The sequence below is a fragment of the Quercus robur genome, chromosome 8 (assembly GCF_932294415.1).
Source record: "Quercus robur chromosome 8, dhQueRobu3.1, whole genome shotgun sequence".
NCBI lineage: Eukaryota > Viridiplantae > Streptophyta > Magnoliopsida > Fagales > Fagaceae > Quercus > Quercus robur.
In genome coordinates this window covers 11,732,773-11,804,861 of record NC_065541.1, presented here as the reverse complement: position 1 = coordinate 11,804,861, position 72,089 = coordinate 11,732,773, and the positions used below count along the sequence as shown (strand labels likewise).

The 72,089-nt window shown below is 33.0% G+C and overlaps 3 protein-coding genes across 5 annotated transcripts; all 3 read left to right on the top strand.

The window, feature by feature from the left end:
* Positions 1-14,170: 14,170 nt before the first annotated feature.
* On the top strand, positions 14,171-14,557 carry LOC126695861 (uncharacterized). Its single transcript, XM_050392659.1, has one exon. It carries the CDS (start codon positions 14,171-14,173, stop codon positions 14,555-14,557), a length of 387 nt encoding a protein of 128 aa, XP_050248616.1.
* Positions 14,558-25,070: 10,513 nt separating this feature from the next.
* LOC126694606 (uncharacterized) lies at positions 25,071-29,780 on the top strand. The gene is made up of 3 exons (XM_050390972.1): positions 25,071-25,667; positions 26,514-26,642; positions 27,784-29,780. The coding sequence occupies exons 1-3, from the start codon at positions 25,236-25,238 to the stop codon at positions 29,341-29,343; spliced, it is 2,121 nt and encodes a 706-aa protein (XP_050246929.1). The 5' UTR covers positions 25,071-25,235; the 3' UTR covers positions 29,344-29,780.
* Positions 29,781-33,378: 3,598 nt separating this feature from the next.
* LOC126694605 (OVARIAN TUMOR DOMAIN-containing deubiquitinating enzyme 2) lies at positions 33,379-57,355 on the top strand. 3 transcript variants are annotated; one of them, XR_007645809.1, is made up of 10 exons: positions 33,384-33,594; positions 34,080-34,161; positions 34,267-34,312; positions 34,896-35,004; positions 37,208-37,299; positions 37,391-37,453; positions 37,941-38,056; positions 41,585-41,660; positions 41,800-41,944; positions 57,179-57,355. XR_007645809.1 is itself a non-coding variant. In XM_050390971.1 (9 exons), the coding sequence occupies exons 2-9, from the start codon at positions 34,097-34,099 to the stop codon at positions 57,089-57,091; spliced, it is 624 nt and encodes a 207-aa protein (XP_050246928.1). In that variant the 5' UTR covers positions 33,379-33,594; positions 34,080-34,096; the 3' UTR covers positions 57,092-57,355. The 3 variants fall into 3 exon arrangements, 2 of the variants coding, with proteins under 2 accessions (XP_050246928.1, XP_050246927.1); XM_050390971.1 differs by lacking the exon at positions 41,800-41,944 and having other exon boundaries at positions 33,379-33,594; positions 57,035-57,355; XM_050390970.1 differs by lacking the exon at positions 57,179-57,355 and having other exon boundaries at positions 41,800-42,121.
* The last annotated feature ends 14,734 nt before the right edge of the window (positions 57,356-72,089 follow it).

Here is a 72,089-nt window from a genome sequence, read left to right as displayed (position 1 = left end):
TATTGATTCTCCCTTGTATGAAGATTGGGAAAGTTGTAACACAATGGTGCTTTCTTGGCTGATCAACTCCATGCATGTTAATGTTTCCAGCAACATCATGTATTATGAGACTGCAAGAGAGATGTGGCTTGAGTTGCAAAATCTCTTTTCTCAGGGAAATGGTCCAAAGATTTACAATCTACAACGAGAGATTTCACATATATCTCAAAATCAAATGTCGGTAACTGAGTATTACTCTAAATTCAAGAAACTTTGGGATCAATTGCTTCATTATGAACCATTACCAGCATGTACTTGTGGAGCAATGAAGATTCTAAGTGTTGAACATGAGAAGGCCTATGTCATGAGGTTCTTGATGGGGCTCAATGAGAATTTTGAGACTGTGAGGAGTCAGATTCTCATGTCTGAGCCATTTCCATCAATGAACAAGGTGTAAGCTTTGGTTCTCCAAGAAGAGTCTCACAAAAGCATTGGACATGGTTCTACCTTCACACCAAAACCGAATTCAGTAGCTATGTATGTTAATACCAAAGGTAACTCTGGTAATAAAGGTGGTAATAAGAAGGACAGGCCTTTGTGTACTCATTGCAACATGCTTGGACACACTGTGAACAAGTGCTACAAGCTCCTTGGGTATCCACCTGAATACAAGCACAAAGGCAAGCCCAATGCCAATGCTAATTAGGTTTCATATCCACAAGGTAATGTTGTTGAGGTTCCTTCAAATGCATCTGCTCAGTGTCCTATTTCTAAGGCACAGTGGGAGCAATTGCTTGCTCTTTTTAATTCTGGAGCTGATCAAGGTGACAATCATCATGTTGCATCTGTTAGTACAAGTGGTAGTGTCTCTAGCTTGACTCCTGGAGCTTATGGTGTGCCTGTTGTAGTTGGTGTGACTTCCACATCAATGTCAATTCCAACTATATTAACACTATGTCAGGTAACAATCCAAGCTTATTTTTCAAACCCACCTTAAAGCACTCTATTTTTTCTGCCAAAATAGTTGATAAAGAGGTTTTTCATGCCACTGATTGGGTCATAGACACAAGGGCTTCTGATCATATGGTGCATTCTATCTCATGTTTTACTTCCATCAGTACTACTCTGAATACTTATGTCAATTTGCCTAATGGTGAAATAGCTTCAGTCACACACATTAGCACTGTGAGAATCTTAGAAAGGCTTACCCTTTATAATGTTTTATGTGTTCCATCATTTAGTTTCAATCTCATTTCAGTCAGTTAGTTAGCCAAATCCACTTTATGTTGTCTTATCTTCTTTGGAAACTTGTGCTTTATCTAGGACCTTGCTCATTGGAGCACACTTGGTCTAGGTAGGGAATGCAATGGTCTTTACTTGCTAGAAAAGAGCAACTCAACTTCACCTTCCATTTCTACTTCTATTTCTACCAGACCTTCTGTACATAGCACTCAACTTCATGTATGGCACTCTAGATTGGGACATCTGTCTAGTGCCAAATTAGCTTCAATAAAGAATAATGGTGTACCCCTTTTTACTTCTGTTGAGAACTTTACTTGTGAAGTTTGTCCACTTGCTAAACAAAAACGTTTGCCTTTCAATAAAAGTTCTCACATTTATGATAATTGCTTTGATTTGATCCATTGTGACTTGTGGGGACCTTTCTCAATGTCTACTATTGATAATTGGAAGTATTTCTTAACCATTGTAGATGATTGCTCAAGGTGTAGTTGGGTTTATTTGTTAAACCATAAGTCACAAATACAATCTATTTTGGAACAATTTTGTACTATGGTGGAAACACAATTTTCTAAAAGGGTTAAAACTATAAGGTCTGATAATGGTACTGAATTTTTCATGAGAGATTTCTTTGCCAAGAAAGGCATTTTGCATCAATTGAGCTGTGTTGAAACACCTCAACAAAATGCTGTTGTTAAGAGAAAAAAATCAACACATCTTGAATGTGGCAAGGGCTCTCATGTTTCAATCTCATTTACCATTGCATTTATGGGGACATGCTATTCTTGCTGCTGTTTATTTGATAAATAGAATACCAACATCAGCTTTATCAAATCAGACTCCCTTTGAAATTCTATTTGGTCATCCACCTAGTTATTCACATTTGAAAGTATTTAGATGTTTATGTTTTGCTTCCACACTTTCTAATAACAGAACAAAAGTTGCTCCTAAAGCTAAGAAATGTGTCTTTTTGGGGTAAAGGGTTATAAGGTTCTTGATTTGTCAACTCATAGTGTATTCATTTCTAGGGATGTTGTTTTTCATGAACATTCTTTTCCTTTTGCCTCTATCTCTACTAATATTGCAGATCTATTTGTTTCTTCTGAAGTTGTTGTTGCTCCCTCTTCCTCAACTGGTAATGATTCTTTTGTCACTCCCATTAGTATACCTGAGGTTGTATCCACTGATTCTAATGATTCCGTATCTCCTCCATCTTCTTTTATTGAGACTTACATGTCATTGAGATATAGGTCTCATGAGATACTTTCTCGTTTAAGAGACAATATGTTTGAGATTGAGAGGTTTAATTATGGGATTTTAAAAGTTATGATTTTTCATTACATGTAGGGATGGAGCATGTACTAATTTTAATAATTGGGTTCAATAGAATTACACTTAGCCCCGTAATAATATTATTGATATTTAATTTAGACCTAAAATCTAAAATATAATTGACAAGTCCAAAAAAAATTTGCCCAAACAAAGATTACCAATATCAAACTTAAGCCCAATTAACAACCCAAAACAAGCCCATGCAAGACTAAAAAAAAATGTAACCAGATTCTAGCTAGGAGAGGAGAGCACCCTTCTGGTGCTTTTATGGACTCGTAGACGGGTTAATACTCTATTTGGGCCGGCACTATTATTTTCGTTTGGTCTGGAAAAGATTAAGCCTAGAATAAATTTTGTTTTGTCAAACAAACAATTTATATTGGAGATGGGCCATCCCTACTGTGCCAGGGCCGTGTACCCTCGACAACGAGTTTCCACTTTCAAGACTAGAGATTTTGGGCCTATCTTCAAACCCATTTAGAATCAAGCTTTGGCTGGGCCTGGGAGAGAAATAAATTTTGAAAAATTGATAATGGATCAAATTATTGTTCATATTCTAATTCAATTCCAATGGCAAGGCTGCAATTTGGCTCAGCTAAATAGTATGATGATATGATCTACTACTTAGGCACTTGAACCATTGAATAAGAATCACTTTTCTTGGTTTTGGACAATTACTATTAGAGTATTAGAGACTTACGAGTGAAGAAGTAAAAAATAGGGGAAGAAAGAATAGGAGAAGGAATTAGAAGATAAAAAGTCAAAGTTTCAGATAATCTTAAAGCTAATCTGCAAAAAAATATCGACTCTGAAAGGCTTATACCAACTAAACAATTATAATTCCTTCATACACAGCTTAATCAAGTCATCTAATATTGTTGGATTATTAATACATTTCCGCACATAATTTCTTTGGAACAGTCCAACATTAATAACAAATCTAAGTACTAATTCTTTATATACCAAAAGTTTTGCAACTCAATTGCTTGGAACTTTCTAGTGCTTTTAATAAAGATATCTAGAATTTAAATCCTCCTCGCTCAACTATCTATTTTTTTTTTAAAATTTAAAAAAAGAAAAGAAAAAGAAAAGAAGAAGAAGCTAAAATTGTGACGTGTTTGAGAAAGCGTTTTTTCTTTCATGACTAAGAACTGCTCTAGTTCATCTTACCATATAAATGGATAAGATCCAACAAAAAAGGATAAGGGATAAGATTTTTGTTTCTTTGAAGCTTGAAACACATTTTCTTGAGATCACGTAGGTAGATTAGTAAACAAAAGTACAGAACCTTATAAATCATAATAATTAACCATTTGAAAGTGAAACTCATACATCAACTAAGTAAGCAGGCGGAAAAGATAAAAGAGAATTCAAGTCATTATCTAATCCGGTTAAGTTTCGAGCCAATCTTAAGACTTAAAAAGTATTCATAACAATTAGTTAACGTTACATTCAATTTTTTTTTTTTTTTTTTAAATTGCATCACTGAGATTATCTTTCATATGGACATTAAAATAATATTCCAAAGAAACAATCAAATTTTATTCAAAAAAGAAGAAGGATAATTTGGCTGCCGCCGGCCGGCAGATCAATTCCTAGAACTTGGCATCATTTTATAAAATGATTTTTCAACTTCTTTTGAACTTTTTTTTGTTTGCAAATAAATTAAAAAAAAAAAAATCGTTTTACGGTTAAGAGAGTACTTAAAGAATATGTTAGTAGTTGACCAGTTAAAACTCAACTCCTCCCTTTGATTATGGCCGAATATCAGGGGTGAGCGCATGTGATACATGTGTGTTAATCCCATTCGGACTAACTACTCCGTCTGTTTTATTCTCCAACCTGGAGTGTTTAAAATTTGGTAGTCTAGATGTAGTATCGTGGCACGACTGTTTTGATATATAATGTCATGCAAGGAAAAAGAAGTAACTAATAATATATATATATATATATATATATATATATATATGGAGAGAAAGAGTGAGAGGTTAATACATCCAAGAATTGACAAATTCAAGTCAAATTAAACAAGAAATTAATTAACCTTAATTTTATTTTGTTTGATGCGAACAGCAAGTGAATAATCAATTCAAAGCATGCAAAGGGATGGAAAATAAAAACTTATAAAAGTGAATTTGTATCCACCTCATGTTTGAGGCTAATTGCAGATAAACACTCAAACTTATAACATATATATTGTTGAAAAGGTTTAATTAATTGGTAAGTTGAGTCAACAACTTCAAGTAGTAGGAATATATATTGGAAAAGTAAACAACCTATCAAGAAAGAGAAAGCTTGCATGTGTGTGTGTATATATATATATATATATATATAGTTATTGATAGTTGGAAGGAATTTTAAAATTTTGACTCTGTAGTCTTCAAAGATGGCAGCAAAAGAGTGATTGTTAGATTTCAGTACTTGACCAAATGGGACACAAATCCAACAAACACAAAGGAAACAGACAAACTATCCTCCTACCGTTCTTGATTTTCAAAATACTTTCCAATTTCCAATCAAATCGGAAAGACAAATTATTCAGTTTAACAATGCCTTGTAAACATACCTCGTTGCACATTGCTAATTATTAATTCAAATATTAATTTTACACACAATTTATTTTTTGAACTGAAACCAAAACTTAAAGACATGATTTCATTTTAAAAACTGAAATATGTGTACGTTGTGTATAATAAGCAGTGTGTACTAGACACTGTCCATTGAATGAGTGGCAACTCTATAAACCTAACACAATCCTATATAGTTTGGTTGTTACTAAATTGTTAGGAATGCTTGACTACAAAAGCTATCCTCTTACCATGAAATTGCTTTCAAATTTATAATTAAAAAAAAAAATTCAATTTAAGGCATTCTTAACACGGGCCATAAGAATTAATTGATGTAGTGTATATTTTTCGAAGGACTTGTCAATGACTTATTAGTGTGCACGCCAAAATTCAAAGTGGTGGTATTTCCTTCTTACCCCCCCCCCCCCCCCCCTCCCCAACCAACAAAAAGCAATTGATATCATAATTTAAAATCACGATTTCAATTGCTTTTGGACTATGTTTCAAATAGTTTGTGTGTTTATAATAAATACTAACTTTTTTAGTATTCGTAAACTGTTTTTTTTTTTTTTTTTAAATGTTTTTAATAATTTAGAATAATAAATAGGACAAAGCTTCAATCTATTTCTTCAGTATGCCGGGTGATACAATCAATGAGGACACAAGATCAATTTTAGACATGTGTCTACATTGTGTCGGGATTAGTTAATAAAAGCATTGGAGGTAAAACAAATCCTAGTAAATATACCTTACCTTATGTCTTTATGACACTTGTTAACAAAATTCTTTGGTTTAATAGTCCCTTGTAAACATGTTAAACAAATGGCAACATAATTTACGAGATACAATACAACTTTAGGATTCTCATTATGTTGCGCTTGCTTCAAAAGGGTGTGGGAAGGGAGAAAAGGGATAGGAATTTTAATTGATATTTTTGGATGTTTTTAGAAGGAGGGGGAAGAGTTATTTCAATTCCTCCAAATTGAGAGAATTTGAAGGGGGGAATTCCCTTAAATTGTTAATTTTCTTTATAATGATGTTGTCTTTATAATTAATGATGTCAATTTATATATGTTTCTTTAAAATTATCAAAATAATAGTGTAATTATCAATGTATATGATGTTTTATAATTTTTTTCTAATTTCTATCCAAAAATTTAAAACATCAAAATAAAAGAAAGGAATATATATTCCCTTCTTCCTACTTAATTTTTAAAACATCTAAATAAGAAAAATTGGGATAATCATTCCCCTCCCCATTGTTTTCCTCTTCTAGGCCTCTACCCTTCTTTCCCTCCAAAACTTCCAAACATACCCTAAAAATTTAGGAATACTTACCATTCTTACTTTCCACTCTCCGTCAAACTCTCCGTCAAAGAAAAAACAAAATTCAATTTAACAGTGGTTTGAATTTATAATTATATATTGAACTAATGGTAGCAATACTTCATTAAATCTCAAAGAGTACTTCGTTGACAAATTTTTATGGCATTTCAATTTAGTTCTAAAAACCTATAATTTAGAGGATGTTGGGTAGGCCTTTGCCACTATAAACTTTGTGGACTGTGGAGTATCATGTCTTACAAAGGATGTTCACATTAATTATAATATCTTAAAGAGTTTAAATGCGTCAAATATAATGCTTTATTGCTTTTGTACCCCCACCGTACTGGACATAAGTCTAAGATATATAATTGAATGATTCCTAAAGTCTAAAGTCTAAACTACCATGTTATATATAAGGCTGCCATTTCTTGCTTGTTCTTGAGAAATTTCAACATTTTTATGTCTACTGCTACGCTGATTAAGACCTTTGAATCAGAGTTTAGTTCCATGAATTGCCGCGAACCCACATCTATGACCCACCAAATTGAACCTATGAAAACACCACCAGAATTATTGCTTATCAAAGGAAACCAACCCAGCAATGAGCCAATCAGCCATGCATTGAAGTTGTCAGCTCCCAAGTCCCAAGTGTATATTAGTGATGACCAGTGAATGACCAAATGAGTAGGTGTGCTTACGTGTTGAAGACCAAATACTCACGTGAGCAGCATGTGGAAGAGTCTTTGTGAATTATTCTGAGGGTTTTTTTTTTTTTTTTTGGATCGTAGCTTATATAGCCCATATAGGGACGAGAGGAGCAGTTCATGAAGGTGATGTTTTGGTTGGTAAAGGAGCCAAATTAGACTCACTATCACTGACTCACTCGCCAACCATTTACATAAAATTTAATTATCCCTTTGATGAGCTAATACATAAATAAATAGGAAATTTAGATATACTTGTCAAGAACACCACCTCTTTCCTATCAGCAGCCACAGTTGCATTGCTTTCTAGCTTTCCACTCTAAATATTCAATTTTATGATATGAAGCTTGGTTACGTACGTATGCAAATTCAAAGTCATAATTGAACAATACGCATTGATAATCAAATCAATTAAGAGCGGCGATACGTAAAACTTTGACTCACGTGTGAATAATATTCATATACACGTGATTTAGTCATTCAATCAGTAAACTACTAAACTTACTATACTGAGTAGAAACTGTACGTGTAATGATTAATTGGAATTGATATGATTTGATGTTGATTCACATTGCTCCATTTCTAAATTTAAATAAATAAATAAATAAAAAGAGAGATTCGTTAAAATAATTACTGCTGTTAATCCTTTAGTTAGCATCTTGATATGAAATGGATCTTGGAGTAAATCCTCCAAGGATGATGGCATGATGTTGGTTTGACTTTAAAACATTTGTGTTTTGCTATCTAAAACAATTGTTTTGAGTATTTTAAAGTCATATATGCAATGATTCAATTCACTTGAGGAAATGTATGATGTCCTCTTATTGTTATTTGTTAAGACCTTTCGATTATTGATCTGTCATGTCGATATAAATTTTTATTAGAGGGAGAGAGAGATTAAAAAATTACGGTTGTAATCGTTTTAGTTAGGATCTTAATTAATATGAGATAGATCTTGAAATTAAACTTTCAGGGATGATGATATTATGCTGGATTGACTTAATATATAACATTGTCTTTTACTATCTAAAACCATGATGTGTTTTGAGTATAAGTCAGACTATGATTCAATCAACTTGAGGAAGTGTACAATACCTTTTATCGTTCAAACCCATTTTCCATGCCTAATATGTCTTTAATATGAGATAGATCCCAGAGTTAATTACACCTTTAAGAGTGATACTTGAATACTATAAATAAATTTATTACATATATAGGTCTTACAAGCTGTTTTGCCACTAATCATAAAAGGTAATTTAAACACTTATTTATTATCATGTTGAAGTAACATCATCAGTTTGTAAATTTTTAAATAAAATATCTAGATTTCCACTCAATCCCCTTTTTGTAAGAATATGGATTCTCTTGGAAAAAAAGTTGGGTATTTACATTTCCATGCTTGGAAAAGTTTCATTTTTTATAAATTGATAATTTTATCCATACATCCCCACTCTTTAACGAATTGAAATAAATTTTAAAAATAAAATTATAAATATTTTTGTATCATACATGACATTTTAAAAAAAAATTTATACTATAGTTTTATTGAAATTTTCATGATTATAGTTTATATTTTGTTTATCATCATTTATTTGGAGGAAGATTAAAAAAAAAACACTTGACATTGTGTATACAAAATAATCAAAGGATATTTTGAGAAAAATAAAAATTTGTATAAAATTCTTAGGACTAAACCAAATATAAGCATCTCATATTTCCCATTATTCTTATTAGATTTATAATCAAACCAAATATAGGAATAGTTACATTCCCAAGCATCTAGATTGCCAAGTATTACATTCTTAGAAGTTTAGATACTAGAAGTAATGTGGATCCCTTAAAACAAAATGTCTAAGGATGATAGTGTAGTGCTGGTTTGGCTTAAAAAAACATTTTGTGTTTTACTATCTAAAATCAAGATTTTCTTTTTGGTATGTTCAATTGAGATTATGACAGACTTGAGGTGGGGATTAGAGAGTTTGTCTTGAAGGAAGATTTGAGGTGGGGATTGGAGGAAGTCTCCCTGATCATTTTCCAAGCCCGACATCCAAGCAAGCCCCAACCTTATCTTCAATTGTCTTGATCACCAATAGTGTACTTTCTTTAACACATGAATGTATACAAGTTAAGTTCTCACATGCATGTCGTAGGCAAGGCAATAGACACACTCATTTACTAACTAAACATACTTTTTACATTATTAATTATTATGTATGGGTTGAAGAGAGTCTTTGTTTTATTGAACAAACTCTTCTTCATGATATTTCTTTCAGCTTTTTCTATTGAATAAAGTTCAGATTCTTTCCCATTACAAAAAATAAATTAAGATTATGACTTGGGGAAGTATAATAGTGTACCATCCATTAGACACTTGGGACACCGATTTGTAATGCCGACATAGGTTTTTTAAAGTAAATAAAATGGTAAAGTTAAAAATAAAATAGCTCCACTGATTTTTTTTTTTTTTTTTTGATAACATAGCTCCATTGATTATGGATAAGATTTTCATAATTGGCGTTATGATGATGAAATTGAAAAGTGCGTAACTACACGCATCAAAATCAAGTGGGCAACCGCACGTGAAAGAACGGTGGCACGTAGATGAAAAGATTCCTTTCGCAATTATGCGTTCACACTTACTTTAATGTTGAAGATTCCCCCTTTAACTCTTTTCACACCTGACCTTAGTAGAAACTACAAACTATAGTCTAGCTCGCACCTGGTTTAGGTCTAGCTCTCATTTTAAATGGCTCGGCTTTCATGATATTCATGGCTTTCTCTATCTTTTTAAGAGGAATAATCAACAACAAAGAGCATTCACACATGCTGTAGAATAGAAAAATTGTATCAACTTCACACATTTTAAAGTTCAAAAACTACCTACATATTTTACCAAAAAACTACCTACATATCAGTTAAACTAAAGCTGTATAAATATTCATTATTATTATAAAGTTGTATAAATATATATACCTAGAATTTTAGACTAGGGAAGCTGGAGTATAAGCTAAAAAAAAAAAAAAAACAACAACAACAACAATAACAATAACAACATGTTTTAATATTTTCATAACAAATCTTTAGATGATTGGTTGTTACTGTTTCTAATTTGAATTTTTTTTTTTATCTATCAATAACAGCTGGTAACAACCTATCACTTAAGATTTGTTGTGAAAATATTATGAACATAACATTTATAAAATAAAAATATTAACAAATAAGCATCCATATGTTTTGGGCTAAGGATTACATGAGTTTGGGTTGAACTGGAATGGATTAGACTAATGATTTTGGAGAAGAGATGTGCCAAGTTACTCATAAGAGGAGCTTAAATATAAAATAAATAAATAAAATTGGCTAAAAATATACTGAATTTTTTTTTCCATAAACCTAGGGGGACCGGATCCCTTTAGGCCCCTTCCTAGCTCTGTCCTTGGTTATTGTTCATTTTTTTTTATACATTTTATTCTTCTTTCTCTCTTCCCAGATATGCTCTGATCTCTGCCCATCACTTTCTTCTCTTTCTACCTCATCGCTCCAAACATATAAATAGTATTTTAATAAAATGTAGTATAAAATAAATAATTTGATGTAAAGTGTTTTGAAAAATGATTGTGTAAACTGTAAAATAAATATAAAAAATAAGTTCTAATAGTAAAATAAACAGAAAATTTTGACAACGGACAAGAATGCGCTCTAAAAGAGAAATCTAACTTGATATTTTGATTTCTTATATTTTTTAAGGGTTGAATGTGCATTGTCCTTAACAATGTGAATTTGATAATTTCATCTATTAGGAGAGGAGCATATCATTTGTAATGAAAACTCGTAAATATAATATAATAAATAATAGAGATTAAATTTAATAAGAATTTGATAATTTAAAAGCCTACATTCATATTCTCTAATAAAATAAGGTTACTTTAGATTTTTCATTTTTCAAATGAAAAAGATAAAAACTAATAGATACTGTCAGAATCCTACCAAAACCTTTCAAATATTAAGGGGAAAAATTGATGGAGATGATGCCTTGGATGACGAAAAGATAAGCAGCTATTTTTATAAGGACAAGGGCATGGGAACTTTGGTGAAGAATCTCAAGGTGGGGTTGGAAGTGGATTTAAATTATTGCTCTTCAAGTTCGGATCATGTCGTCTGTTCGATTTCAAGATGCCTCTCAATTATTTGGCACTTCCGGCATCCGGGGTCCATGTCCAAATTGATTCTTCTCTAATTGCTGAGAGGAAACATAATTAATTCATGAGTTCTAGGGCTACAACAAAAATTCACAATACTCACCTAACAATGGGCCATTAATGGTCTAGATTGAGTACAGGTGTCTGATGATAGACAAATTAAGTGTATAGTGAATTTTTGTCTTGAACTTAGCTTCTTTTATCATTATTGTTATGTAGCTAGGGGAGGAGTCTTAAATATCTTGGTTAAAAATACAAAAAAGTGCTAGTTGAGCTAATTAATTAGGGCATTGGTTTGAGATTGTTATTATATAATTCGAGAGTATGTTCCCACACTCTCAAAGAAGGGTGGGCCTCATGGTGGGTGGGACCCACCTCTCTATGAGAGGGAGACAGAGAGTGTGCAATAATTTTCTCTTGCCCTGAACGCAACTTTATTGTAGATCATGTGTGAGAGTTTAACACTAAGACGAGATTAAATTTGCTTTACAAAATAGTAGCATGACTATAGTCATGAATTATAGGTAGGGAAGATAAATTCAATTGCGTTTAATTCCCATGAGATAGAGGGCGAGGTTTTGATTTGCTCTGCTTTATCATAAGCATGTTGATTTAAAAGGACCTAATCACCACCGTATCCTTAGTTAGTGAACCCAAAAGGGGGAGTCTTCAGGTTCTAATTTGCATTACCTTTTTGTAAATTAAATTTTTTTTTTTTTTTAATTAAAATTTACCCAAAACTGAATGAATACACGATGGAGTCTCCAAGCAGCAGAGATTATTGGAAATTGGTGGAAAGGTATTTTTGGGACTTTGGATGTCTTTGTCATTGTTTTGGGCCTCCATTGCCATTTTACTAAGCTTTGGTTCATTAATTAAAACAATGTCCACAAACCACAGACGATTTTCTACTTCCATGGCTTTGTTGCTTAATTTCACAGCGTTTTCTGCATTCGCGAGCTGGTTTGTGGTGTTCTTCTTGTTCTTGTTGCCCATGTTGTACATGTTTCCCATCTCCTCCTCCTACTTCTTCGTTTTCACTTTTCAGCTCAACTGCTCAAGCATCTTCAATTGCGGCGACTCTAGCATCATCTCCGTCAACTTTTAACTTCGATACTTTCTTTATTCAATTTAAATACTTTTTTTTTTCAATATTCAAAATATATTGGTTGAATGTGATAACATTTGTCAATCTCTATTGTCTAAGTTGAAAAAAATCTGATGTGGTCTTATTTTATATGGGAGGTAAAGACAGACTTTTATACCGAATTCTTGTTAAAGTTAATCTCTAAATGATGATACAATTATTAAAGTAAAATATTTAACTGATCAACTGTACGGTCTAAAGACACATTATGCACCATACCGCACATATTATTATGTTATAAAATGTAATGCTTTTACTTTCAAATAAAAAAATGTTATGCTTTGTGTCTTAATACGTCTCTTATATTCTTATATAAAAAAAAATGTCTCTTATAATATTTGGGTCACATGGTTTCATTCAAAATAACGAGCCACATAGAGTAATTAGTAATATTGTATAATGCATAATTACAGGTTGGATAAAGTTTGGTTATAACTTGATTGTAGCTAATGACTATAACTCCCACAAAAAAAATTAACATGACTCCAAAGATAACAATATTTACACAATTTGGATGGAGTTGTTATAGAATAATTTGAATTAATAACAACATATTATTTAGAATTTATTGTAAAAGTGTTATGAAAATGTCATGGGTATATCATTTCTCAAAACTTTAAATTTAAATATTTCATTAATGACATATCTATTGATCTTTGATTTTTTGGAAGATTTACAACTATGGAGGATATAAAAAGAAAATATTATCAAATTGTAGATTTGTCCAAATTCATATTCAATAAAAATATATTGAATAGAGATGTAACCAAAATTTTGTTTTTAAAAGTTTACAATCTCTCAATTAAAGATTTATGGCTTGGTGAACAATGTTGAGCTCATAGATTTTGAATATGGTAGAACTAAAACCTACAAGGTTAGGATAAAAACAAGTCAAATTCACATTTACTCTTTTACCAAAAAATTAGTGCCTTAAAATAATTTACAATTTTTGTCACAACTTATTATATGGTTGACTGTAATTGATGAAGAAAAAATAATAAGTCTATATAAAAATGATATACAGTCAGTCACAATCTATCACATAAAAGAGTTGTTGCAAAAATTATGAGTTTATTTGTGATATTAAAAGAACTCTCTCACTACCTAAAAAAACATTATAGTAGCAATTCCTTATATAATTGTATAAAGTATACGCAACCTCAACCAACTTGATCTTTGCAATTATATGATTATATGCTTTTCACACAGCAGAATATTAAACTAACATATTCAACAAAAGAATATTGAACCAAATTGTTTGATTGAAATTTCAAAGGGCTTCTTATTAGTTATCATAAGCAAAGCCAAGCCAAGCCACCATATATAGAGCTCACCGACAGCCTTAGCTAAACTAGCTACCAAGTTGGAAGCCATCACAGAGTTGAAGCCAATCCTAAAATGATCCTCCTGATGAGGTCAAAACTCTCCAGCACATGCCACGTCGGACATGTCATCCTACGTGGCGACAATTAGGTATGACCTTTTCTCCAACATTTTATCTTTTCTCCTAACCCTACCTCACCATTTCTCCATCATTACCTTTCCAACTACTCTCTCTATATTACTATATATACATAGCCCACTCTTGTTTATGTCTCAAAATCTTGTTCTCTCTCTCTTTACAAGCACAAAAGCAAAAAAGAAAGAAAAAGTTATACAGAAAACATAAAAATTTAGAAAATGGGAAATTGTATAAGGCATGAATCCTCTGTGCAATGGGGTGGTGATGACTGGGGATCTCCAGAAAAGGAGGAGCTTTATGGTAGTGATACAGATTGTGACATGGGGGACAATAATAAGGCCATGATTATGGAAGAGAAGGGTCTCCTTGGAGGAGCTGAGAGAAGTTTTACTAAGTCTTCATCTACAACTACTACTACTACTACTACTACAGAGGTAAAGATCAAGATCACGAAGAAACAGCTGGAGGAGTTGCTAGGCAAGGTGGACTTGAAAGAATTGTCTGTGCAACAAGTTTTGGCCCAGTTGATTAAAGTTAGTGATCGATTTGATTCGCATCCAAGGTCCTGGAGGCCTGCCCTGCAGAGTATTCCTGAGGTGAATTGAGCTGAGGCTGCAGGTGATGATGATGAGTGTGCATATATATATGGTAGTGATGATGAGTCTTTCTTGCTCTAATCCTCCTTATATATTTGGATGTTTTGGTCAATCAGGAATGTCATGTACTTGGTCTTATTTTGTACAGGAAGTGAAGGGGAATGGCGTTAGGACTTAGAAGGTTTCTACTATAGATTTTGTTCATTGTAGTCTGTGAATACCAAAAACCTCTTTCTAGGCAGAGCCTAAGGTTTTGTTTTTTGTTCAAATGAATCTCTCTCTCTCTCTCTAAAAAAAAAAAAAGCAATATTAGTGAAACAAAAAATTTCATTATATTTTTCCCTCTTTATTTTTTTCCGTGATTGGAGTAATGTCACTTTCATTTAAACTCGATATTAACATTAGTCTTATAATTTACAAATATAAATAATCTTAAAAAATTTAAGAAGGAAACTCAGTGATTAGTTTTCCTCGTAAAAATAAATTAAATAAAAAAAAATCAGTTGACAATGACAATAAACTATAAAGTTATTAGGAATCCAATAAATTGCAACTATTAGAAGTAAGAAAAATTAGCTAAGGTCTCTAATCACCATGACCTATTCCTCAAAATAGAAAATCCCAACTGTTAAGGTAATAAGGGTGTTTGAGAAATCTAGAAAAGCATGGGGCTATGCAATTTTAACCCGATATGCCCATAGACAAGTCAAACCTAGTAAGGTTTTTTTTATGGGTTCATGGAAGTGATTAGGCTTAAGAACTACGAGATAAGATAGCCATTGGATGAGAAAATCTAGGGATACAACAAAATTTCATAATATTTTTACAATATTTTTATTTTGAGTTATGGTGGATTTCAGTTTTTTTTTTTTAACACCCGTACAAGAACTCCCACTAAAAAAGTAAATGCGTATTGTAATTAAGCTCGGTAATAACTATTATTATGAATAAAAAAATTTATTAAAAAAAAAAAAATCAATCTCAAAATATAATGTTTTTTGCACTCTGGAAATTTTGCCAATCTCCATTAAAGAATAAAAAGTGATTTCTTTTAAGCTTATTTGTACCTGTGCTTTGGACTTTCTTCTCGGACCGGGAATTCCTTCAGGTTTGGCCTTAAAAACTCTTTTTTTAAATTTGTGTAAAACAAACCTGTCTCACTTGGTTTGGTTTGTAGCTGTAATGAACTAGCTTTAGTTTATGTTTGTCATTCTTTTATATTTGGTGGTAGAGTCCAGAGACGAAGGGCTTGAAGTTGGGCCCAGAATGCTAAGGCCTGTAAATTGGAAACTCGGTGTTGACTCTAGAAGGCCATGTCACAGCAAGTCTAGCCCATCTCCCATATCACTCAATATAGTAAAATTTATTCTCAGCCCAATATTTTTCAGACCATAAGAACTAATAGCACCTGGCCCAAATAGGCTATTTATCTGTCTGAGAGTCTATGATTAAACACCCAGCCTGACCCAAAAAGAAAACAAAAAGGTCAAAAATAAGAAATGTATTGAAACACCTAGAACTTATTCAACTATGCTTCTTTTTTTCTTTTTCTTTTTTTGAGAAGACAGCCATGTCATGTTTAATTGTGTATAGTGGAATCATAATTATTTAGATGGCATTTATAGAGTTTCAACCTATGTCGTCGTTTGCTTATGATGATTGTGTTCTTTATTGTCAGAGCAAAATATCAATTGGTTTTTAGTGTAGACAGGAATTGAACTCTAAATTTTTTATTCAATTATCAAGACTTTATCAGTTAAGCTAACTAGAATTCACTTGGTGCCACAAGTTGTTGATGTTTTTTTTTTTTTTTTTTTTTTTTTTTTTTTTTTTTGACAATAGGTGCCACAAGTTATATGGTCAATTAAATGATAAGGCAACAAAAATTTATTAAAAACAGTTTCATGCAATCTTTTGAACATAAAATTAATATGAAGGCATGCATGAAGGCAACCTTAATTCCCTTTTTTTTTTTTTTTTTTTTTTTTGGATTTAAGTTCAGCCATTTCTCCTCACATATAAAAGATTTGGCACTTTTTACAAGCATCAAGAGCCTCTTCAATTTTCATGTGGCGGTGGTCTATAATCAGAGCTTTTTTTTTTTTTTTGGGGGGGGGGGGGGGTAAAGTTGTTTACATTTTGGCCGAGTATAGCAGCAGGGGGGGTGATCAGACTTAAATCCCAACCCCTTTCATAATGATGTTAGATTCAAGTAACGTCATATCGACTCAGCCTTGATGTGATTAATATATATATATATATATAAATATATATATGTGTGTGTGTGTGATATATCCCAGTGTTGATGAGTTCCGTGGCTCATTATTAATTTATATCCATCTGCGTTCATGTCCACCAGTACCACATGGCAGCAAGGTTAGGTAAAACATTTTCTAGTATTTGTTGAATTTATGATATTCACAAGAAAGCGAAAAATTAAAGCAATTGTCCTTCACGGCATTCACAGATCTCACTCAGTTCCCAACAATGATCAGACAAACAGGAGTTCTATAGCCAAGAGAGAAAAACCAAAAAAAAAAGTTGTTTTACCTACACAACCACTCCCGTAACATTCTTTTCACGACCAAATTGTTAGTTCACCACAACATTTCATTATATGAAAATGTTGTGGATCATAAATTTTCTAGGAAAAAAAATGTTGAGTTGATTATAAATTAAGGTTCAAACTTTGTCATTATTCTTAAACCTACGTAATGAGAATTATATAGGGCAAAACTCGTAATTAATGCTTTATCATCACTAGTAATATTTGTGACAACATTTATTATTGCTAATTGTTGTTGTACAAAATTAGTAACAAAAGAGGTTTTTAGCTACGACATTAATGTCATCACGATTATGTTACTATCAACGACGACAATGTCATTGCTAATAATATTTGCAACGATATTTATTATCATTAACTGTCGTTGCGCAAAACTAGTAACAAAAGAGGTTTTTAGTGACAACATTAATGTTATCACAATTATGTTACTATCAACCATGACAATATCGTCGCTAATAATGACAAATTTAGTTATAAATAACCTAAGAACTCAAAGGAAAATGTCTTGCTAAACATTTCCAGCCATTTTCCAAAAGTGGAAAAAAAAAAAAAAAAATCCCAGCTTAGCATTAGTGAGAACCTACTACCGACCACATTAATGTAATTTGGTCGCTAAAGGCCAAAATTCTTGTAGTGAGGATTGGAGTTTATCATTTAAAGAAAAAAAAAAGTCTGTAAATTTTGATATTTGTTTAAGTTGATCAAAATTTAATCTAGTTTGATCGAAATTATGGACAAAATTTTGGACACCACGATACAATACAAGCATGCATAGTGTTAAATATTAGCATTGATACACCATGTTGAATATGCTAGTATGGATGCGGAAGCAAAAGCACCCTAAAGGGCTATATCAATAATATAATATAGTGTAATACAAATCCTGTATTACAATGAATCATAACATGTGTATATATAGTAGACTAAACCCTAAACTAACGGCCTACATTCACGGAGGAAACCCTAAAGGGCTACATCAATAATATATTATAGTGTAATACAAATCCTGTGTTACAATGAATTATAACATGTGTATATATAGTAGACTAAACCCTAAACTAATAGACTTCTAGTACAAGTAGGAAACTTAGCTTGCATACAAAGTAGAATTAGGCTTGGGCATATGTTAATGGGCTAATATATCTCTAACACATAGAAAATATTAATATTTATATACATGCATGCACAAAAAATTCATGTTCCATGCAACATCAAGGAAAGGGGTGAAAATTAAGATAGGTTTAGAACCCAAATATTGTAAAAATATAAAAATAAAGAATTATAGCTAAAAATGGTAAATAAATAGCCTCATAAAGGACTTCAGACATGCACTTGTGATTGTGGGGGCACCATTTTGACCTTTAAAGTTTTAACTCATTGTAAGGGTAGATAGAAGTGGTGTATGTAATGTACCATGTACTCATTCATTGTTTCCGACAAAGGGACAATAAAAGAAGTTTCATAGGTCCATAAAAAAGGAAGAAGAAGTTTCACACTTTGACATAGGAATTTTAGTGTGGCTTTATGGACGACCATATATAATTAGTGACCTCATTAATGCGTGCCACTGCTACAGGTTATGGGATTCTTTTTGTTTATGGCATTGGTAAGTGCTGGGTAGACGAATTTGTAATTTTGTATCCTATGTTCTCAAATTTGGGGAAAACTAATAATGTTATTGAACCATTATGCTCTTTGTACAGTATATAGATAGTGGTTTCCGTTAGTAGCTATTTTAGGTTGTGTTTGGAAATTTGAATTTAATTTGGATTTGAATTTTAAATCAATAGATTGAAATCTTAAATCTATTGATTTTAGATATCATTTCAAATCCAAGACTTTTAAAAGATTAAAACCTTGATGAATTTGGTTAAATCCAAATCCTTGATCTTTTAAAACTATCAAAACAAGTATTTGGATTTTAATTACTCAAATTTAAATCCGAAAAGTCAAATCTTGCTATCCACACACACCAATATTTGTAAAAAAATCATTTTAAGAAAATTTTGATACTATTTTTTATGGGAAATATATAAAAAAAAAAAAAAAAATCAACAAAAAATCATTTGCTTTTTTCATTTTTCAAAAAAAAAAATTTGTAAAAATATTTCTTAAACGAATGTTCTTAGAGTATTCACATTGAGTAATGTAAAACTCTTGAGAATGCAAGATGCATACCACAAATGCCAAAAAAAAAAAAAAAAAAACCAGCTCCATTGGATGATACATTTTGCATCTAAATTTGCATTCTTGCAACAATAAATTTTATGTTTGCATAATACTATAGCATATATTATTTTAATATAATGGAATACAAAATAAATAATATAATATAATATGTATTATAAAAGTGATAATGTAAAATAAAGTGAATTTTGGTGGCACAAAATGCATTAATTTTTGCACAAACAAATTCGAAATGCTCTTAACTAGTGCATATGTTAAGAAAATCCATAAATAATTTTTCTTATATATAAGCTTTTTATTATTCTTATTCATGATAGTATATGGTCAACGTACGTGCCTGCCAATGATAAAGATAAACCAATAATTTCTTGATGTTGATCATGGACAAGCACTAGCAAGTCCATCGCCACTGAACGTGGGCACTATATATATCACTTGGAAATTAACATAATAACATGCATACCACACATCAATTACCAACTGTTTCATTCAATTCCTAGTCCTAACGCAGGCGCATGCATTTGGACTTAGATTGCTATGATATCATATATGGACTTTGTCAATCGCTCAATGAACCTTCAAATGAATCATTATGCATTATGCATTATGCATGTAATAACTAATATCTTCTTCACCATGCAACCCTAAATTAATCTCTCTCTCTCTCTCTCTCTCTCTCGGATAAATAAACCTTAATTAAATTTATTTATTAATAATATGTGGGTCACAAGCTGATTCATGTAAACTACTCTATATCACAAGTCCATGTAAGTTCTTTATGGTAAAACATATCTTTGATGCATTGTGTGTGTATATATATATATATATATTAGGGGCGGAGCTATAGCAATGCTTGGGGGCCATAGCCCCCCAAATTTTAAAAAATTCTTTTATATTATGTGTAAATATTAAAAATTTTAAATATTTGCTACAAAAATAAAATTTGACCCCCCAAATGTTTGAGTTAGTCCAATAATGCTTATAAAAACTAATAGAATTTGTCAATCGATCTAGTATTTATAGAAATAAGATAATTTTTGTTTTCTCAAATTTATTTTTTTACATGTTTAATATTAAATTAGACAATTTTTGTATACTCATTGGAGCTTAAAAGATGATAAATTCCCCTAAAAATTATATTATGAAGATACATATGTGAAAGTTTTTAATTTTATATACAATATGTATATTTTATAAATTATGACCAATTCTAGTATGAAAATATTAATATTTATATATGTGTAATTGCATTTAAACATGTAGGTGATAATTTATCTTATATAATGCAAAACCAAGCTGACTGATGTAATGAACATAAAATTCAGTACCAAAATTTTAAAGTAGAAAATTATCTACCAACAATCGTGCAAGTCTCCATCATCACGTAGTTAAAAAGGATTACCAAGCAAAAAAACAACAATGATTACAATAAAAAGGATTGTTGTTTTAGTTTTTCAAAAACCGTGTTTTTTAAAAAAAATTTATTTTGTCGTGTTTTGTGCTTTTTTTTAGCGAGAACTTTTTTTTTTTTTTTTTTGTCCTGTATACTGTTTATAAGATTTACAAATATCTTCATTTAGTAACTTTTTCTTTAAAATTGGATTTTATAACATTATTCACATATTTAAAAATTATTTTGTTACAGTATTTTCAATTTTCAACAATAAATAATATCCAAACTAACCCTAATTAATCAAGTACCATGCATTATGCAGTGGTAGTAAATCGCTCACACCCATTAATTAATTAAGGACCATGCATTATGTATTGGACCCACATGTGCTCATTGCACCTTATTGATTCTTTGGATCTTATCAAATACCTTCCATTTCTTCCATGACCCACGTATCCCTATCTGTCTATCAATGTGGTTGCCCAAATCTTTGTTGCACTGGCAGTATTTATGGATTACACACAAACATTTTTACAATTTCTTTCCTGCATTGGTTGAGATTACATATTATGATTAATTGATATCGATGAAATTATTTTTATTATACTCTAATCACAATATAAACTATAGTGAAAAAAAATTATAAATTCTTTTGTCACTAAAATTATTGGTATGTATCTATTATTTCGTTCCAAAAAGGGAAAGATTTTTTAGTTTGCATGGATCATGTGTTAAGAATTTTGTAGTTTAATGATATTGTTCAATTCTCTTAAAAGAAAGAATATGGAAATTCAATCCTATTCCCACTTTACACTTATTACTAGGGGAAAAAAAATGTATGAAGCTCATGTATTTTTTTTAAATTTAAAATCATAGATCAAAAAGGTCAGGGACTAATAGCCGTTAAGCAAATTGCAGCAAAAAAATATTAACGGCTTTCTTGAGTGCCTAGCTTTCCTAACAAGTATAGAAAATAAAGATTTCATTAAACTAATTTAGATTAGATCTAAACCTATAAAAATGTGAAAGTCTAACATTATTAATTACTATATACTATTATCTGGGCTCACAAAACAAGTTAGACAAAACTATATATATATATATATATATATATATATATAAGGCCACCCCATGTGGGAAAACTTCGTCGCCTTGCTAAAATGCATGGGATACTTGCTGACATGTACAAGCATTGTTTGCCACGTGTAGATTATGAAAGGGTGCCACGTTGAGAGTCCCTCGGATGCCTTTTGCTATGTACTATATCTATATTCTATACTTATAATAATAATGCAAGAAAGAAACAAGCAGATCTGAGAGTCTGAGGACACAAAATCTAACCCTTCGTTATTATTAGGACGGCAGCTAGGAAACAAGCAAAAATGATTAAACTTTAAAGGCCGGTAATTGAAAATTGTTCAATCTTCGTGTCACATTACATTACACTTCTGTGCTAAGCCATTTTTTATTTGGAGAGAAAAACAAGGCTGCCTCTTGGATTTTCATTATTCATCTCACACTAGTTATTACTTTGGTGGCATTCATCAAAAAAGGGAAGAATATTAATGGTACATAAGAGATCTTTTTAACAATTTTCTAATTTTTATTTATTTATTTATGATATGATTATCTCAGATAATTTGCATTTCACCTTCCTTCAAAAACATTTTTAATTAAATGATATGGTGTATTAATTAGGATTGTACGTGCACATAACTAAGCCTAGAACTTTTTTTTTTTTTTTTTTGAGAAGAAACTAAGCCTAGAACTAAATATGGTTTTTTGTATCACAAGGATATACCCGTGGTACAAAATGAAAATGATTAGAACTTACAAAATCCAACTATAAATGCAAATCTAATATACTTTTTTTTTTAATTTTTACTCGGCATTGAAAGGAAATTAAAAAAATAAAAGTTGTTTCGGTGCATCCATATTCCCAACGTTAGAATCTTCGTTTTTTCTCCTTAAAAAAGTGGATGTTAAATAATAATAATAAAAAACTGTAAATTTTTTTATCAACACAGAAAGGTTTACCAACTTTTAATATCCCTACTACCTTTATGAACAAATTGCATCTGTATTCTCTCCTCTCTTATTATAAGTGTACATGGTAAATTCTGACTCAATAATAAGGACAAAGATATGTTTATTACTATCAATTATCAATCCTAATAATTGCACAATCATACTTTTCCATTATTCTTTAAAAAAATCATAATTTTCCATTTAAGATGAAATCAAGAATTCAAAAAATAAAAACTAATTATTTATAAAACAGCTGTCATATATTGAAATTATATACATATATATATATATAAGTAAAGAATAAAAAAAATTATAATAACCTCAAAAAAGTAAAGAAAAATGTGGACATTATATTTTAAACCCTAAAGTTTAAGACTATAATAAGTTAATCCTAATAAATTAATCCTATAGTTTATTTAGTTTCATGTCGAATTAAACTTTTAAAACTCATATCAATTCAAACCTTTAATCAAACATGAAATGTTTAACATTTAAATTGATATGATTTTTAATTGGAATTAGCATAAGATTTTTTCAACAAAACTTCAAAAAGCTAAGGTGTCAATCCATGACATGTCAAAATAAAATAAAAAGATTGCATTGTGATCTATCACAATTCACAACTCAAAATAAGTATGTTATATAAATGTTGCGAAATTTTATAGTATCCATAAACTTTAACTTGTTAGCAAAACTATAAGATTCAATTTATAATCGTCTTAAACTACTTGTGCGGTTTATTTATAAAATTTAGGGTTTAATAGGACACAACAATGAAAAAGCAAAGTTTAAAAAAGTAATTTGTCAACTGGTAAAATTTATGGCCAGTTTGGATGAAGAGAGAAATATTGAATAAGTGAGTAGAGTAGAGTTGGAATTGACCTAATAATAAAAATTAATTATTATGGCGCCAAAGCCATAAATTAAAATTATATTCTATCCTGGAAAAAAAATTGTAAATTATCCATTAAGAAATGAAAAGATTTTGTAGGTTCTAATTAGCTCACTTTGTAAAGTCTCTAATGGTTGAATAAGAAATTTAGGATTCAATCTTCGTCAAAAATTAATTAATATTTTGATCTGATGATAAAAAATTATGGCCAAAATGGTCAAATGGCCATAAAATCCTAACTATATAGTTAGTAATACTAGTTACCAAACTATATTATTTACTAGCATCTCAAGTCTAAAAGACTCGATTTTGGCCTATAAATCGAGTCTCAGGGACTCGATTTTCATGATCTAATAATTTCCGATGTGGCATATTTTTCCACGTGGTGACCACATGAAAATCGAGTCTCTAAGACTCAATTTATAAACCTTATAAAGGTCAAAGACGAACCTAGAAGAACCCAGACCCAGAAGAACCCACAGAAAAAAAAAAAAAAAAATAGAGAGGGAAGAACCCAGGCTAGGCCGCGCGTCGTGTGCAACCCAGGCCAAGCCGCGTTGCTCACCGTGCGCGACCCAGGCTAGGCTGCGCCTGCCTACCTAGACCCAGAAGAACCCAGAGAAAAAAAAAAAAAAAAAAAAAAAAAAAAAAAAAAAAAAAAACCAGAAACAGAGTGAGAAGAACCCAAGCCGCGCCGCTTGCCTTGCGCGACCCAGGCCGATCGATCCAAGTTCTTTCTTCTCTAATGTTTTGGGTTCTTCTCTCTTTCTGTTTCTGGTTTTTTTTTTTTTTTTTTTTTTTCCTCTGGGTTCTTCTCTGATATGTTCTGGGCTGGTCACCTCTCCTATCTGATCTGATTCTTTCTCCCTTTGATCTTTGTTGTGTTTCTGGATTTCTTAAAAAAAAATTTGTGTATTTTGGCTTGTACGAGAGACTTGAGAGTTAAAAATTTTTTAAATTTTTTTGGTTTATAAATCGAGCGTTAGAGACTCGATTTCCAAGTAGGAAAAAAATGCCACATCAGATCATGGAAATCGAGTATTTAAAACTCGATTTATAGGCCAAAATCAAGTTTTTCAGACTCGAGATGCTAGTAAATAATACAGTTTGGTATCCAGAACTACTAACTATATAGTTAGGATTTTATGACCATTTGGCCATTTTGACCCAAAATTATCATTAAAACCGAACGTTATAGGTTGAAATTGTCTCTTAAAAAAATGAAAAGCTTTTTGATTAAAAAAAAATTTGAAAAAGATTAAACGAACTGTTTATACGGCTATTCCTCTGTAATGTCCTTTTCGATTGATGACTATTCAAATTACAACGTCTATTTGCCAACCCGCTCCCATCAAACCGACACCGTATTGGTCCAAATTTAATTTACAGAGACGTTGACCGTACAAATACACACACAAATACACGTATGTCTCTGTTCGCGTCATTTTCTTAACCCGAATCTCTCTCTCTCTCTTTCTCCGAAGCTCAGCTCTCTCTGTACTTTTTTCCTATTTCACTTTCACACACACTGTTTCACTATCACACACACAAACTCAAACACCTTCTCTCTATCTCTCTCTCTCTCTCTCTCTCACTAAATGGGCGAATCTAGCTTTCGAAGATGAAGATCACCGGCAAGCCGCAACTGCCGGCGACATTCGCGGCGAGTTTTTCCTCCAAAACCCAAAACCCTTCTCCGGACACAGATCTTCAGTACAAGCCTAGTACCAGCTCTCGCAGGTCCACTCCGCGCCGAGCGACCCGGAACCCGACCCGTTTGAGGCGAACCGGAGCTCCGAACTCAGGCAGGCGTAGCCGGCCCGAGACTCCGCTACTCGGCTGGAAGATCCACCACGGAGGTAGGAAAAACGACGAGGAGGAGAACGACAAGTCGCCGCCGCGGCGAGAATGTCGCCGGAAAGTACGAGAGGAAGTTGTCGTTTCGGCCAGGAAGCTCGCCGCTGGGCTATGGAGGTTGCAGATGCCGGAAATGTCCGCCGGCGTCGGAGAACGGAGCAGTGTCCGGAGGAACGAAGCTCAGTTAGGGCTTCAGGTAAAGTTTGAGTATCATTTTCTTTCTTTCTTTGGAATTTCAAGATCTGCGATTTTTAGGTCTATTTTGGAAATTTTTTTTGAATGCATTTATACTTTATAGACCTTTTTGTAAAAGTTATTTATTTATTTATTTTTGGGTTGCTTGGTTTTGAAGTTTTATTTTTTATTTTTTAGTTTTTGTTCTTTTGAGTTTGACTCGTGAGAACGTGTTTGATCATTTTTTTTTCATGCTAAAATTTATTTTGGATTTTCTGTGATTGGGTGTGAACTGTGAAAGATTAGCGTTGAGGTTCAAGTTTAAAAGGAAGTATTTTGTTGTTCACTGCAATGGTGTCTTTGATTCATTGTTACATATAAAATTAAGCTATGGATTCCAGTTAGTGCAACTGTAAAGTTTTTTTTTTCTTTTTTTGTCATCGAATAAGTGAGTTTGAATAATTGAATCCCTCGAACACCAAAAACGAATAGGAGTCTTGGCCTGCTGATAAAGAGCAATTATTTTTCTATGTAAGTAAGGCTGGTTAAATTTCCTCTTAAATGGGTTCTGGTCGATTGGGAAATATTTTTTTAGTTTGGTAATATGGACTACTGGACTTCCTTTAGTAAGATTTATAGTAATTGGAATTTTATCATAATGTTTTAATTGTGCCTGTGATCTAATTAAATTTGTTTTAGGGTGTGTAGATATTGCCTTAAACGGTCCCCTAAAACTACCCATCTTTATTGCATTTTGTTGGGTGTGCTGTTTTTTAAATGTTTGGTTGGATTTCGATATGGTAAAGTTCTTGCCTAATTGGTTTTAGATACTATGTGATTTTTCTCATTATATTGTTCCTCCATGCAGCATAGTATGGGCCATGTAGGTGATCCTTTTATGTGTCATCGTAGCAGTAAAGCTTATGGTTTTGAAGAGAAGGATGATTTACAAGCCCCTGGTTCTGTTGCTGGCACAAATAATGGATTCTTGTGTAAGGTATGATGCTTCTTATAATTATTTAATTGAACCATAATGCGTTTGAAAGTAATGACCTGTTGGATTTGGGGGCTACTGAGTTGAGGATGATTTAGCTATTGAAATATAGCCTATGTTGTTTATCGTTTTTCACTTGCTAACTGGTTACCTTAAGTTCCTTAATTGAAAACTGAAGTATTGATAACCCATTGGATTCGGAGATATGGAGTGAGGATCGTATAGCAGCTCAGGTGAAATCCCAACCCATTTATTATCTTGTGCAGGTGGCACACATTCAATGCCACATGCTTGCTAACTAGCAACCACCTAGGGAAGGCCTTTTGTCCTTAGTCAGGCGATTTCCTTTTCGAGGATTGGTGATTATGTTATCATCAATATCATTTGCTAGGTCATTAATTCTTTTAAATGGTTGGTCGGCATTTTGAATTTTCATTAGTATAGAATTTTCTGATGAGAGTTTCAAGTTGTTCAGTTTGGAATTTACTCATATGGAAAGGATTTAGTGCAAAATTTCTTGCCAATACAGTTCAGTATATTAATCAGTCAATTGAATTGCTTTCTTTGGTAGGATCAGAATCTATCAATTGAATCAACATACATTATCGGGAATTACAGAATGGAATGTCATTATTTATTTAATTTCGGGAAAAATATACTGGAATATATACAACTGGAGATGTACAATGGGATATAGTCTGGGAAAAAAGAGGGTTGGGATGGAATTTCCTCATTTATATTCACTAAAAGATTCCACTAGTTTGTTAAAGTTTACACAATAACTTGGGGTTGGTCACTCTGAAATTCTAAATACTTCCTGAATCTATTCAATCCTGTCAAAAAGAGAGAATTTTACCGGAACACATGAAATGGTGTGCAACCCTGATCTGCACAATGAACTGGATAATTTCTTAGTGCTATATTTTCAATTAGACAAGAAATTACACAGAAATAAGCCAGCATGATATGGAATTCACAACTTTGTTTTCACTCATTCTGAATAAAGCATTTGTTGCCAGAGTAAAGTTTGCTGGTGGGTATTATAGATACAATCATGAAATTATTAGTCCCTGTTTGCAGCTTGTAAATTTAAATATGTTTTTCTTTTCTTGGTCTAATATTGGATGGTTTTACACTTTTCCAGCTTGAACCTTCATTTCAGTTCTCAAACCCTGCAATGGAGGGGGCAACAAAGTGGGACCCTGTCTCCTTAAAGACATCAGAAGAAGTGCGGCAGATTTACAGTCACTTGAAGCTCCTTGACCAACAACTAGGTGCTGTTTCAGTGGTTTCTGCACTTCAAACCGAATTAGAGCAGGCTCGAGCCCGCATTCAGGAGCTTGAGACTGAGCGGCGATCATCAAAGAAGAAACTTGAGCACTTTTTGAGGAAAGTCAGTGAGGAAAAGGCCTCTTGGCGAAGTAGGGAGCATGAGAAAATCCGTGCATTTATTGATGACTTGAAAACTGAAGTGAACAGAGAAAGGAAAAATCGACAGAGGACTGAAATCATGAATTCCAAATTGGTTAATGAGCTGGCTGATGCCAAATTATCAGCAAAGCGATATATGCAGGACTATGAAAAAGAAAGAAAGGCCAGAGAATTAATTGAGGAAGTATGTGATGAGCTTGCAAAGGAAATAGGAGAAGACAAGGCTGAAGTTGAAGCACTAAAGAGGGAGTCCATGAAACTCCGAGAGGAAGTGGAAGAGGAAAGGAGGATGTTGCAGATGGCTGAGGTCTGGCGTGAAGAACGTGTTCAGATGAAGCTGGTTGATGCTAAGGTGGCCCTTGAACAGAAGTATTCTCAGATGAGCAAGCTTGCAGCAGATCTGGAGACATTTCTGAGGTCAAGATGTGCAACTCCAGATGTGAAGGAGATGAGAGACATAGAGTTGCTTCGACAGGCTGCGGCCTCTGTGAATATTCAAGATATCAAGGAATTCTCATATGAACGTCCCAATCCGGATGATATTTTCTCCGTTTTTGAAGATGTTAATTTTGCTGAATCCAATGATAGGGAGATTGAACAGTGTGTCACTTACAGTCCTGCTAGTCCTGCCTCCAAAATTCATACAGTGAGTCCTGAAGTTAATGTGATCAAGGACAGCATTCACAGACTTTCAAATGCATTTACTGATCAGAATGGTGATATAGAAGAAGATGAAAGTGGGTGGGAAACTGTGAGCCATCTTGAGGATCAGGGCTCAAGTTATTCACCAGAAGGGAGTGCCCCATCTGTCAACAGGAATCACCGAGACAGCAATGTCTCAAGGAGCGGAACAGAATGGGAGGAAAATGCTGGCGAAGAAACACCAATTACTGAAATCAGTGAAGTCTGCTCAGTACCGAGGCAGTTGAAGAAGGTGTCATCCATTGCACGGCTTTGGAGATCATGCCCAAGTAATGGGGAAAATTGCAAGATTATCTCTGTAGAGGGACTGAATGGTAGACTTTCAAATGGAAGGATGTCCAATGGAAGCATCTTATCTCCAGATAGGGGGTCAGGTAAAGGTGGCATTAGCCCCCCAGATTTGCCGGCGCAGTGGAGTTCTCCTGAGTCCGGGAATCCTCATGCAACTAGAGGGATGAAAGGGTGCATTCCTCGCAGCACTCAGAAGAATAGTTTGAAGGCAAAGCTTTTGGAGGCGAGGATGGAAAGCCAGAAGGTCCAATTGCGCCAAGTTCTTAAGCAGAAGATTTAGACACAGTGAGGCAGAGCTTGCTCATCTTTGTTACCAACAAAGACAAATGGAAATAAGTAGTTTCATTGCCACCTTGAAAGGAACCCATTTGAAACTGCTCAGAGGTCGTTGTGAGGAGCCTGTGAATAAAATGCACACGAATGGCGGGGTGGAATCACTCATTTTCTGGTTCTCCAATTTGTATCTACAATTGATTATGTTCTGCAGAAAAGTTTCTGTTCACGAGTGATGCCAACCCCTAAGGAATAACGATATTTTAATGGATCAGCCAGGTTATCTTCTGTCATGAGTAGCCCATTTGCTTGTTTAGGTTATAGGATTCTCATTGCAAGTGACTTGGGGAGCAAACTATGCTATTTGTACCGTATCATTAAGACAGACACCATCAAGGAATGAAATGCATGCTAGAAAAATGATGAAAATTTTCATTTGTAATATATGTTCTTGTTTTATGGGGGATAAGATTTCTCCTTGAATATCTTATAGATAATGCAATATGATATGACACGGCTCTTCTGAGTTCTGGCCCAATATAGGTATCTAGATCAATTGCCATTTGCTCAAAAAAAAAAAAAAAAAAAAAAAAAAAAAATCAATTGCCAACAAAAAGGATTATTTGTATGGGTTAGTATGGGGGAAGAAATCACTCGTGCTAAAATTTCGAACAGAATGGTCTCAAGATTGAGAGAAATGGTAACTTTTACTTTCAAAACTAATAATTAGAAATAAATCAATTAAACAATTGCATTTCTTCAGTAATCGAACACAATTTAAGAACATGTGAAACAGTAGTAGATCACAAGTTAAGCTCATGTGAAAGAACCGAATAAGTTGTTGGTCCAATAGTAGGGGAGGTGAAGAGAGACTGAATTTGAGATTTGATTTGAATGCCTAGTAGTTGGATCTGATAGAATTTAATATAAAGTCTAAACAAACATCAATGTCAAAAAATGTAGGTAATAGGTGATGTAAAACAAGTATTTGGCGTGTTCTTTGACTAATTTGAACATTGATTTAAAAATATAGGCCTAGCATAGAGAATATGGAAAGAAAATAGACAAACCTCTAGTCTATACACAATTACGTTTGTCAATTAGCGTCCTTAGAAGGTGGTTTGTAAGGCTCCTGATAACAATATCTATCACCACCAATCCATCATGTGGTTCGAAGTCCATTCTAGCGTTATCTTGATCATTCCTCTCATAGCCATACCTTATGTTTTCATCAAAACCAAATCTGTCTCCTATTGTCATGCCCATTCAAATGAGGAGATCTATAAGGCCCATTATTTTTTGGGAAATCATTTTGAGGGATTTCAATTCGGGTTGGGCCAACCTTTGCTTGTTCAACTCGAAGTTGCTGACTCGAGGTTGATCAAATCTAGGTGGTTCAACTCAAGTTGGTAGTGGATCAACTCTTGATTGTAACCTTAGGATTGCTTAAAGGCCTTTCATGCCTCCCCGAGTGTATTGTTGGCTCGAGGACCATTTTCCTCTCCAGAGTTATGTCCAGTGGTGGTATTTTGGAATCTTTGAAGTACCTCTTTGAAGGCCGGGATCATTGCATTGGGCAGAATTTCCATCACTTTATGGCTAATAGATCTGATAAATATTTAGCTTCGAAGCCAATTTATCAGCCGTTCGATTTGGCAGAACTTTGTAGTTTTGATCCAATTTGTGTCACAACTTGGTTTCAAACCATTTGTTTTAGTGTTCTATTATAGTTCGTGCTGATTCTCCCTTGACTCATCTTCAGCTTGGGATTCCGAACTTGCAGCATCATTGTTTCTCATTCTTCGAGTTGTTGCTGGCATTTAATCTCACTGTGGTTGCCTATTTGTTTGATTAGAAACCAATTTTTAGTTAACCTTGGTCTCTTAATACTAGCTTTGGCAAGATTTAGCACTCTTCTTTCCAAATTGCATATGAGATTCATGGTGTTAACTTGGCCCCCATTATGTACAATTTGGTTTCTCAGATTCCAAATAGAATCTAGAGTAAATGCTATTAGAACTTCGAATTGTGTGGTTAAATTATTAAATTTACCAAATTTTAATAGTTTAAAATTTTAAAATAATCGGTAATTTATCATGGTATCATAGTAAGAGGTTTTGAGTTACACTGAGGGAGAGTGTTAGAACTTAGAATTGTGTGATTAAATGATTAAAATTAATTTAACAAATGCCAACTATATGGTGCACAACTCAGTCAATTTCTTATCTTGTTGCTCATGGTTCATCATTCGGATAGCAGGGTTTAAGGCTAAATTAATTATATCTTCATCAAATCCAATATAACCAAATTGACCTGGCAATACGGCAATTTATAAACAAATGAATGAGCCACTGTTTCCACTCCTTCCCCACACGGCACACAATTTGTATCATCAAAGCCCAATCTCCTAATAAGATTGTCTTTGGTTGACAGCTAATTTGATCCAATCTTCATTGGATCAACAATATCCTATTCCAAATGCATGCCCAAAAATCTCCGAACTCGATGGGTTCCAAGAAAATAATAGTGTGAGAGGATATAGATTGGTTAGATTTATAGAAACCTTAAAGGAGAGTGTAATTTTAATAATCTTAACGGAGACTTGTATAATTTGTAATTTTAATTTATCCATAAAATTTTATCTATGGAAACCAAAGAAACCCCAAAATATATTTGTTAAGGAAGGGAGAATCGAGAATGTTGTTTTCTACAATTCATCAAAAAAAAAGAAAAAAAAAAAAGAAAAGAAAAAAAAAAGAATGTTGTTTCTACACGTTAAAAAGATCTCTTTCGTAAAGCTATTGCAAAAGAACGCCAACAAGTATGTTACATCCAAAAGCTACATATTTGTTTTTTTTACTCAATCTCCGAACCTCCTGGCTATTACAAGTTATTTATTTAACAAAAGCATTATGTTATTATCATGGAATAAAATAAGAAAATTTACGTACGGACACGACAAATTTGATAACTACTGATGTAATAAATTATTAATTGAGTTTCCGTTCTTATAACTTCAGACTACTACTATAAAAGTTAGACAATTTTGTAATGGTATTTTGGTTATATAATATTAGTCTTATCACACGCGCTTTACATAGGGGATAAGGCTTTTTTATTTTATTTATTTATTTTGAGTTTAATATAATTTTTCAATTTAAATTTATCTATTGTTAGTGAAGTTACACTATAAAGGACTTTTATAAAACTAAAATTTAAGATTTGAAATGAGGTAAATTGTTGGGTTTAGTGTGCTATTTTTAAGGAAAAAAAAAAATGTATCAGACGTACTTGAGGAGAAATTATAAGATTCACATGGTGGACAAGTGATGTGGTCCACCATTCTACTAAAAAACTTTCACCTGTTTAAAATTGTTAGTTAGAAATTTTTTTTAAATATAAATTAATTACTGACTCAGCAATTTTAAATAAATGAAAATTTTTTAGTGAAATGGTGTACAAGTGACGTGGTCCACTAGAGGATCTTATAATTTCTCGTACTTGAGATATGTTTAGATAGAAATTGTGCTAATTTTTAGGAAAAAAGTTTCACGGGTATTTTTTTTTTGAATTTTGTTGAATTACAATTTTAACCTGGTTTTTTATTTTTTAAGAATAAGGATTATTTAATTAGATTAGAGGTATTTTAGACATTTTCAAAGGCATAACTAACTTTCTGAATCTCTTAATATATATAGAGATATTATAAGCTTGTTTAAAAAATTCTAAATATTACTTTTGTGTTCATGTATTTTAATAAGTATTATTGTTTCTTCAAAAAAAAATTATTAATAATGGATAAAAAAATTGATGTAAGTGATGAATTTAAATGAAAATTAGTAAAAGTTAAGTTGTCAAATTTATTGAGTAAGTGCATCGATAGTTCTAAAAACTTAATAGAAAAGAATAAAAAAAATGTTTGGAATGTCAAAGTCACCAATCATCATCATCATGTAACACATCATTTTCCAAATCCACTAGGACTCCTTATCGTATATAGTATGGATTCAATGGAGACCATTGCCGAAAGTGCAATTAAAAAAACACAACCACATCCAAAAACAGTGGAAACTATTCGAGACATGATAAAAATGCTATATAAGTTTCCAATCCATTGCCATGTAAATTTGGCAACAACCAAACCCATTATATTTATATTGTGCTTAACTGCTATTACCAACCCCTGACATCTCCTCTTCATCTCAAAGACTCTGTAGCTTTGCTCCTTTTGTTAACCCAAACAATACAAAAAACACAGGTAAAGATCCTAAATTTTATCCTTTTCAACTTGTTCCATTGGTTTTCTTGAATTTAATGCTATTATTGGTGCTGTAGTAGATCTATAATTTCTTTTTAAATTTGTGGTTGCAAATTCAGCTGGTAGTTTCTCATGTTTACTTTGAAATGATGTATTTTGTTATCTGGGTTGGTTTTCCTTTGTGGGAATTCCGCTCGGATTTGTAAATATTTTGAATCTTGATTTTTTTTTTTTTTTTTTAAAGATTTAGTAGTTTCTGATATTTTCTGTTTTCTTATCTTTACAAGTTTTAAGCTTTTCTTTTTTAATTTCTATTCATGTCTTTTTATGTGTCCCATGAAGCTTAAAAATTTTGTTTTTATACACAATGGGTTTCTCTCTTTCTGTGTGTATGTGTGTTGTAGAGTATGGAGATAAAATATGGAACATTTTTCATATTTATATGTAATTCTAAAACGTACTGTGTTGTTGTGATTGTTTTAAAGGTCTATTTCTCATTAACATGGAAGGTATTGTTGTGAGAAGGGTCATTCCCTCGGACAATAGTTGCCTCTTTAATGCTGTTGGGTAAGTTCAGATTATTACAAAACCTCTGTTTGCTTTTTTCAATTGTGATAAAGTGTGTTCATTGGTTATGTTTAATCTATTTTTCTTTTGTTTCTTGATTTGCAGGTTTGTCATGGATCATGACAAACACAAAGCCTCTGAGTTGAGACAGGTTACAGTCTATAGCACCTAATCTTCGGTGCCAATGTTATAATATAAATTTTTGAACTTGTTAGCTGGAATAACTTGATTCTAAGAGTTTTTCTTTTGAAAATTGCTAACATTTGATAAAGCATTTTAAAGTTAAATTTTGATATCTTGCAGAATCTGTGTGAGTAAATTTCATTCTCTGTGTAGCTTTATAAACCCTGTATCTTTGGTGTAAATCTTGAAATTGCTGATGAAGTACTTAATGTTCTATTTAGATACTCTGTTAAACCATTTATTCTATACTGTTAACTGTATATATCTCACATCTTGAAGCTTTCAATTTGAGCTTCTTACCATCTACTATTCCATATGATGCAGGACAGTGGTAGGAAAATAGAGATAATTTTTGGTGTTCCTTGCATTACCATATCAAATGCATGGACCAAATTGATTCAAAATTAGAAAGATGAAAATCAGAATGATTATCTAGGAAAAAATGTTTTAAATTGGTCCTGTTGTGGTTACACTTTAAGCATTCATTGATGGCATATATATTGTTTTATATACTTTTTTTATCCTTACAAATTTGTCTATAATTTTTGTAGGTTATAGCTGCAACAGTGGCAAGTGATCCAACAAAATACTCTGAAGCATTTCTTGGAAAGTCCAATGAAGAGTATTGTACTTGGATTCTTGACTCAGAGAAGTGGGGAGGTTTGTTGAACTTGAACTTTCTATTCTTAATTAGGGGAGGCTTCATTGTCCATATGATGTAACTGAAACCAAATGGGTCTGAATAAAGACTATCCTGGGTTAATTTATCCTTGCAATTGCTGCTGGTTTTTCGTTGTCTAGCAGTATGTAAGGCATGCATAAGGAATTGTAGAGTTTTATCCTTTTAACTAAAGAAAGTAACACCCATTTTTTAAAGATAATTGTTGCTGCGTTTATTCATGGGTTTGGGCTTGCTGTAGCATAGGATGACTACTAAATTAGATCACCTTGCATGTTGACCCTATAGCTCAAGGTTGCCTTAGGGTATCATTCTAGCTAGTTCCAGTTCAGAAAGGATAGAAATTCTAGTGGTAAAATTGAAGAATTATGCAACCTGCCTCTCACATTTGTGGTTATTGATTCTTTATCACTGTTAAAAATTTAAAATATGTAAAATTATTTTGAAGGAGGGTAAAACTTATCTTGTTGAGGATTTACAGCATATTTTGTTTTGTATAGTGGTCAAGTTATTGATTAACCAAACGGAGTAATTCCTTAAATTTTTATATCATGTTAAACTTGGTAAACCTTGTGGATTCTTTTGCCATTTGGCCTTAAATATCTCTGCTCACATTGAATAGCATGGATTAGTTTGTGATAATCTCACAAAACTGGTTTAGTTGATCATTTTTTGCTGCTATGTTGCAATTGGGGTAATTGATGATCTATTAATTCGTTTCCAGTATAATGGACAGCTCAATTTTTATTCTGGTTGAATTATATCAAGTTTTTTTAATTTTATAAAGGATTTAGATTCTTGATTCTTTCTAAAAGCACCTTTGGTGGTTCCTTTGCTTTTGCCCTCCCCCTCTGAGTGAAAAAAAAAAAAAAGAAACTGTAAAGTTATCAGTTGATTAATTAGGTGTCAGTTTGGGAATGGAAACATTTACTTTTTTTTTTTAATTCATTTTTTATGAGGTTGTGTACAACAACCTTAACCGTACAAGCCTGGGCTGGGCCTACGTGCATCCCCCAAGGTAGTATGTATCTTGTAAAAGCTTTCACAATCATTAATAGGAAGATCAACTCAATTTTTTTATCATGCACCTTTATCAACTGCATAATACCTATCTTTTTGTATTTCTTGATATGTTAAGATGCCACCATATACTCTACTCTATATATGATCATGAAGTCTTCATGTCAGTTTTTTGGATTTATTGATAAATATGCCACGTTAGTTCAAGCATGACGTTGCACATTTTAACAGTACTAATGAACTTTAAGGGCAGTAATTACAGGCCTTGAGTTTGGCTTGTTTACGGTAATAATCGTGCTTGTACAACATGGTCTTTTTGAATGGTTCACTTGAAGATAAATTTGATGAATTGTGTTTCTGAGTGGACATTTTATCTTTTGAAAATGATATAGTTGATTTTTGGATTATTTCCCCCCAAAACAGGAGAAATAGAGAGAGAATATTTTCGGTTAACTGTTTTGAGGTCAAGTGAAGTTGTTTGCACATGTTCAAATGTACAAAAACTGTATCAGTATAAATAGTAGTGACTATTTGCCAAACATGTGATGCTATCTGACACGTGATTGCCATAGGTTTAGTGTCTCTTGTTCATTTCTTTAAGTTCTTCCTTAATTCATTATGTAGTGGTTCAATTCAGTTAGCTTTACTAGTACTGGCTATGCTGGTAATGTTTGTACAATGTGCTCAAGTTTTTAACTAATGTATCATTAGATTCCAGAGAAGACAGAAGTAAAAAGAAATTGGATATGTTGAATGAATAGGGGTGGACCTTTTGTTTGTAGGAATCCAGTATCTTTTCTATTTAGTTTCTTCCTGGTAACCAACAATACGTAAAAGAAAACCTATCATGCAGTGCATTTTAGTGTGTGTTTTGGTTGTCTTCTGATTGCCAACTGGAATACTCAATCTGGACTTATACAAAGCATAACTTAGATAATCCACTACCATAAAAAGTTCTTGAGTTTTAAATTTTGAGAATGTGTTTGGCTCATCTTTGTATTAAAAAATGTGTGGCAAATGGTTCTCTTGATAAAAGTGGTGTGAAGTTTCTTTCTGCTTTTGTTGAACTGTTCTGTGTATTTAGTCACAATGATGCACTAGGAAGTCTTTGATCATCTGTTGTTTCATTCTGCTAAATTTGTTACTTTTATATTATCTGTGAAGGTGCCATTGAGCTTTCAATATTAGCTGATTATTATGGACGTGAAATCGCAGCATATGATATTCAGACCACACGATGTGATTTGTATGGTCAGGTTAGCATTTGGAATATGTTTTCTGTTCATCCGAATCTAGTCTACTTGCCAACTCTGAGTATTTACTCTTTTTTGGGGTGCTATTGGACAGGAAAAGAAGTATTCTGAAAGAGTTATGCTGATTTATGATGGGCTCCATTATGATGCTTTAGCCGTATGTGGTTCATATTATTTCACCTTCTTTTTTTGGCTGATTCTTCATTTAAATGAATATTCAGAACGAATAAAACTGCCCATATGTAGGAGTAATACATTCTGCCATCTCTTAAGCCCCACTACGAAATCACCTTGCCAAGTACAATTTTAAGATGATCTTAACCGTCTGTCATCTTGCATGTGTTTTGGGATTCAAGAAAGAGAAAGGGAACTTAAGAAAAAGAACTTGCTAAGCAGTTTTTACTGTCATTGGCCTGATAAGTTTATTTCTTGTTAACAATGAAATTTTTCAAGGGAACACATGTTGGTTTAAACCCTGTCGACTATGGAATTTTATAGTTAATAGTTCCATCTGTTCACCCTGTGTGCTTTCATTATTATTATTATTTTTTTTTTTTCTGCTTGCCCAAATTATTATTGTTATAATTATTCTTTTAAGTATAATTTTCTCTTACATGGTGCATTTTTCTATTTTGTATTGACAGATGTCACCCTTTGAGGGAGCTCCAGAGGAGTTTGATCAGACTATTTTTGCTGTACAGGACGGGACCATTGGTCCAGTTGAGGGGCTTGCTCTTAATTTTGCTAAGGAGCAACAAAGGTAATATATATTTTTTTGATGAAAAGACTACAACTTTATTAAGAAGAAGATAAATTTAGTACATCTTGAGCCACAACAGACTCAATAATATTCAGATTTTCCTTTATCTAAGTTACATAATTATCAATGCCCTTGGCAAATTGTGCCAAGATGTGTGTTGGTCGATTACCCTCCCTCTTAATATGTGAAACTTGCACCAACCTGAACACCTGTAGCCTGTCCATATCCCTGCTATGATATTAATAACGGTAACCTGTGGACTGGTCAAGCCTAATTGTGAATCACATTCAAAGTGGGCATCCCATATTCCAACATCCCAAGCAAAATCTACTGCTTCCTCAAAGGTTTTGCTTCAGCCTCTAAAGGTCCCTGTGGAAAGTGTATTTTCTCACTTATCGCTGCTGCTACCATGCCTTAATGATCTCTGACGACAACACCCACACCTGATGCTTCTTGTTGTTCAAAGACCACGCCATCCACATTAATCTTGTACCAAGGAGATGTGGGATTAGTCCAGCAGGCTGTGTCACTCACCAAGGCCTTAGATGGTTGGGCATTTGCCACTTGGAACTCGTCAAGCAGCATTCTAGCCTTCTGCAGAACCATAGCAGCCAACTGCCGTGTCTTCCCTTGTCGAACAACATTTCTGTTGAACCACATGCTCCAGGAAGTTGCTATAACCAATTCCAAAAGATCATTGCCCATCTGTTGTATGAATTTGAGATGCCACAAGAGGTCTATAAATTCTGGAAAGTGTACCCCTTGAGTTTCAATCAGTAGACTAGATAAAATCCACACCTCACGGGCCATTTCACAACTCCAAAGTGTCCACTACTTTCAGCTTCCAAACTACAGGCTTCACAAACCAGGTTATCAAAAACCTTTCGATGACAAAGGTTGGCCTTTGTAGGAAGTATATTTCTGCTTGCAAGCCATGCAAAAGTCTTGATTTTATTTGGCATATTTAGTCCCCTCAAAGCCTTCCAAAATAAACCTTGATTACAACAGCTTGAAGTTTCAAGGCTCAGATTTGTTGAAGACAACAGGACAACTCTATAAGCACCACGCATGGTAAAGTTGCCCTTAGGAGTGTAAGCCCATATCAGTCGATCCATAGGGAGTCTAGAACTCAATGGGATGCTCAAAACGACCTTCGCATCATCAGGTGCAAAACCCTGTTTTACCATATTTGCTTGCCAAGTAACAGAATGATGATCAATCAAACAACTCACCTTCGCATCTGCTGGGCAGCCATCCAATGGGTTTGAGATTCAAAAAGTAGATGGTTTAGGTAACCATTTATCTTTTCAAATCACAATTGAGGCCCCATTTCCAACCTGCCACCTATATGCTTGCTGGACAACACTCTTGAGTTGAAAATATACTTCTCTAAGCAAAAGATGGATGATTGCCAAGTTCAGCGGTAAGGAAGTCGCCATTTGGGAAATATCGAGCTTTATAGAGCCTATGCAGTAAGGTATTTGTGCAAGTTTGTAGCCTCCAGCCTTGTTTTGCCAATAACAATAGATTAAAGGCCTTTAAGTCCTGAAATCCTAGACCAACCTCCTCCTTTGGTAGGCACATTTTATCCCAACTCAACCAAGCCATCTTATTCCTCTCATTTGACTGCCCCCACCAGAACTTACAGACCATGGCTGTCATCTCATCACACAATGCATTCGGAAGCTTGAACACACTCATGGTATAGGTAGGAACCGCTTGGGCGATGGTCTTAATGAGGATTTATTTGCTTGCTTGTGAAAAGAAGCTTTTCTTTCCATCTTGAAAGCTTATTATCCAGCCTTTCAATCAATTATCGAAAAGTGTTGCAATTATTCTTTCTGACCTAGGATGGAAGGCCGAGATATTTCTCATGCTTTCAAATGACCTCTGCACCGAATCTAGTTTTAATATCATCCTGAATATTTTGAGGTGTGTTACAGTTGAGGAATAGGGAAGTCTTCTCACGATTCAATTGCTGACCAGAGGCTATTTCATATGTTCCTAGAACCTTCTCTAGATTTGAGCGTTACTCCCTTGTGGCCCGACAGAATATAAGATTATCATTTGCAAAGAAAATGTGTGATATTTATGGTGTATCTTGGTATGCTGTTACTCCTTTCAGTAATCCTTGTTCCACTGATTGTTTTAGCAATGCCGACGGTCCCTTTGCACAAAGTAAGAACAAATACAAAGAGAGAGGGTCTCCTTGGCGCAGACCCCTAGTAGGAGTGACGCAGCCTTGAGATCTCCCATTAATTCTAACAGAGTATGTAACAGTGCTAACACACCTCATCATAATATTCACCCACTTCTCATCGAACCCCATCTTCTGCATTATTTTTCTTAGCACCCCCATTCAACCCAATCATACGCCTTACTCATATTCAATTTCAAAGCCACCTCTCCCACCTTACCACTCATTTTTTGACTAATATGGTGCATTGTTTCAAATGCTACCAACATATTATCAGAAATAACACACATAAAAGCACTTTGGTTTTCACTATGATGTGGGGAAACAAACGTTTTAGTGGCCAAGACTTTAGAAGCAGTCCTTGACACAACATTACTAAGACTTATGGGCCTGTACTGGGTGCTTTTTGTCGGATTTTTCACTTTTGGGATGAGCACAATGTGGGTTTGATTAAATTTTGGGAGAATGATACCATGGTTAAGGAAATTAAGGACTGTTTGTGTTAAACAATTACCAACTACGGACCAATAACGCAAATAAAAGAGAGGAGGCATACCGTTAGAACCCGGTGATTTTTGGATGCATTTACTTCAAAGCTTTTATCACTTCCTCAGCTCTAACATCTTGAGTCAAGGTTGCATTCATTACCTCAGTAACTCTCGGTTGCATTGCATCTACTACTGCTGTGGAGTCTGTTGGTCCATTCGACTGAAAATCTGCTTCATCACACAATCCCCTGCCAAAATCTGCTTCATCACACAATCCTCTGATAGTATTTCATTGGAGCCGGCTTGATGCTTTTGCATGGAAAAAGCTTGTATTACAGTCCCCACTAGTTAGCCATAAATTCGTGGATCAACAGACAGTTAAGATCATCTTAAAATTGTATGAGAAATTTTTTGGCAAAACAAGGATGGAGGATAATGTGATGAAGCAGATTTTTGTCATCTGCCTGATGCACATGGTAAAGTTCCATGAATAATTTGTCCCTTCAATAAATTCACAAGTTCTTTGAGGATGATGTGGCTAACCCAGCTATTCAGGAAGTGTATAACTGGAGATTAAATAAAATTATTCTTATTATGTTTTTGAATAATCAAAATATTTGAGGTTTTGCATTTTGTTGACATTGGGGCAATGTTCTTATTTGATGTTTTGCTTCCGAACTCCTACCCTCTGATGAGTTACATCCTTTATGGTCTGCTCCTAGTTTTCATGTTACTTTGTAGATGTACTTGCATTGATAATGATTAATGTGTAGACTTTATTTTATTTTATTTTATTGGATTTATGGTGCATGATTTGTGTTAATTACATCCTGTTATTTCCAGGAAGAGGAGATTTACTGACACTGCCAACTTCACTTTGCGTTGTGGAGTATGCCAAATTGGAGTAATCGGCCAGAAGGTCATTTCCTGTGAATAAAAATTATGCTTGCTTCAATTTATTTTTTATTTGTACCTTTTTAAAACCTGGTACCCACCATTAGCTTGATTTCCTGATTTCTTATGATACTCACCGACTCTTTTGTTTTTTTAATGTGTAGGAGGCTGTGGAACATGCTCAAGCTACAGGCCATGTCAACTTTCAAGAATACAGATGACAGTAACTATGGAAAACAAAGCCACCATGTTGTCCCATTTTATCACAGTGAGCTTCTTTAGGACTTGACCCATTGCATTGTCTGTAAGGTTTGGCGAAGTTATAATTGACAAATTAATAACTGATAATATGTTCTTTGGGAACTATTGTTGCTGAATAATATGTTGTACCAAATGAGAAGATTACTTTATATTTTTTCTTAGGAAAATGTAATAAGATTGTATTGTATTTTAATCACCCTGTTGTATATTATTGGTTCTGGTGCATCCTCGTGGTTCCTATATTTGTTCCACATGCTCATTTTTCTTAACAATTAAAAAAAAAAAAAAAAAAAAGTTCAACATGCTCAATTTCGTCGAGTCCACAATTTCATGATTGAACTCTCATTCATTTACAGCTATTGCACAAGCTACGTTAGTACTTTCATGAATGTGGAATATATCTCTTGAAACACGCATATAACAAAAATGAGGTTCCTTCGATTTAAGTATTGTATAACATGGTATATATATAAACAATATATATGTAGTGTCAATTTCACTCTAGAATATATGCCTCCATAATACTTTTACGACAAACAAATTTACATATTTCATCTGAAGTGATTAGCTAACTGTTGCAACATTACTCTCTAATCAAAAGTACAAAAGCAAACTCACCTAGCTCGGTCTACACTGCAAACAACGAGCATATTTCAAGAAACTATTGAACATTGCCATGGTCCATAACTTATCTGTATTCGATACAAGAAGAGGACATACTACCAAATGTCTAGCACCACCTAGCTTCGATCCAACCACAGTACAACTCTTCTGTTGTGCTATAAAAATTGACAACGTCCTTACTCTCAAACGAATGGTAATCATCCGTCTCTAGTGAATAGAAAACAATGCTTTGCCCATAAAATCTAGGAAAGTAAATTTTGTTCTCCATTCCAGGTTTTTTTTCTGTTGCAGATAAGGACGATGAATAACATAAAGTATATAATTGCTCAAATTTTCAACTCTAACCCAAGTCATCTTTGATTTATTCAGTTTGAAAACTCGAATCCACTTTCCAAATGGAGCCACAAATACTGGTAAGAGCTCACCATTACATTCGACTAGAAACTTTTGGAGGCTTGGTAAGAACTTCGAAACTAGGCTCCTCACCGTTTAGCTTTAGAATTCCAAGATTTACTTCCCTACCCAAAAAATAAAATGCTTCTTTGTAGAAAACTGGGCTATTGCAGTGAAAGAGAGAGTCTGTATAATCACCTTCACACTCATCCCAATATTCATCCCCTGGGCTACAAAAGTGTACAACGAATTTTGGTTTATTGCAGCTCTGCTCAATCTCAACAACTACACATTCTGAAGAGGATGGGTTTGACGAGAAGCCCATGCAAGAGTTCCGAATTCCAGAAGAAATCTGGCAATGGAAGAATCGCTTGCGTAAATGGATTGAAAAAGAAATTTTGATAAGTCTACAGTTACGAGCAGCCAATCGTCTTCTGAGCTACAAACTATGCTGCTTTCTTTTATGGCTTGCGGCAAGTTAATGTGATATTTGTCACTATGCTTTGGATCAACGAAAGAATAACCACTCTCTTTCCCAAATAACACTAGCCATGGAGATAAAGCAGGGTTTTCCAACCTTTGTGCTTCAATTCTCCATTGGATTGGAGGTGATGCTGAATGGAGCGTTTTACAGGTAGCGCGAAAGTGCAAATAATCAACTATAAAGAGTCACTCGGCAATCAGTTTAACTATGTCAAAAGGAAGGTGAGGTAGATGTGCTTCAGTATCAATGGTGTCCTCCACATCCTTTAAATAATTTACTTTTTCGTGGACTTTGCCACTTCCTTGTTCTTCCATGTTAGAACTGTTATTCACTTCTTTCAATGTATTTGCTAACCTTGTATACATAAGCGCATGTTTTATGTCAGCAAAGAATAAAAAGAAATAATATATAAAATATAATCAACACGATCATTATCGCAGACAATCATATTGATTGTCTAGGAAGCACGGGAATACTTCTCAAAAATTGTTTAGCAAAAAAAAGAAAAAAAAGAAAAAGAAGGAAGCACGGGCATAAACACAAACACAAATACGGTGATATGATGATTTTTGAAAAATAATTTTTTAAGGCATTGTTTTTCATATATTGTTTTTTTTTTTTTTAATTTTTTTTACATGATAGAATTTTTACTCTAGCCTAATCTAAGTGAATATGTGTGTGAAACTCTCTCCTCCCGGTTCTTGCCCCCCATACCCCATAAGCATTTATGCTTATGAAGTGAACACTACACTAAGGAATTGCGATGGTCATATATTGTTAAACATGCATCAATTTAAAAGCAATAATGATGTTTAGAATAAAATTAATTTCAAAATTAGTCTGGCCGTCAAATACTAACAAGACTATCATTTATTAATAACCAAATATTATAATTTTTAAGAATTATAAAATATTAAACATAGAATTAAAGTTAAAAGTTAGTAAAGTAATTCTTGAAAGAAAAAAAAATTATTGTTTGATGTGTCCCACGTCCGATACGTGCTCAAGATGCGGACGCCCAATCATGCTGCTTCCAAGATCATACTTTACTGTAATTTTTGAATTAATACATAAATAAATGTATTTGTTTAACTTTGATTTCTTCCCTATCTTAAATCCTTTAAAAAAAATATATAAGACTAGTCTATTTTGTATTACGAATTTCAAATGAATGTAGGAATAGCATAAGTGATCAAAAAAGAGAAGCAAAGATGTAGGATTGTATAATGTTACCTGAGATCAGGCATCACCCAAATCAAAGAGGATTGCATTGAACATGATGGCAGATTCAGAAAAGGTGGAGGGACAGAAATATTTCCTTCTTCTATGTTGTATGATTACAATTTTTTGTGATCGTCAGCCAGTGTGAAATATACACGTATGGTTGCCTTCCATCTCTGTTATAGGGCAGGAAAACACGCAGCGGTGGCGGAGATTATATTTGTTGTTGAAAGACAAAAAGAATGCCCAATCCTTGGCATTTTTTATCTTTAACCACACCTTATGAATCTCAATTCCTACAATATCTCTGAAACTGCGATTTGTACAGACTATCTCAAGCCTGAAAGGTTGCCCACAAGATTCAGTTAAAATTTTGAGCTAGCATAAGCATAACTAGGATGTAACCACTTCTTGTCACTGCATACAAGTTACCGTTGCAGCAAGCAAACGGGATCATCATGCACCTCATGCCATTGTCTGCCTTCTCTAAACTCTGCCTCAATTCGTCATAATAGGCTAATTCAATCCATTCTCCATCATCACAGTATATGATTAAACGAGGTTCCAAAACAAATAAAACGACCATGCAACCCGGTTCCCTTGGAGTTGATGACAGAATGCAAAAGTCAATGCAGTTCAAGGGCGGTAGTGTTATTTTCTCTAAGGTTATTGGGTTCAACAGAAAGAGGCAGCGGCACAAGTTTATTTTATTTATTTATTTATTTATTTTTCTTTAGTGCAACGTGTCTTAGTCTTTTAGGGTATTAATATCGGTTAGCAGGTAGGCTCTGATATACCGTTCTATAGTATACTCTAATTTTTAAGAAGTAATAGTATCATTCTATTCTTTTATGTTAAATTATGTAGGTCTTATTACATTAAAATATCACTAGAATATTTGTGTATTACTTTTATATCAAGTAATATACATATACATATCCTAATGAGTGGTCATAGTGTTATAAATTTTGCCCCTCCTGAAGTCAAATTCTGGTTCCGCCATTGGTTGGATTTGATATGGTAAAAAATATTTGGTTTTTATTCCCTTTGCCATGGGAATTCACAAGCCACGAGTAGGATTTAGGTGGCTACTCTTGTCTCTCTGTTGCTGTTTTCTACGTCTTCATCATCATGTTCACGAAGGTTAATAATTTGTATTTAGGATTTTGTTTTGAAGATGCACACAAAACAAAACAAAAGCAAGAAAGACGTACAGATCCCTTCTTCCTTTTTAATGTGCATGCGGATACCTTCTCTCGCTATAGTGGGAGAGAGTATTATGTTTCCGAAACATAATGGATTTTCTCCTATAGGGGAGCTAGCTAGCCCACACCGATGTGATTGGTTCCTATTTTATGACATTGTGCATGTGTGGCCAATAAGTAAAATACGTGAGGGCAAGACTTAGAATTGCTCTCCATTTTTTCCCAGAGCCCTAAACCCTTGTGGCTGAATCTCAAGACCCCAACTCATGGCCACCAAGGCCAACAGGGATGGAACCAGGATTCAAAAATTATGAGGCCAAAGTTCTTTGTTCAAAAATTCTCAAACATTGGAATATCAATACTAGAGGTTGGCAACAATGCATTATTAGCATTAGTTTTGGAATTATTTGCATTTTTTTTTTGGAAAAATAAATCAATAATCAAAATTTATAATTAAGTTCTTTATAACCCAATTAACACATTTTGATTTTATCAACATTGGACTAAGGTTGAATTGATTCTTTATTCTTTCCACATTATAATTTTTTTAATAAAAAAAATTTATTTATTTATTCTTTTCACATAATTCTATTCTTAACACCTTCATAATGCTATATAAATAAGGAAAATGATAGAGATATAATTTTTTTACAAACTACTAATGTGATGAGTAATTATTAGTAAGTGAAAAAGTTATATTAGTGAAGGGTCTAGATGAGAGCAAATAAAAATTAGTTAAAACTTTTTTTTTTTTTTTATACAAGATAAAATTTTTACTCTAGCCTAATCTAAGTATAAATTTGTGTTAAGCTCCCTGCTGGAGATTTGAATCCTGGTCCTTACCCTCGTCCACATGTGTGTGGAGTGAATATCACACCAATGGTGTGCGATAGTTAGTTAAAACTTAAAAGTTCAAATTCATGTCAAACATTATTACATTAATCTATACTATATATAAGAGAATTCTCCTTTTTCAACTGGACTTTTATATGGTTCAAAAATACCCTCATTAATGAAAGGTAACTTCATTTAGAAATAAGATCATAAATATTAAATAACAAAATTCATTTTGAATTCAAAACGAGAACTCCTAAAATTTAGGTTTTTTTTTTTTTTTTTTTTTTTTTTTCACATTCAAAAAAGAAATTACAATTACTGTTTATCTCTAAAATTTATAATGTTCATTTGTTTTATATGGTCTTGAGCATTTGCATAGTCAATATAAAATGGCAAAAATGTAAAATTTTGGCCAAGTGTTCGTATGTGAATAATGTGGGTCTTTTAAAAACGCGGTTATGTGAATAAAAATTGAATATTTTTACTTTTAGAATAGATAATTTAATATGAGTGTTTTGAAAAATTAGCCACGTAATATAAAGAAAATTATATTTTTATGTTAAAATAAACATGAATTTTTGTATGAGTTAATGCGAATGATCTTAAGCCGCATAAAATAAAAGAAAGAGTAAATAAGGAGAAAAACATAACTATGTTGGTTTGAACCATTAATTTTGTGTTGTCTTATATTGTACATGTTTCCAAAAGAGTTGGTAATTCGCTCTCGTAGTTAAACATCATGTAGGCCTTGTGATGTTAGTATGTTACATGAAATTCAGAAACATAAAATATTTCAAATAGATAATGAGCATAAAATGAATGATTCATCTATTTTATTTTTATTCATCCAATTACACACGTTACTAATATTAATAAATTTTCCTTCTTCTCCAGTCGGGTCCTCTAGCCAGTACCTGATTGGAGCAGGAGGAAAATTCTATTGCAACATCACACATTTATGAATCATTCAATTACACATGTTACCTCAAATTTTACCTCAAATTTTATTGCAACACCTCACATCTATATAAAATGAATGATTTATGTATTAAATTTATTTATTTACTTTTTAACCCCCCAAAAAAAAAAAACTAATAGAAGACTATTAGTAATTACACACTGTGAGGCATAGTGAAAATGAAATAAATTCACGCGTCTCCTCACAGTAGAAACTCAGCAATTGAGTCACCCATTGTTAATAACACGGAAACTTAGCAATTGATTGTCTCTTTGTACTTATAAATACAAAAATTCATATTCAGCACACACATATATATACACACACACAAAATCATAAGTTTTTTTACGCTAAATTGAGTCATTCATTGTCATTAATTATAGGAAGGAAGTACATAACTAAAACAAAGAGTACAAATTTATTTAAAATATAAAACTAATACGACTCAAACTTAATATTGAAATCCTTAATCTCAAACTGACTTGACTCAACTCAACTTGACCATACTCAAACTTAATATGAAAAATGATGACTCAAGTAAATTGCCATGGTATCTTAGTGACCTCCACCACCCTAGCCATTAACAGTTGCCACCCCAACCATTGCAACTCCCTTGGCCAGTATTGCACCTCCGCCGGCACCTTGGCCACCACCTTGGCCATTGTTGCTACCTTGGAAGATTACGTTGAAATGGTGATTGACACACTTAATTAGCTCCTCCCAAGTTTCACAATTTGTGTCCCATCTTTTGCAAAGGTAGTTCACTACAAGAAAAAAAAAATTATTGCATTGAAAAAAAATTGTTGCAATAATATTAGAGTTATTACAACAGATATGAGGTGTTGCAATAAAATTTAAGGCAATAAGTTTGTGTAACAAAAAATTTTGTTGAAATAAATTCCAAATATTTTAATGACAACTTTGTTACAATAAAAAACTTATTGCTATAAATATAATGCAGTAATAAGCTATTACTTCACGAATTTTATTGCAATAAATTGAAAATGATTGACCAAAATAAGTCGAATCAAATTATTGCAATGATATCTTCGTTGCAATAGATAATTACTTTATTTTGTCATTACAATAAATTATAAAATAATTAATATTAAGTTATTACAGTGATATCTTTGTTGCAGTTTTGTGTTTGCTATTGCAATAAATTGTAAAATAAATTATATCAAATTATTGCAATGACAGCTTTGTTGTAATAAACTATTAGTTCAAAATTTTTGTTACAATAGATTGAAAAAATAATTGGAATTGATTTATTGCAACGATTTCTTCATTTTAATTTATTGCAACAATTTAACCTAATGTATCAAAACTTCTATTGCAAACTGAAAATTATAAGTTATTGCAATTTATTATTGTGATGCAATAATTTAATACTTTTAAGTTACTATTGCAATAATTTTAACTTGTAAATGCGATATTTTGTCTAATTCCACTATACATATTTTTTGGTATTAATGCTTGATGTAATAGACTTATTTTGGTGTAGTGATTTTTGTGTCTGCAACAAGAAGTATTAGAATTAAATGAGAAGATGATTGAGTGTGTCAATGAGAAGATGAGAGACTCAAATAAACAACATTAATTACTTACTTTGCATGCTTGTTTCAGTTATTGAGGACATCTTGACAAAGGGGCTGAACTCTCAATTACTAAATGTCTTGTATTTTGGGATTGTGTGGGGAAGTCATTGGGAATTGATTTAATTTATACTAGTTGAGTTCAACCCCTTCCCCTCTTCATGAAATGCTTGTGCACCAAGCAAATATCAATAGTCAGCAAATTTGATCTGATTAAACATTACAAGTTCATGCACAAAATGAATGAGAATACAAATGATAGGCTATGTGAGTGCATAATACTGGCTTTATAAGTGAAAGGGGTGAGTTATAATGAGAGTAAGCCTTCCATATGATAGTATTTCACAAACCTTGGCCAAGTATGACATGTTGAGAATTGAGAGTAATATTCCTATTCCCTATCTCAATTTCTAATTACTTGTGTTGTCAATCAATCTCAACTATTGCATGCACCCTTCAAGGTGAATCTATATTATATTTCATTTAAATTCTTAAAAATAAAACTTATCATAACCTTTTTACATAAACGATACAATCACTAAAAGAAAAACTGTTTATTACAATGAAAAAATCGTTGCAATAACATATGTGTCATTGCAATAGTTGATGTGAGTTGCAGCAATAGAATTTGAGATAATAGATTTGTGCAACAAAAAATTCTGTTGTAATAAATTCCGAATATTTTAATGAAAATTTTGATACAACGATATATATGTTGTTGCAATAATCAATTTACTACTTTGAATATCTTGTATTAATAAGTTATTGTTACAAAAATATTATTGCAATAGAATGAAAATAATTGACAAAAAAAATTTATATCAAATTATTGCAACGATATATTTGTAGTAATAGATAATTATTTTATATTTGTCATTGCAATACATTGTAAAATAATTATAGAAGGCATGTTTACAATAATTGAAACATGAAGTTGTTATGAAAAATTGATCATCATTGATAATGTGCCACATTCACAAAAATTCTTTTTTAAACAATTTATAATTTTAATTGGGTTAAATTTTTATTGGTCCACAATATTGGGGTCTTATATATTGAAGTGGAGGAAAAAAAAAAAAAAACTCATTTATGATAATGTTTGAAGTATTTTTTAGTAAAATTAATTATTAAATAAAAATTTGGGATCTTGTTTAAAATTTGGGGCGCGGGGGGAGGGGGGGGGGTGGGGGGAATGGTCTAGCTTATCAAAGTTTCAAGCTTTGGCTATGGAGGTTAGAATCGAGAGAGATAAAGAATTGGAGTTTGTGTAAAAATGCTTCATTGAATAATATAGATTACAATAAGCTCTGAGATTTATATACACCTATTAGAGCTGAAAACTAACAAACCATCTTAACTAACCAACTAATAATTTGGAGTCAATCATCAACTAACACTTGTCTACTAACAACAAACCAATTAATTAAAACTAAGCTACAAGTAGTTTGATATATATTTTACTAAACGACTGTAGCATATGCAGTAGCATAAAACCTCTTTTTTCATCTTCTACGCTTGTTCTTCAAGCTACAATTCATCTTCGTCATCTTCACTACTTCTCATATATCAATACTCCCCCTCAAGATGGAGCATATATATTGAGAATGCCCTTCTTGTATAGATGCTTGAAGAACTGAACTTTGCTAAGAGGTTTCGTGAACAAATCTGCTAGTTGGTGTTTAGTAGGCACATGAAATGTTCTAATTGTCCTTGCTTGTATCTTTTCTATGATAAAGTGACAATTTACCTCAATGTATTTGATCCTCTTGTGGAAAACAAGATTGCCAACAATGCATAAATCCACCTTGCTATCACAATAAAGAGAGGTTGACTATTTGTGGTGAAATCCAAGGTCTTATGAGAGTGCAATTAACCACACTAACTCACTAATCACAACTGCCATTACTCTATATTCAGACTCTACTGAGGACCTGGCCACTACCTATTGCATCTTGCACTTCCATGAGATTAAAGAGTCTCCCAAGAAAACACAAAAACCAAAAATAAATCTTTTAGTTTCAGGGCAACCTGCCCAATCAGCATCACAATAAGACTTTAAATGCAGAGTGGCTTGTTTACAGTCACAATGATGCTTGGACAACATGGTCTTTTTGAATGGTTCACTTGAAGATAAATTTGATGAGTTGTGTTTCTGAGTGGACATTTTATCTTTTGAAAATGATATAGTTGTTTTTTGGATTATTTCCCCTCAAAACAGGAGAAATAGAGAGAATATTTTCAGTTAACTGTTCTGAAGTCACGTGAAGTTGTTTGCACATGTTCAAATGTACAAAAACTGTATCAGTATAAATAGCATTGACTATTTGCCAAACATGTGATGCCATCTGATATGTGATTGCCATAGGTTTAGTGTCTTTTGTTCATTTCTTTAAGTTCTTAATTCATTATGTAGTGGTTCAATTCATTTAGCTTTACTAGTACCGGCTATGCTGGTAATGTATGTACAATTTGCTGAAGTTTTTAACTAGTATCATTAGAGTCCAGAGAAGATGGAAGTAAAAAGAAATTGGATATGGTGAATCAATAGGGGTGGACCTTTTGTTTGTAGGAATCCGGTATCTTTTCTATGCAATTTCTTCCTGATAACCAACAATATGTAAAAGAAAACCTATCATGCAGTGCATTTTAGTGTGTGTTTGGTTGTCTTCTGATTGCCAACTGGAATACTCAATCTAGAGAATCCACTACCATAAAAAGTTCTTGAGTTTTAAATTTTGAGAATGTGTTTGGCTCATCTTTGTATAAAAAATGTGTGGCAAATGGTTCTCTTGATAAAAGTGGCATGAAGTTTCTTTCTGCTTTTGTTGAACTGTTCTGTGTATTTAATCACAATGATGCACTAGGAAGTCTTTGATCATCTGTTGTTTCATTACGCTAAGTGTTCGTTTGGCAAAGATTATTTTTGCCAACGTATTTTACTATTCAGCTCATTTTTACTACTATTCATGGGTTCCACTGCACTTTTTGATATTATTCATGGGTCTCACTAATCATTATACTATTTCAGCTAACTTTTACTTTTATCTATAGTACTTTCAACAAAAAGTTTTCAGTTTCAGCAAAATAAGTAGATCTCAAACAGACTCTAAATTTGTTACTTATATATTATCTGTGAAGGTGCCATTGAGCTTTCAATATTAGCTGATTATTATGGACGTGAAATCGCAGCATATGATATTCAGACCACACGATGTGATTTGTATGGCCAGGTTAGCATTTGGAATATGCTTTCTGTTCATCTGAATCTAGTCTACTTGCCAACTCTGAGTATTTACTCTTTTTTGGGATGCTATTGGACAGGAAAAGAAGTATTCTGAAAGAGTTATGCGGATTTATGATGGGCTCCATTATGATGCTTTAGCCGTATGTGGTTCAGATTATTCCACCTTTTTTTTGGCTGATTCTCTATTTAAATGAATATTCAAAACGAATAAAACTACCCATATGTAGGAGTTATACATTCTACCATCTTTTTAGCCCCTCTACAAAATCATCTTGCCAAGTACAATTTTAAGATGATCTTAACTGTCTGTCATCTTGCACGTGTTTTGGGATTCAAGAAAGAAAAAGGGAACTTAAAAAAAGAACTTGCTAAGCAGTTTTTACTGTTATTGGCCTGATAAGTTTATTTCTTGTTAACAATGAAATTTTTCAAGGGAACACATGTTGGTTTAAACCCTGAAGACTATGGAATTTTATAGTTAATAGTTCCATCTGTTAACCTTTTGTGCTTTCATTATTATTAATTTTTTTTTTCTGCTTGCCCAAATTATTATTGTTATAATTAATATTATTTTAAGTATAATTTTCTCTTACGAGGTGGATTTTTCTATTTTGTATTGACAGATGTTACCCTTTGAGGGAGCTCCAGAGGAGTTTGATCAGACTATTTTTGCTGTACAGGACGGGACCATTGGTCCAGTTGAGGGGCTTGCTCTTAATTTTACTAAGGAGCAGCAAAGATAATATATATATATATATATATATATATATATTTTTTTTTTTTATGAAAAGACTATAACTTTATTAAGAAGAAGATAAATTCAGTACATCTTAAGCCACAACAAACTCAATAATATTAGGATTTTCTTCTATCCAAGTTACATCATTATCAATGCCCTTGGCAAATTGTGCCAAGATGTGTGTTGGTCGATTACCCTCCCTCTAAACATGTGAAACTTGCACCAACCTGAACACCTGTAGCCTGTCACATATCCCTGCTATGATATTAATAATGGTAACCTGTGGACTGGTCACGCCTACTACTGCATCCACAACTAATTGTGAATCACATTCAAAGTGGGCATCCCGGATTCCAACATCCCAAGCAAAATCTATTGCTTCCTCCAAAGGTTTTGCTTCAGCCTCCAAAGTCCCAGTGGAAAGTGTATTTTTTTACTCATTGCTGCTGCTACCATACCTTAATGATCTCTGATGACAATAGCCACACCTGATGCTTCTTGTTCAAAGACCGCGCCATCCACATTAATCTTGTACCAAGGAGATGTGGGGTTAGTCCACCAGGCTGTGTCACTCATCACGGCCTTAGATGGTTGGGCATTTGCCACTTGGAACTCGTCGAGCAGCATTCTCGCCTTCTGCAGAACCATAGCAGCTGACTGCCGTGTCTTCCCTTGCCGAAGAACATTTCTATTGAACCACATGCTCCAGGAAGTTGCTATAACCAATTCCAAAATATCATTGCCCATCTGTTGTACGAATTTGAGATGCCAGTGTACCCCCCGAGTTTCAATCAGTAGACCAGATAAATTCCACACCTCACGGGCTATTTCACAACTCCAAAGTAAGTGTCCGATACTTTCAGCTTCCAAACTACAGGCTTCAAAAACCAGGTTATCAAAAACCTTTCAATGACAAAGGTTGGCCTTCGTAAAAAGTATATTTCTGCTTGCAAGCCATGCAAAAGTCTTGATTTTATTCGGCATGTTTTGTCCCCACAAAGTCTTCCTAAATAAACCTCGATTACAACAGCTTGAAGTTTCAGGGCTCAGATTTGATGAAGACAACAGGGCAACTCTATAAGCACTACGCACGGTAAAGTTGCCCTTAGGAGTGTAAGCCCATATCAGTCGATCCGCAAGGAGTCTAGAACTCAATGGGATGCTCAAAACGGTCTTCGCATCATCAGGTGCAAAACCCTGTTTTACCATATTTGCTTGCCAAGTAACAGAACGATGATCAATCAAACAACTCACCTTCGCATCTGCTGGGCAGCCAACCAATGGGTTTGAGATTTGAAAAGTAGATGGTTTAGGTAACCTTTTTTCTTTTCAAACCACAATTGAGGCCCCATTTCCAACCTGCCACCTATATGCTTGCTGGACAACACTCTGAGCTGAAAATATACTTCTCTAAGCAAAAGATGGATGATTGCCAAGTTCAGCGGTAAGGAAGTCGCCATTTGGGAAATATTAGATTTATAGACCCTATGCAGTAAGGTATTTGTGCAAGTTTCTAGCCCTCCAGCCTTGTTTTGCCAATAACGCTAGATCAAAGGCCTTTTAAATCCCAAAATCCTAGACCAACCTCCTCCTTTGGTAGGCACATTATATTCCAACTCAACCAAGCCATCTTATTCCTCTCATTTGATTGTCCCCACCAGAACTTACAGACTATGGCTGTCATCTCATCACACAATGCATTCGGAAGCTTGAACACACTCATGGTATAGGTAGGAACCACTTGGGCGATGATCTTAATGAGGATTTGTTTGCCTGCTTGTGAAAGATGCTTTTCTTCCCATCTTGAAAGCTTATTATCCAGCCTTTCAATAAGTTATCGAAAAGTGTAGCATTTATTCTTTCCGACCAAGGATGGAAGGCCAAGATATTTCTCATTCTTTCAAATGACCTCTGCACCAAATCTAGATTTAATATCATCTTGAATATTTTGAGGTGTGTTACGGTTGAGGAATAGGGAAGTCTTCCCACAATTCAATTGCTGACCAGAGACTATTTCATATGTTCCTAGAACCTTCTCTAGATTTAAGCATTCCCCCCTTATGGTCCGATAGAATATAAGGTGATCATCTGCAAAGAAAATGTGTGATATTTATGGTGCACCTTGGCATGCTGTTACTCCTTTCAGTAATCCTTGTTCCACTAATTGTTTTAGCAACACCGACAGTCCCTTTGCACAAAGTAAAAACAAATACAGAGAGAGAGAGAGGGTCTCCTTGGCACAGACCCTTAGTAGGAGTGATGCAGCCTCGAGATCTCCCATTAATTTTAACAAAGTATGTAATAGTGCTAACACACCTTATCATAATATTCTCCCACATCTCATCAAAAACCATCTTCTGCATTATTTTTTCTAAACACCCCCATTCCACCCGATCATATACCTACTCATATTCAATTTCAAAGCCACCTCTCCCACCTTACCATTCATATTTTGACTAATATGGTGCATAGTTTCAAAGGCTACCAACATATTATCAATAATAAGGCGCTTACACATAAAGGCACTCTGGTTTTCACTTTGATGTTGGGAAACAAACGTTTTAGTCTATTGGCCAAGACTTTAGAAGCAAGCCTGGACACAACATTACTAAGACTTATGGGCCTGTACTGGGTGCTTTTTATCGGATTTTTCACTTTTGGGATGAGCACAATGTGGGTTTCATTAAATTTTGGGAGAATGATACCATGGTTAAGGAAATTAAGGACTGTTTGTGTTACACAATTACCAACTATAGACCAATAATGCAAATAAAAGAGAGGAGGCATACCGTTAGGACCCGGTGATTTTTGGATGCATTTACTTCAAAGCTTTTATCACTTCCTCAGCTCTAAAATCTTCAGTCAAGGTTGCATTCATTACCTCAGTTACTCTTGGTTGCATTGCATCTACTACTGCTGTGGAGTCTGTTGGTCCATTGGACCAAAAAATATTTGAGAAATAAGCCATTGTGATTTGTTCCATTGTACGGTCATCAACCTGCCAAAATTCTGCTTCATCAGACAATCCCCTGCCAAAATCTGCTTCATCACACAATCCTCTGACAATATTTCGTTGGCGCCGGCTTGATGCTTTTGCATGGAAAAAGCTTGTATTACAGTCCCCACTAGTTAGCCATAAATTCGTGGACCAACAGATGGTTAAGATCATCTTAAAATTGTGTGAGAAATTTATTGCCAAAACAAGGCTGGAGGATAATGTGATCAAGCAGATTTTTGTCATCTGCCTGATGCACATGGTAAAGTTCCATGAATAATTTGTCCCTTCAATAAATTCACTAGTTCTTTGAGGATAATGTGGCTAACCCAGCTAGTTAGGAAGTTTATAACTGGAGATTAAATAAAATTGTTCTTATTATGTTTTTAAATAATCAAAATATTTGAGGTTTTGCATTTTGTTGACATTGGGGCAATGTTCTTATGTGACATTTTGCTTCTGAAATCCTACCCTCTAATGAGTTACATCCTTTATGGTCTGCTCCTAGTTTTCATGTTACTTTGTAGATGTACTTGCATTGATAATGATTAATGTGTAGACTTTATTTATTTTATTTCTTTGGATTTATGGTGCATGATTTGTGTTAATTATATCCTGTTATTTCCAGGAAGAGAAGATTTACTGATACTGCCAACTTCACTTTGCGTTGTGGAGTATGCCAAATTGGAGTAATCGGCCAGAAGGTCATTTCTTATGAATAAAAATTATGCTTGCTTCAATTTTATTTTTTATTTGTACCTTTTTAAAACCTGGTACCCACCATTGCTTGATTTCCTGATTTCTTATGATACTCACCGACTCTTTTGTTTTTTTAATGTATAGGAGGCTGTGGAACATGCCCAAGCTACAGGCCATGTCAACTTTCAAGAATACAGATGACAGTAACTATGGAAAACAAAGCCACCATGTTGTCCCATTTGATCACAGTGAGCTTCTTTAGGACTTGCCCATTGCATTGTCTGTAAGGTTTGGCGAAGTTATAATTGAAAAATTAATAACTGATAATATGTTCTTTGGGAACTATTGTTGCTGAATAATATGTTGTACCAAATGAGAAGATTACTTTATATTTTTTCTTAGGAAAATGTAATAAGATTGTATTGTATTTTAATCACCCTGTTGTATATTATTGGTTCCTGTGCATCGTCGTGGTTCCTATATTTGTTCCACATGCTCATTTTCCTTAACAATTAAAAAAAAGAGAAAGTTCAACATGCTCAATTTCGTCAAGTCCACAATGCCATGATTGAACTCTCATTCATTTACAGCTATTGCACAAGCTACGTTAGTACTTTCATGAATGTGGAATATATCACTTGAAACACGCATATAACAAAAATGAGGTTCCTTCGATTTAAGAATTGTATAACATGGTATATATGTAGTGTCAATTTCACTCAAGAATATATGCCACCATAATACTTTACGATAAACAAAGTTACATATTTCATCTGAAGTGATTAGCTAACTGTTGCGACATTATTCTCTAATCAAAAGTACGAAAGCAAACTCACCTAGCTCGGTCTAAACTGCTAACAATGAGCATATTTCAAGAAACTATTGAACATTACCACGGTCCATAACTTATCTTTATTCAATACAAGAAGAGGACTTACTACCAAATGTCTAGCACCACCTAGGTTCGATCCAACCACAGTACAACTGTTCTGTTGTACTATAAAAATTGACAACGTCCTGACTCTCAAACGAATGATAATCATCAGTCTCTAGTGAATTGAAAACAATGCTTTGCCCATAAAATCTAGGAAAGTAAATTTTGTTCTCCATTCCAGGTTTTTTTTTTCTATTGCAGGTAAGGACGATGAATAACATAAAGCATATAATTGCCCAAATTTTCAACTCTAATCCAAGTGATCTTTGATTTATTCAGTTTGAAAACTCGAATCCACTTTCCAAATGGAGCCACAAATACTGATGAGAGCTCACCATTACATTTGACCAGAAACTTTTGGAGGTTACCATTGCAAGGTGGTTTAGGCTTGGTAATTAAGAACTTCGAAACTAGGCTCCTCATCGTTTAGCTTTAGAATTCCAAGATTTACTTCCGTACCCAAAAAATAAAATGCTTCTTTGTAGAAAACTGGGCTATTGCAGTCAAAGAGAGAGTCTGTATAATCACCTTCACACTCATCCCAATATTCATCCCCTAGGCTACAAAAGTGTACAACGAATTTTGGTTTATTGCAGCTCTGCTCAATCTCAACAACTACACATTCTGAAGAGGATGGGGTTGAAGAGAAGCCCATGCAAGAGTTCCGAATTCCTAAGAAATCTGGCAATGGAAGAATCGCTTGCGTAAATGGATTGAAAAAGAATGTTGATAAGTCTACAGTTACGAGCAGCCAATCGTCTTTTGAGCTACAAACCATGCTGCTTTCTTTTATCACTTGCGGCAAGTTAATGTGATATTTGTCACCATGCTTTGGATCAACGAAAGAATAACCACTCTCTTTCCCAAATAACGCCAGCCATGGAGATAAAGCAGGGTTTTCCAACCTTTGTGCTTCAATTCTCCATTGGATTGGAGGTGATGCTATTGCTGAACGGAGCGTTTTACAGGTACGTAGCGCGAAAGTGCAAATAATCAACTAAAGAGTCGCTCGGCAATCAGTTTAACTATGTCAAAAGGAAGGTGAGGTAAATGTGCTTCAGTATCAATGCTGTCCTCCACATCCTTTAAATAATTTACTTTTTTGTGGACTTTGCCACTTCCTTGTTCTTCCATGTTAGAACTGTTATTCACTTCTTTCAATGTATTTGCTAACCTTGTATACATAAGTGCGTGATTTTATGTCAGCAAAGAATAATAAGAAATAATACATAAAATATAATCAACACGATCATTATCGCAGACAATCATATTGATTGTCTAGGAAGCACGGGCATATTGTTTAGCCAAAAAAAAACGAAGGAAGTACGAGCATATATAAACACAGAATTTTTGAAAAAAAAATTTGTAAGGCGTTGCTTTTCATATATTTTTAAACATGCATCAATTTAAAAGCAGTAATGGATAATTCACGGAATCTATAACTACTAAATGATGTTTAGAATAAAATTAATTTCAAAATTAGTCTGGCCGTCAAATACTTACAAGACTATCATTTATTAATAACCAAATATTATAATTTTTAAGAATTATAAAATATTGAACAATGAATTAAAGTTAAAGTTAGTAAAGTAATTCTTGAAAAAAAAAAAAAAAAGAGGAATTGTTTGATGTGTCCTACGTCCGATACGTGCTCAAGATGCGGACGCCCAATCATGCTGCTTCCAAGATCATACTTTACTGTAATTTTTGAATAAATACATAAATGTATTTCTTTAACTTTGATTTCTTCCCTATTTTAAATCCTTTAAAAAAAATATGTAAGACTAGTCTATTTTGTATTACAAATTCCAAATGAATGTAGGAGAAGCAAAGATGTAGGATTGTATAATGTTACCAGAGATCAGGCATCACCCAAATCGAAGAGGATTGCCATGAACATGATGGCAGATTCAGAAAAGGTGGAGGGACCGAAATATTTCCTTCTTCTATGTTGTATGATTACAATTTTTTGTGATTGTCAGCCAGTGTGAATGTACACGTACGATTGCCTTCCATCTCTGTTATAGGGCCGAGATTATATTTGTTGTTGAAAGACAAAAAGAATGCCCGATCCTTGGCACTTTTTATCTTTAACCACAACTTCTTAGCAAAATCGAATCTATGAATCTCAATTCCTACAATATCTCTGAAACTGCGATTTGTATAGACAATCTCAAGCCTGAAAAGTTGCCCACAAGATTCAATTAAAATTTTGAGCTAGCATAAGCATAACTAGGATGTAACCACTTCTTGTCACTGCATACAAGTTACCGTTGCAGCAAGCAAACGGGATCATAAAGTACGTTCTTCGAGCGATCATGTATGTCATGCCATTGTCCTGCCTTCTCTAAAGTCTAAACTGCTTCAATTCGTCATAATAGGCTAATTCAATCCATTCTCCATCATCATAGTATATGATTAAACGAGGTTCCAAAACCAATAAAACGACCATGCAAGTGCAACCTGGTTCACTTGGAGTTGATGACAGGATGCAATAGTCAATGCAGTTCAAGTTCAAGTTCAAGGGCGGCAATCTACAATACTGGAATATAAATACCAGCCATGACCAGCTGATCAAGCCAAACAGGTTTTATTCCGCAATTGGGAAACTTTAGGAAGGTAGGTTTTGGTGGGATTTAGGGGCAGAGCCAGGGGGTCAAGGGGGAGCACTTGCTCCCCTGTCTCGCCAAAAAAAATTTGGCACTTAAGAGATATCCTAATTTTGCCTTGTGATGGTTTCATTTTCTTGTTTTCTTCGGTCCTAAGAACTTGATCTAAACTCCTGGAATGAGACCAACACTCTTGTGACTATTGGGTATTAAATTCTTTGAAAACTGAGTTATATTCTCCTAGCGTTACACGTTTTTTTTTTTTTTTTTTTTCTTTCCTAGTGCAACATGTCTTAGTCTCTTAGGGTATTAATATCGGTTAGCAGGTAGGCTCTGATATACCGTTCTATAGTATACTCTAATTTTTAAGAAGTAATAGTATTATTCTATTCTTTTATGTTAAATTATGTAGGTCTTATTACATTAAAATATCACAAGAATATTATCACTCAAAAAAATATCACTAGAATATACATGTATTACTTTTATATCAAGTAATATACATATACATATCCTAATGAGTGTTCATAGTGTATATAAATTTTTCCCCTCCTGAAGTCAAATTTTGGTTCCGCCACTAGTGGGATTTGATATGGTAAAAAATATTTGGTTTTTATTCCCTTTGCCATGGGAATTCACAAGCCACGAGTAGGATTTAGGTGGCTGCTCTTGTCTCTCTGCTGATGTTTTCTTCGTCTTCATCATCATGTTCATGAAGGTTAATAATTTGTATTTAGGATTTTGTTTTGAAGATGCACAAAAAACAAAACAAAAGCAAGAAAGACGTACGGATCCCTTCTTTTTTAATGTGCATGCGGATACCTTCTCTCGCTATAGTGGGAGAGAGTATTACATGTTTCGGAAACATGCATCCTCTCCCTCACATGTGGGTGGACCCTACACATGTGGGGTCCATCCTCATATGAGGGAGAGGATGCATGTTTCTGAAACATAATGGATTTTCTCCCATAAGGGAGCTAGCTAGCCCACACCGATGTGATTTGTACTTATTTTATGACATTGTGCATGTGTGACCAGTAAGTAAAACATGTTAGGGCAAGACTTAGAATTGCTCTCCATTTTATCCCAAAGCCCCAAACCCTTGTGGCTGAATCTCAAGACCCCAACTCACGGCCACCAAGGCCAACAAGGATGGAACCAGGATTCAAAATTATGGGGCCAAAGTTTTTTGTTCAAAAATTCTCAAACATTGGAATATCAATACTAGAGGCTGGCAACAATGCATTACTAGCATTAGTTTTGGAATTATTTGCATCTTTTTTGAAAAAATAAATCAATAATCGAAATTTATAATTAAGTTCTTTATAACCCAATTAACACATTTTGATTTTATCAACATTGGACTAAGGTTGAATTGATTCTTTATTCTTTCCACATTATAGTTTTTTTAATAAAAAATCAAATTATTTATTCTTTTCACATAATTCTATTCTTAACATCTTCATAATGCTATATAAATAAGGAAAATGACAGAGATATAATTTTTTTACAAACTACTAATGTGGTGAGTAATTATTGGTAAGTAAAAAAGTGATATTAGTGAAGGGTCCAGATGAGAGCAAATAAAAATTAGCCATAACAACAACTTATCAAATTTTTTGTAAAAAAAAAAAAAAAAAAAAAAAAAAAAAAGGTATCTCCAGCATTATAATAATTATAGTTAAAAGATTCTTAGAAAAATACTATAGTTAAAACTTTTTCTTTTATACAAGATAGAAATTTTACTCTAGCTTAATCTAAGTATAAATGTGTGTTAAACTCCCTGCTGGAGACTTGAACCCTAGTACTTGCCCTCCCACTCCCCACGCCCCACATCCCACAAGCACTTATACTTGTGGAGTGGCCATCACGCCAATGGTATGCGGTAGTTAGTTAAAACTTAAAAGTTCAAATTCATGTCAAACATTATTACATTAATCTATATTATATATAAGAGGATTCCCCTTTTTCAACTGGATTTTTATGTGGTTTAAAAATACCCTCATTAATGAAAGATAACTTTATTTAGAAATAGGGTTATAAATATCAAATAACAAAATTCATTTTGAATTTAAAAGAAGAACTCCTAAAATTTAGGAATTTTTTTTTTCTCTTTACGTTCAAAAAGAAATTACAGTTACTACTTATCTCTAAAGTTTATCATTTTCATTTGTTTTATATGGTCTTGAGCACTTGCATAGTCAATATAAAATGGCAAAAATGTAAAATTTTGGCCAAGTGTTTGTATGTGAGTAATGTGGGTCTTTTAAAAAAGTGGTTATGTGAATAAAAATTGAATATTTTTACTTTTAGAATAGATAATTTAATATGAGTGTTTTTAAAAATTAGTCACGTAAAATAAAGAAAATTATATTTTTATGTTAAAATAAACATGAATTTTTGTACGAGTTAATGCGAATGATCTTAAGCCACATAAAATAAAAGAAAGAGTAAATAAGGAGCAAAACATAATTGGGTTGGTTTGAACCATTAATTTTGTGTTGTCTTATATTGTACATGTTTCCAAAAGAGTTGGTAATTCGCTCTCGTAGTTAAACACTGTGTAGGCCTTGTGATGTTAGTATGTTACATGAAATTTAGAAACAGAAAATATTTCAAATAGACAATGAGTATAAAATGAATGATTCATCTATTTTATTTTTCTTCATCCAATTACACACGTTACTAATATTAATAAATTTTCCTTCTTCTCCGGTCGGGTCCTCTAGCCAATACCTGATTGGAGAAGAAGGAAAATTCTATTGCAACATCTCACATTTATGAGATATCCTAATTTTGCCTTGTGATGGTTTCATTTTCTTGTTTTCTTCGGTCCTAAGAACTTGATCTAAACTCTAGGAATGAGACCAACACTCTTGTGACTATTGGGTATTAAATTCTTTGAAAACTGAATTATATTCTCCTAGCGTTACAGGTCTTCTTCTTTTCTTTTTTTTCCTTTTTTTCTTCCTTTAGTGCAACATGTCTTAGTCTCTTAGGGTATTAATATCGGCTAGCAGGTAGGCTCTGATATACTATTCTATAGTATACTAATTTTTAAGAAGTAATAGTATTATTCTATTCTTTTATGTTAAATTATGTAGGTCTTATTACATTAAAATATCACTAGAATATATGTGTATTACTTTTTTATATCAAGTAATATACATATACATATCCTAATGAGTGTTCATAGTGTATATAAATTTTGACCCTCCTGAAGTCAAATTCTGGCTCTGCCACTGGTGGGATTTGATATGGTAAAAAATATTTGGTTTTTATTCCCTTTTCCTTGGGAATTCATAGCCACGAGTAGGATTTAGATGGCTGCTCTTGTCTCTCTGCTGCCGTTTTCTTCGTCTTCATCATCATGTTCATGAAGGTTAATAATTTGTATTTAGGATTTTGTTTTGAAGATGCACACAAAACAGAACAAAAGCAAGAAAGACATGGTCCACCCTCATGTGAGGGAGAGGATGCATGTTTCCGAAACATAATGGATTTTCTCCTATAGTGGAGCTAGCTAGCCCATACCAATGTGATTTGTACTTATTTTATGACATTGTGCATGTCTGGCCAGTAAGTAAAATACGTTAGGGCAAGACTTAGAATTGCTCTCCATTTGTTCCCAAAGCCCCAAGCCCATGTGGCTAAATCTCAAGAACCCAACTAACGGCCACCAAGGCCAACAAGGATGGAACCAAGATTCAAAATTATGGGGCCAAAGTTCTTTGTTCAAAAATTTTCAAATATTGGAATATCAATACTAGAGGTTGGCAACAATGATTATTAGCATTAGTTTTGGAATTATTTGCAATTTTTTTTGAAAAAATAAATCAATAATCAAAATTTATAATTAAGTTCTTTATAACCCAATTAACACATTTTGATTTTATCAACGTTGGACTAAGGTTGAATTGATTCTTTATTCTTTCCACATTATATTTTTTTAATAAAAAAATCAATTTATTTATTCTTTCACATAATTCTATTCTTAACATCTTCGTAATGCTATATAAATAAGGAAAACGACAGAGATATAATTTTTTTACAAAATACTAATGTGGTGAGTAATTATTAGTACGTGAAAAAGTGACTTTAGTGAAGGGTTCAAATGAGAGCAAATGAAAATTAGCCACAACAACAACTTATCAAATTGTTTGGGAAAAAAAAAAAAAGGCTATCTCTAGCATTATAATAATTATAGTTAAAATATTCTTAGAAAAATACTATAGTTAAAACCTTTTTTTTATTTTTATACAAGATAGAAATTCTACTTTAGCCTAATCTAAGTGTAAATGTGTGTGAAGCTCCCTGCTGGAGACTTGGACCCCGATCCTTGCCCCCCTACGCCCCACAAGCACTTATACTTGTGGAGTGACCATCACACCAATGGTGTGCGATGGTTAGTTAAAACTTAAAAGTTCAAATTCATGTCAAACATTATTACGTTAATCTATACTATATATAAGAGGATTCTCCTTTTTCAACTGGACTTTTATGTGGTTCAAAAATACCCTCATTAATGAAAGGTAACTTCATTTAGAAATAGGGTCATAAATATCAAATAACAATTGAATTCAAAAGGAGAACTCCTAAACTTTAGGGTTTTTTTTTCTCTTCACGTTCAAAAAAGAAATTACAATTACTACTTATCTCTAAAGTTTATCATTTTCATTTGTTTTATATGGTCTTGAGCACTTGCATGGTCAACATAAAAAGGCAAAAATGTAAAATTTTGGCCAAGTGTTTGAATGTGAGTAATGTGGGTCTTTTAAAAAAGCGGTTATGTGAATAAAAATTGAATATTTTATTAAAATTACTTTTAGAATAGATAATTTAATATGTGTTTTTAAAAATTAGTCACGTAAAATAAAGAAAATTATATTTTTATGTTAAAATAAGCATGAATTTTTGTACGAGTTAATGTGAATGATCTTAAGTCACATAAAATAAAAGAAAGAGTAAATAAGGAGCAAAACATAACTGGGTTGGTTTGAACCATTAATTTTGTGTTGTCTTATATTGTACGTGTTTCCAAAAAGAGTTGGTAATTTGCTCTCGTAGTTAAACACCATGTAGGCCTTGTGATGTTAGTATGTTACATGAAATTCAAAAACAGAAAATATTTCAAATATACAACGAGCATAAAATGAATGATTCATCTATTTTATTTTTCTTCATCCCATTGCACACGTTACTAATATTAATAAATTTTCCTTCTTCTCCGATCGGGTCCTCTAGCAAGTACCTGATTGGAGAAGAAGGAAAATTCTATTGCAACATCTCACATCTATGAATCATTCAATTACACATGTTACCTCAATTTTTACCTCAAATTTTATTGCAACACCTCACATCTATATAAAATGAATGATTTATGTACGTATTAACTTTATTTATTTACTTTTTAACACAAATAAATAAATAAAATCAATAGAAGATTATTAGTAATTACACATGTGAGGTACAATAAAAATGAAATAAATTCATGTGTCTCCTCACAGTAGAAACTTAGCAATTGAGTCATCCATTGTTAATAACACGGACACTTAGCAATTGATTGTCACTTTGTACTTATAAATACAAAAATTCATATTCAACACATATATACACACACACACACACAAATTCATAAGTTTTTTACGCTAAATTGAGTCATTCATTGTCATTAGTTATAGGAAGGAAGTACACAACTAAAACAAAGAGTACAAATTTATTTAAAATATAAAACTAACTCGACTCAAACCTAATATTGAAATCCTTAATCTCAAACTGACTTGACTCAAACTCAACTTGACCATACTCAAACTTAATATGAAAAACGATGACTCAAGTAAATTGCCACAGCACCTTGGTGACCACCACCACCACCCTAGCCATTAATTGTTGCCACCCCAACCATTACCACTGCCTTGGCTAGCATTGTCATCTCCACCAGCACCTTGGCCATTGTTGCTACCTTGGAAGATTGCATTAACATGGTGATTGACACACTTAATTAGCTCCTCCCAAGTTTCACAATTTGTGTCCCATCTTTTGCAAAGGTAGTTCACTACAAGGAAAAAAAAAATTATTGCAACGAAAAAAAATTGTTGCAATAATATTAGAGTTATTACAATAGATATAAAATGTTGCAATAAAATTTAAGGTAATAAGTTTGTGTAACAAAAAATTTTGTTGTAATAAATTTCAAATATTTTAATGACAACTTTGTTACAATAAAAAACTTATTGCTATAAATATCATGTAGTAATAAGCTATTACTTCATGAATTTTATTGTAATAAATTGAAAATAATTGACCAAAATAAGTCGAATCAAATTATTTCAATGATATCTTCATTGTAATAGATAATTACTTCATTTTGTCATTGCAATAGATTATAAAATAATTAATATCAAGTTATTACAATGATATCTTCGTTGTATATACACACACACACAAATTCATAAGTTTTTTACGCTAAATTGAGTCATTCATTGTCATTAGTTATAGGAAGGAAGTACATAACTAAAACAAAGAGTACAAATTTATTTAAAATATAAAACTAACTCGACTCAAACCTAATATTGAAATCCTTAATCTCAAACTGACTTGACTCAAACTCAACTTGACCATACTCAAACTTAATATGAAAAACGATGACTCAAGTAAATTGCCACAGCACCTTGGTGACCACCACCACCACCCTAGCCATTAATTGTTGCCACCCCAACCATTACCACTGCCTTGGCTAGCATTGCCATCTCCACCAGCACCTTGGCCATTGTTGCTACCTTGGAAGATTGCATTAACATGGTGATTGACACACTTAATTAGCTCCTCCCAAGTTTCACAATTTGTGTCCCATCTTTTGCAAAGGTAGTTCACTACAAGGAAAAAAAAAATTTATTGCAACGAAAAAAAATTGTTGCAATAATATTAGAGTTATTACAATAGATATGAAATGTTGCAATAAAATTTGAGGTAATAAGTTTGTGTAACAAAAAATTTTGTTGTAATAAATTTCAAATATTTTAATGACAACTTTGTTACAATAAAAAACTTATTGCTATAAATATCATGTAGTAATAAGCTATTACTTCACGAATTTTATTGTAATAAATTGAAAATAATTGACCAAAATAAGTCGAATCAAATTATTGCAATGATATCTTCGTTGTAATAGATAATTACTTCATTTTGTCATGGCAATAGATTATAAAATAATTAATATCAAGTTATTACAATGATATCTTCGTTGCAGTTTTGTGTTTGCTATTGCAATAAATTGTAAAATAAATTATATCAAATTATTGCAATGATAACTTTGTTGTAATAAGTTATTAGTTCAAAAATTTTGTTACAATAGATTGAAAAAATAATTGGTATTAATTTATTGCAACGATTTTTTCATTTTAAGTTATTGCAACAATTTAACTTAATGTATTAAAACTTCTATTGCAAATTGAAAATTATAAGTTATTGCAATTTATTATTGTAATGCAATAATTTAATACTTTTAAGTTACTATTGCAATAATTTTAACTTGTAGATGCAATATTTTGTCTAATTCCACTATACATATTTTTTTTGTATTAATGGTTTATGTAATAGACTTATTTTGGTGTAGTGATTTTTGTGTCTGCAACAAGAAGCATTAGAATTAAATGAGAAGATGATTGAGTGTGTCAATGAGAAGATGAGAGACTCAAATAAACAACATTAATTACTTACTTTGCATGCTTGTTTCGGTTATTGGAGGACATCTTGACAAAGGGACTAAACTGTCAATTACTAAATGTCTTGTATTTTGGGACTTTGTGGGGAAGTCATTGGGAATTGATTTAATTTATACTAGTTGAGTTCAACCCCTTCCCCTCTTCATGAAATGCTTGTGCACCAAGCAAATATCAATAGTCAGCAAATTTGATCTGGTTAAACATTACGAGTTCATGCATAAAATGAACTAGTCGCTAACCCGTGCAATGCACGGGATAGTTAAACAAAATTTATACATATTCACTTTTATTGGTACAATCATTTGAAAATAATTCTAACTAATACCCAAATGTAAGAGACGTATTGACTTACTATTTAAAGTAGCCTTCTGAAGAATTTACACATATTGTGTAACTGAGCCTTAATTTCTCATCAACAATAAAAACATGGAAATTCAAAACATGGAAAGAAAATAAAAATTACAACAATTAATTCCATTATCTTTCATGCTATACTTTGTAATTGTACGGAATTAAGTCAACTCAATTTAAGTAGTTGTAATAAAATTGGCTTCTATTATTGGATTTCTCAAACAATTACCGGTATTGCAATAAAATGATTTATTATTGAAAATAAGAAACAAAGAAAATCTGTCTATAGCTTAAGAAACACAATATAATAAAATTAAAGAGATAAAATTTTCGGAGGACAAAATATTATAGATAATTTTAAAAACAGATTATACACTTAAAATGGTTAGTAATTTATAGCACTTATCCCCCACTATTAGTATACAGATACCAAGTGCGGTCGTCGTAACCCTTTGAAAGAACCTTTCCCAATTGGACCAATAAAAACACCTAATTAACAAAATTGATCCAAAAGGGTCTAAAAAGCACACAAAATCAATTCAAAAAACAAAAATATGAGACAAAGTAATTACTTTCCGCTGCCAATGAAATTGTCTTTTGTATTGCTGTTCCAAACTGCAACACTTATCTCTCTAAGGCCTTCAATTAACGAAAACACAAACTTCTCTTGAAATACCGGAGTATTATGACCATCTATACACACACACACAAAAAACAAAATCAGCATAACTCACTATAACTCTATAGAAACCTCAAAAATATAAAGAGAAATTAAAGGGGTTGAATTTGATATTTACGTTTGGAGAGGGAGAGTTTGCAGAAACTATGGTTTTATATTTATTAATTTGAGAGAGGGGTAAGGTGGCTAGGGTTTTGAGGGTAAGGTTGCTAGGGTTTTGAGGTGTTATAATGTTTTTATTTTTATTTATTATTTTTTAAATATTGTGCTGACGTGGAAAATTGTGGTGTTAGCAGAGGATTCGGTTATATATATATATATAGATGAGAGTACACATAATAGGCTATGTGAGTGCATAATATTGGCTTTATAAGTGAAAGGGATGAGTTATAATGAGAGTAAGCCTTCCATATGATAGTATTTCGTAAACCTTGGCCAAGTATGACATTTTGAGACTTGAGAGTAATATTCCTATTCCCTATCTCAATTTCTCATTACTTGTGTTTTCAATGAATCTCAACTATTGCATGCACCCTTCAAGGTGAATCTATATGATATTTCATTTAAATTCTTAAAAATAAAACTTATCATAATCTTTTTACATAAATGATACTATCACTAAAAGAAAAACTGTTTATTACAATGAAAAAATCGTTGCAATAACATGTGTCATTGCAATAGTTGATGTGAGTTGTTGCAATAGAATTTGAGATAATAGATTTGTGCAATGAAAAATTCTGTTGTAATAAATTCCAAATATTTTAATAAAAATTTTGATACAACAATGTATATGTTGTTGTAATAATCAATTTACTACTTTGAATATCTTGTATTAACAAGTTATTGTTACAAAAATATTATTGCAATAGAATGAAAATAATTGACCAAATAATTCATATCAAATTATTGCAACGATATATTCGTAGTGATAGATAATTATTTTATATTTGTCATTGTAATAGATTGTAAAATAATTATAGGAGGCATGTTTACAATAATTGAAACATGAAGTTGTTATGAAAAATTGATCATCATTGATAACATGCCACATTCACAACAATTCTTTTTTAAACAATTTAGAATTTTAATTGGGTTGAATTTCTATTGGTCCACAATATTGGGGTCTTATATATTGAAGTGGAGGAAAAACAACAACTCATTTATAATAATGTTAGAAGTATTTTTTAGTAAAATTAATTATTAAATAAAAATTTGGGACCTTGTTTAAATTGGGGGGGGGGGGGGATAAAGTTTCAAGCTTTGGCTATGGAGGTTAGAATCGAGAGAGATAGAGAATTGGAGTTTGTGTAAAAATGCTTCATTGAATAATATAGATTGCAATAAGCTCTAAGATTTATATACACCTATTAGAGCTGAAAACTAACAAACTATCTTAACTAACCAACTAATAATTTTGAGTCAATCATCAACTAACACCTGTCTACTAACAACTAACCAATTAATTAAAACTAAGCTACAAGTAGTTTGATACATATTTCACTAAACGACTGTAGCATATGCAATAGCATGAAACCTCTATTTTCATCTTCTACACTTGTTCTTCAAGCTACAATCCATCTTCATCATCTTCACCGTTTCTCATATATCAATACTCCCCCTCAAGATGGAGCATATATATTGAGAATGCCCATCTTGTATAGATGCTTGAAGAATTGAACTTTGCCAAGAGGTTTCGTGAACAAATCTGCTAGTTGGTGTTTAGTAGGCATATAAAATGTTCTAATTGTCCCTGCTTGTATCTTTTCTCTGATAAAGTGACAATCTACCTCAATGTATTTGGTCCTCTTGTGAAAAACGAGATTGCCAACAATGTATAAATCCACCTTGCTATCACAATAAAGAGAGGTTGACTATTTGTGGTGAAATCCAAGGTCTTCTGAGAGTGCAATTAACCACACTAACTCACTAGTCACAACTATCATTGCTCGATATTCAGACTCCACTAAGGACTTAGCCACTACCTATTGCATCTTGCACTTCTATGAGATTAAAAAGTCTCCCAAGAAAACACAAAAACCAAAATAGATCTTCTAGTTTCAAGGCAACCTGCCCAATCAGCATCACAATAAGACTTTAAGTGCAGAGTGGAATGTGTAGAGAAGAAAAGGCCTTTTCTTGGATTGTTCTTCAAGTATTTTAGAACTATGTAGGCTGCTTGAAGATGAGGAAGCTTAGGGGAACTCATATATTGATTCAATTTGTGGACTGCATAACCAATGTTAGGTCTAATCAAGGTTAAGTATAAGAATTTTCCTACAAGTCTTCTATACATGCTAAGATCATTGGAACCTTCTGTACTACTAAATTTAGCAAATTGGTCCATAGGTGTATGTGCTGGCTTGCTTGCCAAAAATCCTGCATCAGAGAGAACCTTTGGAGTATACTTCCTTTGACACAAAGATATTCCTTTTGTATTTCTTGCAACCTCAAGACCTAGGAAATATTTTAGAATTCCAAGGTATTTAAGCTTGAATTTGTTGTCTAAGAACTTCTTGAAATCATCTACAACTATCACATTGTTGCTTGCTATCAAAATATCATCCACATAGACAAGGAGAATGATGATTGAAAACTTTTCAACCTTGGTAAGCACATAATAGTCAAACTTGGATTGAATGAACCCTTGTTGAATGATAGTAGAAGACAGCTTAGCAAACCATTGTTTACTTGCTTATTTGACTCCATATAAGGACTTGGTCAACTTGCATACTTGCTTGCACTCCCCCTTGCTACCAAAACTTGGAGGAGGAACCATGTAAACCTCTTCATCCAGCTCTCCATGTAGGAAAACCTTATTGACATCTAGTTGTGCTTGATGCCAATCATTGACAGCTACAAAGGTCAAAAGAGTCTTGACAGTGACAAACTTCACCACAGGAAA

Coding starts and splice junctions, on each gene's coding strand:
- LOC126694605 (XM_050390971.1), top strand. CDS start 34,097: ATGGAAGGTATTGTTGTGAGAAGGGTCATTCCCTCGGACAATAGTTGC. Junction 35,005..37,207: donor TGACTCAGAGAAGTGGGGAG/GTTTGTTGAACT, acceptor TTATCTGTGAAG/GTGCCATTGAGCTTTCAATA. Junction 37,454..37,940: donor TCCATTATGATGCTTTAGCC/GTATGTGGTTCA, acceptor TTGTATTGACAG/ATGTCACCCTTTGAGGGAGC.
- LOC126694606 (XM_050390972.1), top strand. CDS start 25,236: ATGAAGATCACCGGCAAGCCGCAACTGCCGGCGACATTCGCGGCGAGT. Junction 25,668..26,513: donor AAGCTCAGTTAGGGCTTCAG/GTAAAGTTTGAG, acceptor TCCTCCATGCAG/CATAGTATGGGCCATGTAGG. Junction 26,643..27,783: donor ATAATGGATTCTTGTGTAAG/GTATGATGCTTC, acceptor ACACTTTTCCAG/CTTGAACCTTCATTTCAGTT.
- LOC126695861 (XM_050392659.1), top strand. CDS start 14,171: ATGGGAAATTGTATAAGGCATGAATCCTCTGTGCAATGGGGTGGTGAT.